The sequence below is a fragment of the Physella acuta genome, unplaced genomic scaffold (genome assembly GCF_028476545.2).
Source record: "Physella acuta isolate Inbredline_101_S28 unplaced genomic scaffold, ASM2847654v3 ptg000438l, whole genome shotgun sequence".
NCBI classification, from domain to species: Eukaryota; Metazoa; Mollusca; class Gastropoda; family Physidae; genus Physella; species Physella acuta.
Window position 1 is genome coordinate 402,806 of NW_026731957.1, and position 72,089 is coordinate 474,894.

Genomic DNA, 72,089 nt, shown 5'->3' on the forward strand with positions numbered 1-72,089 from the left:
AAAATCTATCAATTCTAAATTTTTTAAAATGTTCAATTTACAACAGTAAAGATTTGTTGCATAAAAGCGAGCACAGAAGTGAAAATGTGCGATATACATGATGTTTACAGGATAACGACATTTTGTTTTGATAACTTACAAGCATACTGGATGTAGGAATATACAGCGTGGACCCTTCTCCCCACACACTGAGTTGGAACAGCCTATAACCGACTCAAGTATAGAAGTTATAGATAGATGACCCTTAAATTAAAACATACTATCTTTTATAATAGATAAACTAATATAAAAATAAGGCCTGCCAAACAAGAGATGCATACGTTGTATTACTTAAGAGTGTTGTATAAGCTAACTCTAAAGACTATTGTTGAAGGGGTCCCACTGGCAGGTGTCATATTCAATGAGACCGCTTTATGTATAGACTTAGTCTCTACAGAAACTGTATTGTCAGTGGTCCTTTTGTTTGGAGCCAAATTGACAGGAGCTTTTTATCGTGAGCCAAAATGACGCTAGCCTATTTGTCGGGAGTCGTAATGACGGGGGCCGTTTTGCGGAGAAACTAAATGGTGGGAGCCTATTTGTCGGGAGTCGTAATGACGGGGGCCGTTTTGTGGAGAAAACTAAATGACGGAAGCCTATATGTGGGGAGCCAAAATGACGGGAGCCTATTTTTCAGGAGCCTTATTGACTGGAGCACTTTTGTCGGGAGCCTATATAACGGGAGCCTATTTGTCGGGGCCTAAATGACGGGAGCCTATTTATCGGGAGCCTTTATGACGGGGTCCATATGTCCATTTTAACGGGGTCAATTTGACGGGTCTCTTATGTCAGAGCCGATTTGTCGGGGTCGTTTTGACGGGGCCGTTTTGTCATTGGCCGTTTTGACGCCGCACGAATAATTGTTTATGGACGGACCTTGATAACAAACAAAATTATAAAAAAATAAAACTCTCCCAAGTCAACCTGTGAATGAACGATTTTCTTGTTGTAACGAGTTATAAAGTGTGAACTATGCACTAAGCTTCGGTACCCCTAAGCCAAATAGCGTGTAAAGGGTGTAAATATTTGCTCTGTCATGGCATAATTAGAGCAGAACCAGTGGGTGAAGTCAGGTGTGAATCTGCAAGTCATTACGGCGGTGCTTCGATCGCATTGGATACATGTTACGTTATAGGTGGAGACCGACGCTTCAATTCAACACTATCGTTAATAGAAATTTCCAATCAAACAGAAACAGTTATTTAAAAAAAAACACGTTCATCGGTGTTTTTAAATCTAAATTAAGCATGAGTGATCTCCCCTTAATTTTCTCGTATATAACATTTTTAAATAGAATAGAATCGTGTAGAAAAAAATAATTACGCATAAAATGAACATAAACTATGTGATTATAAATGACATGACAGATATTGCTTTTTAAAAAGTTACTTAAAATCTAATTCAGCAAAAGTGTATGTCATAATAAATTGTCTTCGTGTCTAGACCTACCTGAAAACTTTTAAAGAAATCGGCCCAGTTGAAGTGATATTTCTTTTTACAAGTTTTTATTTAGTTTGCAACGTTTGTTTGTGGGTATGTGGCAAATCTTGTAACTCAATTTTGATCCACTTCCAATGCAGCGATTTCGTTCAAACTTTCGAGATACATTCCACTTCGATGACCATACAGTCTATCTAATTTTTTTAAATTTAATTAGATGTATTTTAGTCATTAAAAATTAATTAAACGGTTTCGAAACTAAAGGGAGAACAAAATTAAATCAATGAATGATTACTATATTCAGTAACAGAAGGGGAAATAAAATAGCTCGACGAGACCAAACCCAGCAGTCTGGTGAGCTGTTGTTTACGAGAATGTTTACAATCGTAGACCCATAATTCATAATTTGTGAATTCGACACTAACTATGCTGCGACTGAAAATATTTGCTTTAAAACACTATCAGTAACTCATGAAGGACGATAACCCCCCCCCCCCCACACACGTGAAAGCAGCCTCCTCTTAGTTACCTCCCCTAAGTTTCAAATCGTTTAAAAATTATCTGCCACTGGTGGGGTGCGGGTGGTTACGATATGCCTAGAGAGCGGGGTAGGAACGGCTAAGCCCTTACGTGGTGGTGTCTCGCATGGTTTCCACGTAGAGAATTATATATATAGATATTGTTAGGTGCAGCATTGATAGATTGTGAATTACTAAAAGTACAAAATAAAACAAATATTTAAAAAAATCGAATAGCAAGCTTTTAAATGCACCGAAAGTAAGAAGATAAAACTGATTTGCTTTTATAAAAGCTTTGGTTACTCACGAGATATTTTACATATTTTAGCAACAAAAGGTTTGACAGAAAACAAATTAGTTCTATTTTCTTATTTTCAGTGCATTTAAAATCTTTCTATTAGTAAGTTCTTTAATATTTGTTTTATTAAAATTTAGAAATCAGAAATAGCGTAAAGTGATAATTAAAATGCATGAGAATCTAGAAAATACTATCTTATACTTATGTTTAAGACTTCGTCCATTTAACTACATTGATATATTTTAGTATACAGAAATCGAGTAAAGTACCACTTAGGTTATCAGAGATCACTCAAAAGTTGGAATAAGTTAAAGTATAAGATCCTTTATTTAAGTAATTTCATCTACCCACCGAAACAGTACTCAAGTTACATTGTTCACAATGGGATTAGAGTGAAGTACTACTAACGGTTTCCGAAAATAATTCAAAATTTGAAGAAAAAAAATACACACACAATTTCTTCTACCTAACTCAAACGCTACTTAGGTTATTGACTTTTGAGAGACCGGAATTAGAGTAATTAGAGTTGATACATAACTTCAAATTTGATATACTACTTATATATGAAACGTCGTCAATTTAACTGAAACGGTACTCAAGTTATCAAATTCACAACAGACACACAAGCATTCAAACAAAATTGCAAAACTAAGTTATTTTTCCGAATCAGTGAGGTGTAAATTGTCAAGGGTTGTCAAAATCTCGACTTCGATATTTTGAACGATTTACTTTCTCTATACTTCGTATATGAGAACATAAAAAATAAACATTTTAACTTGTAAAATTGTGGGCTAGTAAACAAGGACAAAGTTCGGTGTTTTGAAAAAAATCTCTCCATATGCTTTAAACCTTGAATTAATCGTCGTTGCAGGTAATGTTATAGAATGCACGATTTAAAAATCTACCTGTGTAACTGACAAGGTAGAATGTGCCACAGTCGTGAAATACCGGGGGGAAAAGGCCATCAAATCAGTCTACATGATGTTGATTTAATGTGTGTAATTGAGATGTCACTTTTAGTGAGGACATATGACGTAAACCTCGATGTATTTTATCTAGTGATATGACTCGATGCACTCTATTAATGGAATGCTCATATGACGCAGTGTACTATATTTAGGGATGTACTCGTGGCTTAATGTACTTTATTTAGAGACGTTCACAAGACGTGATGCAAAATATTCAGAGACGTTCACATGACTCGGTGTTCTAAATTTAGAAACGTTCAAATGACACAGTGTTCTGTATTAGGGACGTACACATGACTCAGTGTACTATATTAAGGGACATACACTTGACTCGTTGTACTGCATTTAGGGACGTACAAATGACTCAGTGTTCTGTTTTGGGAAGTAAACATGACCAGGTGTAATAGTTTTAAGAACGTACAGATGACTCAAGACTGAGTGCAATATAATTAATTTTATCAACGATTATTTATTATACTAAACACTACTGTTTACACGTTCAAGTAGATCAACATACATATACATTGACGATTAGAAGGCAAGTAACTGATATAATATTTAATAGAAATAAAGCGCGAGTGATCTCCCCTAAACATTCTCGAATATGCTTATATAACACTACAGGAACAGCAACTCGGAATATAGACACGATTTTTAATACATTTTTAAATACTCAAACGTTTAAAAATAGAATAAAATTTCGTAGAAAAAGAATTGCGCACCACGTGAACAGTAAACAATGTGTATATAATAGGGCGGAATATTAGTGCTTTATAAATTCATATGCGTTTTTGAGAAATAGGAAATAGCGTAAAGTACTACTTCCGGTCAACGGAAATCATTCAAAATTTGACAGAAGACAGAGAGTTAGATCTATTACTTATACTAACAGTAAATAAGTTTTAGGCTTGTCCAAAACAGAAAGATTAAATTCGCCTTCCGGTTACCGGAAATCGCTGAAAAGCTGATACAGAACTACAAATTTGATGTAAGACAATGGAAGTTCAATTATAGTTCTATTGTTTATGTGATTAGACACTGGAATGGAATCTGTATACCGATTCGATGTTAGTTTGTCGCGATTTAAGTGCTAAGATATTTATTGTGAATCTAGAAACTCTTTTATAAAACACATCATACTACAATTAGATGATTAGAAGCTTGCGATTCTTCAGTCATTTCTAAATCTGTAAATTGTTCTTCAATTATTTTTCATAAGCCGGCTGGCCACTTTATTCGACAATTTCAAATCAACCAAACGTAGATTATTCTAAACATTAAAACAAAGCACTAAGCCCACAGCCTGAGAGATTTATACCATGTATTATCTGTCTCTAGAAATAGATATTCAGCAGGAAGCCCAGAGACACAGAGATCCAAACGATGAAAAACACAACGAACGAGATGGTGTCTATGTGTTTGCCTATCGTCTTGTACTTGTTCCTGCGAGGTGTCTCCCATTCTTCGTCTTGATTCGCTGCTTTCTCTGTGGAACTATATTGCGGCGTGTCATCGTTAGCATGTGATTGATTCCCTTGCGGTACTACATGGATTTTGTTGCTTCTCGTTTTTCTTAATGAAATAATGGCCCTTCGAGTGTTTTTGTCCTTGCTGTTAGCAGATTTGAAATGTTGTTGAGCCTTGGGATGGGCGACCTCTCTCTAAAATTAAGATTAGGGTTTCAATGATGTAGATTGTAGATCAATATATTGTTTTAAAATAATATCTTTACAAAATATTTTCGTTTTTTACACCAAAATTCAGTTTTAATATAACTATAATGGTGTTTTTATGTTTTGTGCGGTTTTCTAATATATTTTCAATCTAAATTAAATAGTAAGACACACTTATTTAGAAAATAATAATAAATAGAAAGGTTGACTAATAAATTACAATCAGCATTGCAAAACAAAAAGAGACCACGGAAGAATTGGAAGAAGACAACAAAAAGATTATATACAACTGGGGACAGTTGGAGATACTAGCTCAGAACAGATATGCCTGACACCAAGAAGATTGGATACACCTGGGGACAGTTGGAGATACTAGCCCAGTACACCTGGGGACAGTTGGAGAGACTAGCCCAGGACACCCGGGGACAGTTGGAGAGACTAGCCCAGTACACCTGGGGACAGTTGGAGAGACTAGCCTAGTACACCTGGGGACAGTTGGAAAGACTAGCTCAGAACAGATATGCCTGACACCAAGAAGAGTGGATACACCTGGGGACAGTTGGAGAGACTAGCCCAGGACACCTGGGGACAGTTGGAGAGACTAGCCCAGGACAGAGATGCCTGACACCAAGAAGATTGGATACACTTGGGGACAGTTGGAGAGACTAGCCCAGGACAGGATACACCTGGGGACAGTTAGAGAGACTAGCCCAGGACAGAGATGCCTGACACCAAGAAGATTGGATACACCTGGGGACAGTTGGAGAGACTAGCCCAGGACACCTGGGGACAGTTGGAGAGACTAGCCCAGGACAGAGATGCCTGACACCAAGAAGATTGGATACACCTGGGGACAGTTGGAGAGACTAGCCCAGGACACCTGGGGACAGTTGGAGAGACTAGACCAGGACACCTGGGGACAGTTGGAGAGACTAGCCTAGGACACCTGGGGACAGTTGGAGAGACTAGCCCAGTACACCTGGGAACAGTTAAAGAGACTAGCCCAGGACAGGATACACCTGGGGACAGTTGGAGAGACTAGCCCAGTACACCTGGGGACAGTTGGAGAGATTAGCCCAGTACACCTGGGAACAGTTAAAGAGACTAGCCCAGGACATGATACACCTGGGGACAGTTGGAGAGACTAGCCCAGGACAGGATACACCTGGGGTCAGTTGGAGAGACTAGCCCAGGACAGGATACACCTGGGGACAGTTGGAGAGACTAGCCCAGGACAGAGATGCCTGGAAATCTTGTGGACGGCCTATGTCCCGGTGGGTCAACAGGTGTTGGTAATTGTTTATTTTTTTACTTTGCCTTTCGATCCTAATGATTATTTGTTACCTTACTAAATGTGTGTATTTATTATGATAAATAATCTATTTACCTCCTCCAAATTGTTTAGGAAGACGATGATGATGCTGTCGATAACAGTGAGCATCGAGATGATGAGGAGGATAAAGAGGTAGAGGGTCAGCTTTGGTGTGGTCAGTGAGGAGCTGGGCAACATAGAGCTGACCATGCTCATGTAGACAGACAGTGCCAGAAGTACTGTAATTCCTGCAGGTAAAATACAGAAAAAAATGAACTTGTGTTTACGTCGTGTTAAATGCCTTCGACAAATGAAGTGTGATTAAAATATTTTAAACACCAATAAAACATATTTTGTGTGTTTGAGACATGTTAAACACAGGTGACAAATAGATGGCGCTTATGCAATCCTTTGTCATGCTAAAATCACGTCAAAAGTGTGTTATACACCGCCGAAAATAAGTTGCGCTATCAAGTAATTAATTAATTATATGATGGTTTTATCTAGGTGCTTATTTCTAGTGATTTTTTGTCATTTTTTACGATTCTTATTAAATAATTACCGTACATACCATTTAATTTTTTTAACTTACGTAAAACGCCTATTTATAATGTCGAGAAAGGTTTGCCGATACATCTTAAAACAAGCTCACATTAATAAAAGCATTGACTGCAGTAATTAGAAAGACAAAACACAAATAAACAATACATCAATACATTTCGTTGAATTAAGAATGTGTGTTTACTTTTTTTTTTAAATTTCAAGTATATTTAAAAGCTTTTTATTATGAAGTTTTAAAATATGTTTTCTTATTTTCTACTTTTTAGTGTTGCGCTCTAAATGAAGTCGACACAGAATTCGACTAATTAATTTTCTTTACAATCCGATCAGAAGACAATTATCTTTCATTATTCTTAGACAAGAAAGCATCCATCTATTACCAACAGTTCATGTCTTCGGCTAGCTAATCGTTCCCTAGTATTTAATCTTGTTATCAAATTTATTTTGATTTTTTTTTTAAATCTTTAAATAAATAATAATGACCAAACTAACTTGTAATTTGATTAAAGATAAGATAGTATTGCATTGGCATCTGAGATGAATGTATTTGGAAAGTTAACACATTTAGAAGTGGTCTAGAACAGATTTACAAGATTTGACATACACTCACAAACAAGCAAACAAACAGAAAACGTGAAATATTTTTAAAAAGCGTATTAAAAACATATCCATGACATCCTCTTTGGAGAAACTCACCGTAGCTGATTTTCTCACCCGACTCCACTGGGATGAGGAAGACGAGCAGATTGAGGAAAGAGAGAAACACAACAGGGAGGATAATGTTGATGAGGAGAAAGGTGGGTCTCCTCTTCAAGAAAAAAGTTATCTGAAAAATTGTTTAAAAGACCGCTATAACATTAATAAAACGCGGTATAATTTTATCTCATAAAAACATCTAATCATTATTATAACACTAGCCGTCCCGGCCAGGCCCTGCTCTGGCTTCTGTGAAAAACCTTTCTGTTAAAGACCATTACCTGTGTGTTTAGTAATCATCATAAACCCGGCATTGCCCACCCAAACCACAACCAACCAAAACAACAAAACGCAAACATAACGCTAACACAATTACAAATACAAATGAAAACAAAAACCTAACAACAAACCCAACCACAACCACAAACACCAATACAAACACAAAGAAAAAACAAACAAAAAAGCAAACGAAAACAAAAACCTAACAACAAACCCAACCACAAACACCAATACCAACAAAAAAAAAAAAAAACGAAAAAGCAAACGAAAACAAACCAAATCCAAACGCAAAACCAACCAAAAACACAAATACAAACCCAAACAAAAAAACACAAACAAAAACGAAAAGAGAAAGAACAAAAACGAACCAAATCAAAACGCAACCACTAACGCAAACCCACCTAAACACAAAGAAAACACTAACGCGAACATAAACGCCCGGGGCGGAATCACCTGTTTAAGCTTAATGAACGACTATAGTACCCCAACTTATTCATAGTCTTTTGCACTCACTTAAACGAACGCGCCTGTTTCAATTTAATGAACAATTTTAATACTCCAAGCTTATCCGTAAAATACCTACAACATTTGCACTTGATCAATCCCCGCTAAGTATGTAATTATTTTTTTTTCCCAACACCAAAACAAAGTAATAAAAAGTAAATTATTTTCCACTAATGCAATGGTTTTATAAAGGGAAGTAATTGTGTTTTCCTAATTTATCAAAGGGAAGTAAGTGCTATAGGACTAATTAAAGACATAATTAGAATTTTTGTAAAAGATGATATTTTTTTAAAACTTGTGTTTAATGAACATGCCGACAATTATTACTATAATTTGAAAAATGAAAATTATTTCCCAACACTTTCAATAGTAATTTTTTAACTCATAAATTTAGACAAATGCGCACGATAATTGTCTAACACTTAAATCCATTCAAGACCAACGACAAACATATGCGTTACATACAGAACTGAGCTTTATATATTAGATAAACCAGGCATACTGCCTAGCTTTGCTTAGGTTTTCAAAAAACTTTTGAGATTTAATGATTTAATTGATTGGTGATTGTCTGTTATTGTAAGTTTAAACAATCTGAGTAATTTTATGTCTAAGAAACCTTGTTGCAAAGGGTTTCTTAAAAAGACAACTCAAATATTATATTAAAATTAAATTTCGCAATTAATTTTCACAATTTCATTGCGATATATAACTAAATTTATAACGAAATACATATGTAAACGAATGCTATACTTTGTAATTTTCTGTTTTTGTTGAAAAAAAGTATAAAAATAATTTTAAATTTATTAATTTAAAAGTTACCTCCTTGTACGTACACCGAATAACGTAATCTTTGTTTACTTTTCGACAAACAATTGCTATGCTTATAGAAGAAAATACGGCATTTGGACAAATGTAACGCTTTTGGTACCAACCGGCACCTGGCTCCCGTGTTCTATTGCCCCAACGCAGGAGCCTGCCAAATTTGAAGCGCCTGCGGCGCCGGGAAGTGCCCCCTCGGGCATCCAACCACTTTGCTTTATATATAAAAAGATACTACATTTTGAATCTTCCATCATTGTAGTCAGTGCCGGCGCCAGGTAATTTTGCGCTCTAGGCAAAACGTGTGCAAACTGTATTCCGGGCAAGTGTCTTTCTGGAAAACGTCCGGCTCGCCACCGAAATAGATCGCTACGCGAAGTTATTAATTTTTAGGTACTTTTTAATAATAGCGATTACTCATTTTTGCGCCCCCCTATTGATAGCACCCTAGGCGGCCGCCTAGTTCTCCGGCCCTGATTGCAGTATATGTGCGTAACTTTATATAAAACTTACATCAATGGAAGACATGATCCAAGTCCCTGCACCAATCGGTGATGTCGTCAAGCTTGAATCCAAGTACTCCCATTCACCATTTATCGTGAAAAAATGCAGGGCAACTTTATTTTGTGACGCCACGAACTTCATTTCTTCTATTGAGAGCGTCATAGCAAGAATCTGTACCACGATTTGAAAGAACTGTATAATCACTTCAGATATGGAAGGTCAACTTACATTTTCTATATAAAGATAACTCGGTTTTTTTTAATAAATCGCTTACCAACAATACACTTGGTTGAAATAGAATTATTACGAATTAAACCGCAGCTGTAAGGTGCTTTAAGGCAGTTGTATATGGTACAATATAATCACGTAGGCAGAGGCGTAGCGAGGGGGGGGGGGGGGGCTTGCGGACCGCACCGGGTGACACCATTTAGGGGGCACAAAATAGTAAAATATATAGAGAAAAATGATAATTCCACTTAATTAAGTGATTAATTCGACTGCTAAATAGTCTTTTAAGAGGTGCAAGAAGGGGGGGGGGGGGGGGTGGTGGTGGTGCAAATTGAATGTTTGAGGGGGGTGCAAATCGAAAATTGAAATTCTGTCCCCGGGACACGCCTCTGGGGGCTGACACCATTAATTGCCGCACCTTGTGACATCCGACCTCGCTACGCCACTGCACGTAGGTATTTGTCCGTTAGCAAGGGAGGATTAGAAATGTGTGTGTATGTATGTGAGGAAAAATTTTGAAATTCTCACATTATGTAACAAAATCCTATTTGCACCTTAGATACCGATAAAACAACACATTATGTTAATGTTTGGTTTAGGGTAAAATTGACAAAAGTATTTTGTGGGTCGGCATGGTCGGTTCTGTTAAACTCGCTGCTGTGAATCCGAACAGTCATGGGTTTGAATCTCCTGAACAGATGAGACTCTCTATAGCTCGTAACAGCAACTCATTTAGAAAACTCCGCAATCAAACAACTGCTGCCTTGCAGTTTGTTCTTGGCTCGACAAAAGTCAAAAGGAAAGTGGCAGTAAACTGACCATATGGAGCATGACATGTTGACAAGTAATATTTAGTTGTGTTAAAGAGATTCAAAATCCAACTTATTATTACAAAAAAAAGTTAAAAAAATGTGTAAATAAATACCTGAACAGTGCAGCTCTGATGGTCAAACGGGTAATACGTCATGTCCAGCTTACAGGATGTGGTCAACAGTGCTCCTGGTGTCCAGGCAGCTAACCCATGGCTGTAAACAAACACGGGGCTTGGGGGAAGGGTAATTAATTGAACACAGTAGTAGTGGTGAGGAAAGTATTTTCATATCGATGAAAATATTTATCGTAAATATTAAAAGTAATGAATACTGGATGAAAAGAAAGAATGCAATTACTTTCATTAACATACATAGCAACGAAGTTTTATTTTTTTTGTATTTTGTTATCATTCGGGAATTTTTAGATGATCAACTATTATTGATATTATACCAGCTCCATCTCGTCCCATCATTTTGCGAGTTGAACTTATGTACAAGTAGCTTAACAGGTACTCACGCAACGTCATCACCAAACGGGTCCCGGTCCCCTAACGTGTTCATGATGACCACACGTGGTCTCCAGATGTCCTCTGGGACCGGATGTATAAGGTCCTGTCCTCCATATTGGTCTTTGTCCCATTTTAGCATCTAAAAATATCATTATATCTAGCGTAATTATATGCTACTAGGCATGCTGCCAAGCTTCGCTTAGGCTTTCGAAAACATTGAGAATTTGAATGCTTAATTAATTCGCCCATATAAAGCGCCGGTCAGTCGAGGTCAGTTTTGATCCCCTCATCGTAGACTTTTCGGCCAACCGGCCCCCGTGTTCTGTCGCCCCAAGGCAAGATCCTGCCAAATTTGAAGCGCCTGCGACGCAAGGAAGTGCCCTGTCGGGCACCCGACAACTTAGCTTTATATTTTATAGAGATTAGCAAATTGCATAGATAAACAAAGATTTCAATAAAGTGATTAAGGCCTGAAATACTTTAATGTAGAAGTGTATTATTTGAATAGATTCTAGATCTAGGTATGGTCTACATCTGTGTAAGTCTAGTTTTTTCCGTAGATCTAGATCATCTAGATCTAGATATAGAATCTCTAGATCTAGATGATCTAGAATCTCTAGATCTAGATGATCTAGAATATCTAGATCTAGATGATCTAGAATCTCTAGATCTAGATGATCTGGAATCTCTAGATATCTAGATGATCTAGAATATCTAGATCTAGAATCTCTAGATCTAGAATCCAAATAAATAAAATATTTTTTTTAAGTTTAGGCCGAGAAAATCGTATTGTATACATTTCATAGCGTACATAGCTCTTAATCATATTTGAATGAAATAGTTCATTTCTTTTTATTCTAAACTCGGAAGATGACGTCATCAGTTTCGTGCTCTTTTTTAGTGTAGACAATAAGCGACGTCATTGTTAAATGCGTTCTTGTCCCAAGTTTAAACACTTTTTCGGTTGCATAATTAAAATTGTTTTTCTACATTCGAATACGCCTTTATTTTTTTTTTCTTCTTTAAATAAAATTGTGGTTATACATTTAAAACATCTAACATATTATTTTCAACAAAAGTCCGTATAAAGTTCTTCAAATATCGCTGCAGTTTCTGATGTTATGTCCGGCGAAAATATTTTGCGGACAGACAGAGAAAGAGAGAGAAGTGCGCACAGGGCCTTTTATATATTAGGATGTTAATTAAATAAAGCTTTTTGAAATAATTGTAGGCCTATTTATATTTTTGTAAAATGTTGAATAATCTAATTACAGTTTAGTTTAATACAATTTAGATTTTTTTAAATTTGATTAAAAAATACCCTGCTTATTATGGAAAACTTTTTTTTATTCAATTACTCAAAAAGCCAATAATCTAATTGCTGCTAAATATTTGAAAGGAATAATGCACGTTTGTCTACAATACTGTTTATGAAAACTTTGTGCTTTCAATAACAATTCTGTCTATATCCATCTATCTTTATATATATATAAATCTAAATCTAAATCTAAATATAAATATAAATATAAATCTAAATATATATATGTATATATATATATATATATATATATATATATATATATATATATATATATATGTATGTATGTATGTATATATATATATATATATATATATATATATATATATATATATATATATATATATATATATATATATATATAAATAAATAAATATATATATATATATATATATATATATATATATATATATATATATATATATATATATATATATATATATATATATATATATATATATATATATATATATATATATATATATATATATATATATATATATATATATATATATATAATTATTTACATAAATACACTGGTTATATTTTTAAAACGAATAGATACCTTAGAAAACATACCTCATCTACCCAGCCAAATCCCAGAAAACCGTTACAGGTAAAACTCTGCTTGACGTCATCCAGCTCGACCACCGACAGCAGTTCAAACATTACACTGACCTCAAGGGTCGCTGTTTGGTTCACCAGAGGCCTAATCTTTGGGTTGTATCTGGCACTGTTGAGCACGTCGTTAAAAAGAGCCATGGTGCTATTGTAACTCTTTCCATGAACGCATGAAGTGAAACCAATAATTATTAAACTTAAACCACATTTCAAAATATAACTGTACATATTCATGTTTTTTTCCCACAGTTAAGTAAGTAAATTATCCGCGTTCACAATTTCTAATTTACTGTGAGTGCAAACGAATGTTTTATCGAATGTTACCCAGCAATTCGTGTTGTGCAAACATTTATGCCTCTAATCTAAATTTAGAATCTTACTCAAAATTTCAATAGTCGAACTCTAGATTGCTCCGTATTAATTTGAATCAGTGGCGTCACCTTAGATGGTGACGATGTGGAGTGTACAGGGAAGCTAAAGAGGATGTTTTTTTACTTATTCAGAAGATTGCGATTATTTAAATTTTGTCTATAACGACGTTTATACCTATCATAGATATTAAAATGACACTAACAAAATCGTTCAGATTAACAGACTTTTATACATGCATTAAAAAAGAGAAGATGGAAAACGTTTATTACAATATAGCGAGCTATTTTTTTAGTTATATAAATCTTATAAATATACATTATATTTAAATAAATAATTTTTATTTTATTTTTTTTCAGTGCTTATCAAAACCACTGTAGATAGTTTTCTTTTTTACTTACATATTAGTTTTAAAAAATCCAATGCAATGGAATAAATAAAAAATAAACTGTAATTAAATATCTAAATAGCTCAACATTCAAGTTACATTGCATTGTCATCGGATTGTGACCTATGTGCCAAGTTTAAAATAAATAGGTTTTGAGGATTTGGGTTTTAGGCCTATACTAAAATAAAGCAATAAAAGCAAGAGGAATCAAGTAAGATAAAAGCGTGTTTAAAGAAACCCCATCGTTAAATATTACAAACTTATTACATGTAGTCTTAACGATTCGAAATTTGGGCTAGTTTTTTTTTTTTAAATTTCTACAAGACATTATTTATCTTTACCTTCACAGTTCTCTGAGTGTTTATTTTTTACACATACACTTCGTCTTCGATCTAAAATTCGATGTCAGCGCTGATTCTGCCTACTGCGTTATGATGTCGTTAGTGTGTTTAACAAACTGAAACTATGTAGCTAGTTTGGTCAATGAAAAGGAAATTACATAATTAAATTTTGGCTTTTATTTGATAATGTTTAATATATTTTGAAAAATGTATCTGTCTTTTGTAGCAATGATCTTCTTTGTCTACTTCTTCTTCTTCTTCGTTCTTAATTATTGGTGTTGAAGGGGATCGAGACTTTGTTAGAATTTATCAACCATGAGCTTTTTGCCGACTCGACCACGCCTTCAACACAATTAAGCGTTACGTGTCAACTGGTTATGCGCCATTGAGGCCATTGACTCCGATTTCAGCCTGCTTTTCTTTTTGGATTTGCTTCCATAGCCTTTGTCCAACCAAGAACAATACAAGGCAGCAGTTGTTTAATTTTGGAGTTGTCTCTCCTAGAAGAGTGGCTGTCCCCAGCTAACGAGCCTCATCTGCCCGAGGGTTCGAACTCGAGACTTTTCGGTTTAGCAACCATGAGCTTTACCGACTCGACCACGCCGAACCCTCTTTGTGTACTGTTTTTGTTGAAGTAGGCTATAGAGGCTAGTAAATATTGGCAACATTCGTCAAATATTTAACAGTTCTATGTCGTTATTGTCTTTGAGAGCAAACGTTCATACATTTATACAAATAAAATATCAAAATAATAATAATTGCTATTCTCATAATGAAATCTTACACTAAATTAAGCTAATAAATTAGCACTTTGAATGCACATAATACATTAATCTGATAATAGAACGCATATTCTCTTGATTTTAAAAGAAAAATATTAATGGCAGTGCTTCATTTAAAATAACTTGTGGTATCTTAACTTAAAATACTAAGTACATGTAAACAACTTTTCTCAAGTGCTCTTAATTTAAACAAATATTTTCTTTTATTTTAAACAAGGCTAACAGCATATTGAACAACGAAATCAACGTAATCAGCATAAGGTTGCATTGATAAAATAAGGGAAGCAACTGATATTTATATTTAAAAAATACCTGTAATTTAATAAACTAGAGTTCTGTCTGAAACACGATTGTTACCTTCACAGAATAGATTGACTGTATCAGCACTATAATGCAAGTGTTGTGTTGATTAGGCTTTTTTTTTTAAAAAAGAAGAAAACGTGTTGATGGAGCCGGGGGAGAAACAAACAAATCCAAAAATTGATTTTTCGACTATATCCAGCGAGGTCTAACAATAAGCCCAGAGTCATAGAGATCCAAGTGATTAAGAACAAAACTAAAGACATAGCGTCTATGTGTTTGCCTATCATCTTGTACTTGTTTCTGAGTGGTGTCGCATGATATTTTTCTTCATCAGCAGCTTTCTCCGTGGGGGAATGAGACGACGGTACATCATCATTGAATGACATCGCTTCATAGATGTTTGCCAGAGATTGCTTCCCTTGTGGTAGGACATGGATTTTATCCATTGTCATCTTTGAAACTGGAGTAACGGCCCTTTGTAAGATTTTGATTACTTACAGCTGACTGAAATTTTCTTTTCGGGCAAGTGTTCATTCGGCCATCAGCCGTATTTGGGAAAGTAAACGGCTTCTAGGAAGTGTCTTGTCGGGAATTCGTCGTAGACCCTATATTTGATGCATTTTTTTAAAAAATATTTTGTTAGCCAATCTTAATCAGCAAAATATAAACCGATTTATTAAAAGATATTAAAAAAGTAAAATATATATTTGTAAATGCGTTTTCGTGTCGATGAACTGATTCATTTTACTATATTCATTTCATTAAAAATATAAAGTTCTAAATGATATATAATACTACTACAATTTGTATCATCCTCTAAATTATCAAGAATGACAATGGCGATGCTGTCGATAACGGTGAGCATGGAGATGATAAGGTGGATGAAGAGTTAGAGAGTCGTTGCAATAATTATATCCTGCTGAACTTTTTGAAAAATCGAATGTTAAAAATGCTACCAATTCAACAGTTTGAATGAATTATTCTTTTTCTTCGTTCTTACTTCTAATGTTTGAAGTAATTCCCTCCAACACAATTAAGTATTACGAGTCAACTTGTTAAGCGCCATTGAGGTCAATTGACTCGGTTTCAGTCGACTTTTCCTTTTTAGATTTGCTTTCATAGCCTTTGTCCAACAAACTACAAGGCAGCAGTTATTTGATTTTGCACCTGTCTCTCCTTGATAAGTAGCTGTGCCCAGCTATCAAGCCTCAGCTGCCAGGTATTCGACCTCGGAACTACAGACTCAACAAAGCTCACCTCTTTGAATGAACGATCTCTTTTTTACCACACGAGGGTTGTATCGAGTTATAAAGTGTGTACTATGCACTAAGCTTCAGTACAGCTAAGCCAAATAACACGTTACAGTTGTAAATATTTGCAATGTCATGGCATAATTAGAGCAGAACCAGTGGGTGAAGTCAGGTGTGAATCTGCAAGTCATTACGGTGGTGATTTGATCGCATTGGATGCATGTTCTGTTATAGGGGTGGAACCACGCTTCCATTCAACACGATGGTTAATAGAAATTTCCAAATCAAACAGAACCAATCAGACAAAACTTACATCAATGCTTCATATACAAAAAAATGCATTTTAACTTGCAAAATTGTGAGCTAGTAAACAAGGGCACAGTTCGGTGTTTTGACGAAAATCTGTCCATATGTATTAAACCTTGAATTGATCGTCGTTGCAGGTAATGTTATAGAATGCACGATTTAAAAATCTACCTGGGCACCTGACAAGGTTTTAACCCACTTCAGGTGTGAAGTACCGGATCGAGAACCTGCGAATAAATAAATGTACAAGGTGTTGGTGTAAAAGTGTGTACATGAAATCCCACCTTTAGGGACGTACACACGACGCAAGACTCGATGTACTATATTTAGGGACGATCACATGAGTGTAATGTATTTACAGAGGTTCACATGACTCAGTATTCTATATTTAGGGACGTTCACATGAATCAGTGTTCTATATTTAGGGACGTTCATATGACTCAGTGTTCTATATTTAGGGACGTTCACATGACCCAGTGTTATATATTTAGGGACGTTCACATGACTCAATGTTCTATATTTTGGTAAGTTCACATGACCCAGTGGTCTAGATTTTGGGACATTTACATAACGTAAAGCTCGTGTAGTATACTCAATTTCAGCGACAATTATCTCTTATTTTAAACAAGACTATCAACAAGTTTAACAACTCGATCAACATACATGAGATTTGATGCAAATAAGGGAAGCAACTGGTATGTTTTAAAAAATGTGCTAAAATATTCTGATAGACTAGTTTTATGTTTCAAGCACAATTGTTCAGCTAAGGGGATTGTTTGATTCGACACTAGAATGGAAGTTGTTTACCGATCAGATACTAGTTATAAAAGTGTAGGGATATTTGTTGAGATTTTAAGTGCTACGGTATTTTTGTGAATTTAGGGATCTTTTTGTTTAAAAAAAATATTACAAATGGAAACGTGAGGATACATCTCAAAACTCAGAATGGCTTTATTTGTTCATGTAATTAAATAAAATATTATTCTGTCATTCGAAAATCTGTAAATCTTTCTTAATTATTTTTTTTAACTAGCCAGCCTATCACTTTATTCGACAAGTTCAAAGCAATAAAACGTAGATTATTCTAAAAATTGAAATAAAACACACAAAAAAAGCTTACAACCAAAGAGATCTACACTGTTTTTTTTGTAAATTTACAACACAATGTCAGACAAAGGCATGAGTCACAGAGATCAGAGAGTTTATTTTTGTGACTCTAGAAAGCAAGTTCGAGCAAGAATCCCAGAGTCACAGAGATCCAAACGATGAAAAATACAACGAACGAGATGGGGTCTATGTGTTTGCCTATCGTCTTGCACTTATTTCTCTGCGGTGTCTCCCAATCTTCGTCTTGATTGGCTGATTTAACCGAGGAATTATATGCCGATGCGTCATCGATGAATGAAGTCACTCCGGAGACGTTAGCCAGTGATTGCTTCCCTTGTGGTATGACATGGATTATGTTTCTTGTCATCTTTGTTAATGGAGTTAGCGCCCTTTTGACCTTGCTGAAAGCTGATCTAAAATGTTGAAGAGCATTGAGTCGAGCGGCCTCTCTCTGAAATAAAGATCAAAGTTTCAGTGATGTATATATTTTACAAAAACGTTTTTTTTTAATTTTCTCAATTTATCTTGTTAATATTTTATTTTTAATTTAGGTAGAGTGGGGTGTTTTTTTTAAATACGTTTTCTAATGAATTTAAAATCTAAATTAAAACGTAAGACTATATGATTAATCAATATTAATAGTAACACCTTTTGCACTTAAACGCATTTGGAGTCTGTAAAATATTATTTTATATTACATCGATTCAGTGGCGTAGCTAGGATTTTTGGGCCCCTATGTAAAAAGTGTTAGTGGGCCCCTCAGAGGAGTAGCGACACTTCCCGGCGACCGGGAACAAACTTTCGATATGTACCCCCCCCCCCCTTCCTCAGACTTCCGATTTGCACCCCCCCCCACTCAAACTTTCGATTTGCACCCCCCCCCCGTCTCACTTTCGTAAAAGAGCCCCTATTTGCCTTGGGCCCTATGCCTTGTTTACGCTAGCTTCACGGTAGCTACGCTACTGCATCGATTGCATGTAGGCTCTATCGATAACAATGATGGCTTGGTATCTTACTAAAGTTTTTAAAATATTATGATAAATAATCTATTTACCTCCTCAAAATTGTTGAGAAAGACAATAATGATGCTGTCGATAACGGTAAGCATGGAGATGATGAGGAGGATGAAGAGGTAGAGGGTCAGCTTTGGTGTAGTCAGTGAGGAGCTGGGCAGTAGAGAGCTGACGATGCTCATGTAGACAGAAAGAGACAACAACACTGTGATACCTGTAGTTTAGGATGAAATCGAGGATGTTTTCAAAGTTCATTTTAAAAGACACTTGTTATCTTAAATAAATAGAAGCCTTTACTGCAATAATGCTTTAGACATAGCAATTTTGAGCATTACTTTTCTTAAAAAAAGAATTTATCTTAATACAAAGTGCATTTAAAAGCTAATTATGCAAAGTTTCAAAAATTATTTTATTAATTTTAGTAATGCGCTGTTAACGAAGCCCACATCACATAAGACTAAAATAATTTACTAATAATAAACAGAATATAGATATCTTTGAAAGGCAAGCACCTGCGCTTCTTAGACTGTAGTCGACTATCAGACAGAAGACAAAAATCCGTAACCAACAATTCACCGTCTTCGGATACATAATTGAGTGGTCGCTAATATTTAATCTAGTGATCTCTTTCCATTATATAATTGTGAAATATTCAAATGAAATTATAATAAGCAATCTAATGTGTATTTAGATTGGAAACTAGATATTCTTGAACTGACATCAGAGATGAATGTATATGGAAATTTAGAATAAATTTCCAGAATCAAGAGTAATATAAAATGGATTCACAATATTTGCCACGAAGATATATACAGACAAGTAAACAAACATATGATGTGAACTAAAGAAAAGCGCATATAAACTAATGTTTTATAAACAGTTCCTAGAACCGTTACTACCATTACTGGAGACTCACCATAACCAATTTTCTCACCAGACTCCACGGGAATGACGAAGACGAGCAGATTGAGGAATGAGAGAAACACGACAGGGAGGATAATATTGATGAGGAGAAAGGTGGGTCTCCTCTTCATGAAAAATGTTATCTGAAACGGTGATTAATAGACCTCCATAATGTTAAATAAAATGTGTGTATGATTTTGACAGAAAAACAACTGATGATTATTTTATTATAATTCACTCTTCATCCAAAGAAAACTCCTTTGTAATGATACAACTTTAAATGAGTTGAACATGAAGAAATTAATGTTCTTTCTTAAATTAAAAAAGAAAATTAGTCGCTTATGAAATCTCTTTCACATTGTAAAACGTATTAAAGCTTAATACTTTACTTTTAAATGTTTCTTTTATTTTATGCTTTTTAAAAAGTAATTATGAATATTTTAGAAATTAAAGCGGTAACTTCACGGACGATATCTTTTTATCAACAATGCAATCGATTTAGTACAGAATCCTACTCTCATCAATAAAATACTGGTAAAAGACATTTGATAAAACTTCCATCAAACAAGTAAAGATATGAAAACCGTCCTAATCTTCCATCACTTAACAAAAGGTACATAACATTAACTAAAACTTCTTTTAATAAAGCAAAGGCAATTAATTAAAGCTTCAATCAATAAAAAAAATGTAAGTAACACTTTCTAAAACTGCCATTAGTCGATAGCACGTTCGAAACTTGAAATAAATCTTACATATATGGAGGACATATTCCAAGGCCCGGAGCCTATCTGCGATATAGTCACACTTGAATCCATGTACTCCCATTCTCCATTTATCGTGAAAAAATTCAGAGAAACTTTGTTTGTCGAGGCTACGAACTTCATTTCTTTTAGTAAGAACGTCATAGCTGCAATCTGTAAAAACATTCGAATGCATTTTTAATCACTTCATACATGGCAGGACAGCTCATTTATTGTCCATATAAAACATAACTTGCTTGTTAAATAAAAAGTTTCACTTTATGCTTGGCTTGAACTAAACACCAACTTTACATGTGCAATTTTACGGTAAAGCTCTTGGTTCCTAAACCGAGAAGTTTAACCCCCCCCCCCCCGACAGATGAGGCTTGATATCTCATTTGAGGCTAGATATTTGGAAACAGCAGCCCATCTAAAAAAATACACTCCAAAATCAAACAACTGCTGCCGTGTTTTTTCCTTGGACAAACGTTATGGAAATAATTCCAGAAAGTACAACAGACTGAATCGCAGTCTACAGGCCACATGGGCCATAATATGTTGACACGTAATTTTAATTCAATAGCTAAAAAAAAGAGAAAAGCATTTCAATTCTCTCAAAATAACAGATACCTTTACTGTACAGCTCTGGCTGTCGAAAGGGTAGTCCGTTAGGTCAAGCTGACAGGAAGTTGTCAACAGTGTCCCTGGTGCCCAGGATGCTGACCCATCGCTGTAGACGAACATGGGGCTTGGGGAAGAAGATAGTTTTATCATGAACACAGTTTTAATGAGGAGAAAAGTATTATGCGAAAATATAAAACTTAAATTTTAAAAATAATGAATACTGTATTAAAGGAAACACACACACACACACACACACACATATATATATATATATATATATATATATATATATATATATATATATATAGTAGGAATTGTTAGATAGTTAACTACTTAGCTCATATTAAACCTGTCCCATCTCGTCCCTTTGTTTTGCAAATGGAACTTACGGTACAAGTTGCTTCACAGGTACTTACGCAACGTCATCACCAAAAGGGTCCCGGTCCCCTAAGGTGTTCATGATGACCACACGTGGTCTCCAGATGTCCTGTGGGACCGGATGTATCACGTCCTGTCCTCCATATTGGTCCTTGTCCCATTTTAGCTTCTAAAATTAATTTTTAATAGTGTAATTTTTAACCACGTTAAATAAAGCTTTTCTTTATCATTGTAGGCCTATTTCTCTTTAAATAAAATGTTAATTAGACTTATTAATGTATATATTACAAAAATTTGGCAATTAAAAATGATTTTCTATTACATTAAAAAGTACTCTGCTGATTATTGAAAAAAGAAATTAATCAATAAATCATTAGGCCAATAATCGAATTTGCTGCTAATATTTGAGAGCGATAAAAACTTTTGTGTACAATATGGCTTGAAAAGAGTATGCTTTCAATCACAAGTCTTCTACCTCTCTCATTCTCTTTATCTTCTTTTACACACACACATATACATAATATATATATATATATATATATATATATATATATATATATATATATATATATATATATATTTATATATATACATATATATATATATATATATATATATATATATATACATATATATAAATATGTACATAGACAAAAAAATCAAATTATGTAATATCTATAATCTCTCTCGCTCTCTTTATCTCTCTCTCACTCTCTCTTTATATATATATATATATATATATATATATATATATATATATATATATATATATATATATATATATATATACATATATATACTGATATTATATATATATATCCTAATAATGGGTTATAGTTTTAAAACGAATAGATGCCTGAGAAAACATACCTCATCTACCCAGCCAAATCCCAGAAAACCGTTACAGGTAAAACTCTGCTTGACGTCATCAAGCTCGACCACCGACAGCAGTTCAAACATTACACTGACCTCAAGGGTCGCTGTTTGGTTGACAAGAGGCCTAATCTTTGGGTTGTATCTGGCACTGTTGAGCACGTCGTTAAAAAGAGCCATGTTATCATTGTAACTCTGGCCTTGAACGCACGCAAGTAAACCAACAACCATTAAACTCAAACCGCAATTGAAAATGTGAATGTGCATTATCATGCTGTCACCAGAGTTGAGTAATTCAATAATCCGACTTCACAATACGTTCCAGTTTAATGTGAGCGCAAGCCAAACTCTTATCGAATGTTACCCAGCAATTATTGTTGTGCTATCGTTTATACCATAATCTAAATTTAGAAACTAACTCAGAATTTCAATAGTCGAACTCTAGATTGCTCTGCACACATAATTGTTGTGGTTGAAATCAATGGCGTCAACCTGGGAGGTTCGTATTGCAGGGGTGTACTTTGAAATTTCTGAGTAGGGGATTGTAAAATTAATCAGAAAATTGCGCTGTTTTGCTGTTGTTTTGTTTTTAATTTTGTAAATATAGATTTAAACATATACCTAAGATAATAAAATTATACGAAAAAAAAACCGCTAGAAAAGCAGGTTTCTAGAAAGACACTAAAAACGAAAAATAAAGCTGAAAAAAAGTTATTTAAATATATAGCAATCTACTTTTCAATTATGTAACTAGGAAAGCAAGACGTCATATTCATTCAAAGAAAAACGATGCATTTTCTTCTTTTCAGTGCATATTAAAACCATTGATGTTGACGTACATTTTAGTTTTAATAAAAATCTAATCGAACGCTTTAAATAACGATTTAAATATCTTAAAAATCCAAGTTACTTTGTAATGTCATCGAATATGTGTCAATGTAAAAAGAAATCGGTTAAGCATGACTTGGGTTGAATTTGATTCTCGAGTTTGACGCATGTCGAACGTACAACAAAAACAAAGAATAACAGAATGAAGTAAAATAAAAATTTGTAAAAAGAAACCCAATCATTGAATATAACAAACATATTGCAGGTAGTCTTAACGATTCGGAATTTGGGCTAGTTTTTTATTTTATTTCTCTTTGGCATTGTGTATCTTTATTTTTACTGCGCTCTGAATATTTTTTCTTACACATACGCTTGTGTATTCGATCTTAAATTCGATTGTGTATTCGATCTTAAATTCGATGACAGCGCCACTTCAGTCTTTCTGCTTTTATGATGTAGTCAATGTATTTCACAGTTTAAAATTATGTTGCTAGTTGGGTCCATGAAGGTTTAGTTCTCATAAACTTAATAAGGGGATCGAGATTTATCTGCCAGTGGGTTTGAACTCGAGACTTTGTTCGAATTTATCAACCATGAGCTTTTTTGCCGACTCGACCACGCCTCCAACACAATTAAGCGTTACGTGTCAACTGGTTATGCGCCATTGAGGCCATTGACTCCGATTTCAGCCTGCTTTTCTTTTTGGATTTGCTTCCATAGCCTTTGTCCGACCAAGAACAAACTACAAGGCAGCAGTTGTTTTAATTTTGGAGTTGTCTCTCCTAGAAGAGTGGCTATCCCCAGCTAACGAGCCTCATCTGCCCGAGGGTTCGAACTTGAGACTTTTCGGTTTAGCAACCATGAGCTTTACCGACTCGACCACGCCGACCCCTTATTTAAGTTGATTACACCGACGATAAACTTCGCGAACCTCTAAGAAAACCCAAAGTTTGAGAACCCATGCGCCAGACTATGTTTCGGTGAAAGAAACATTTCAATCCTGGGCTAAGGAAAAAGACCGCAGGTGCCCAAATATTGTCGGGGTAGCGACCCCTTTTTATAAAAACCAAGATATGTTCGACACCGACTTAGTTGAAAAATACTTATTTAACTTCGAAAAAATGAAACTGTCCTATCCTATAGCGAATACTGTTTTAGTTTACTGTATAAATTGGCGACCCATTTTTAACGCGTGGTGGTCGACCTTAGAAACTTATGGAATATACTCTCTCTCTCTCACCATATATATATATATATATATATATATATATATATATATATATATATATATATACATATATATATATATATATATCTCAAAGAAATGTGTAGCCGTGTCTTGGCCCAAGAAACTGTGCGTCTACTTTCTAACATATGAAATTGACAGTCCCCAGCTAACGAGCCTCACCTGCCCGAGGGTTCGAACTCGAGACTTTTCGGTTTAGCAACCATGAGCTTTACCGACTCGACCACGCCGACCCTAGAATGAAATGCCATTTTCCAGATCCATTAGTTAAAGTTAAATAGTCTTCTAAGTACAAATCGAAAATTATATCAAGACCACGACGTAAACGTAAACTATAAAGAAAACAATGCTACATCCAACTGTATTATAAACAGACTGTAGATAAACATCGTTACTATTAAGTCAGCAGTGATTAAAGCTTAAACACGTACGTGTACCAGTATGTGGCATATATATATAAATTTTAGGCCTATGTAGGCCGACACACACACACACACACACACACACACACATATATATATATATATATATATATATATATATATATATATATATATATATATATATATATATATATATATATATATATATGCTTTGTTTCCTGGGAGGGGGTGACAATACGAAGTGCCGCACCGGGTGAGACCCGACCTAGCGACGCCACTGGCCTAACGGCTGACGAAGGGGCCCACTGATAATTTTTGCATAGGGGCCCAAAAATCCTTGCTACGCCACTGCACTGACAATACCGTGTCTGTATAGACTAAGTCTCCCGGCAAAGCGGTCTCATTGAATATGACATCTGCCAGTGGGACCCCTTCATCAATATTCTTTAGAGTTAGCTTATCCAACACTCTTATGTAATACAACGTATGCATCTCTTGTTCGGCAGGCCTTATTTTTATATTAGTTTATCTATTATAAAATATAGTATGTTTTAATTTAAGGGTCATCTATCTATGACATCCATAATTGAGTCGGTTATAGGCTGTTCCAACTCATTGTGTGGGGAGAAGGGTCCACGCTGTACCTTCCTAACTGCAATATGCTTGTACAGGGGCGTAGCGAGGGGGGGGGGGGGGCGGGGTGCGGACCGCACCGGGTGACACCATTTAGGGGGGTGACACAAAGGCAAAAAATAGCAAAATATATAGAGAAAAAGTTGAGGGGGTGGGGGTGCAAATCGAAAGTTTGGGGGGGGGGGTGCAAATCGAAAACTTGAAAGTTTGTCCCCGGGAAGGGTCGCAACGCCTCTCGGGGGGGGGGGGGGGGGGGTGTGATACCATTAAGTGCCGCACCGGGTGACACCTGACCTCGCTACGCCACTGTGCTTGTAGGTTATCAAAACAAAATGCTTTTATCATGTTAACATCATGTACATCATACATTTACACTTCTGTGCTCGCTTTTAAGCAACAGATCTTTTCTGTTGTAAATTAAACATTATCAAAACTTTAGAATTGGTGGAATTTAGCTGTTAAGGGCTCGATTTGTTTGTGAATTAATGTTGGTTCATGAAAAAATAATTTCATTCGGGCATTAAAAAGAGGTTATGGTGGTATTGGAGGTAGGACACAATGGTTATATCATTCATTTTTCTGGAGCCAACATGTCGGGAGTCATTTTGTCAAAAGCTAATATGTCGGGAGCCCAATTGCCTGGAGCCAAAATGTCGTGAGCCCATTTGCCGGGAGCCCATTTGTCTAGAGCCCTTATGTCGGGAGCCAATATGTCGGGAGCCGCTTTGTCGGGAGCCAATATGTCCTGAGCCTATTTGTCAGGGGTTAATATGTCGGGAGTCCATTTGTCGGGAGCCTAAATATCGGGAGCCCATTTGTCGGGAGCCTATATGTCGCAAGTCAATATGACGGGAGCCCATTTGTCGGGAGCCAATAAGTCGGGGCCCTTTTGACGGGGCTATTTTGACGGGGTCGGTTTGTCGGGAGTCGATTTGACGGGGTCGTATTTACGGGGCCGTTTTGACGGGGCCTATTTGTCCCGGGCCGTTTTGACAGGGCACCGGATAGAACAATTAATCGACCTGCTTGTCCGCTCAATTTTAGCCATAAGTTTAAGCAACTGCATCAATAAATTTAATTTTTTCCTCCTTTATTTGACTACACACAAAAATAAGAGATGAAAATATTTGGATTTTAAGAAATGTCCGTAAAAATCGATTCTAAATAGTTTTAAAATAATAATAAAGACGTCTAATTAATATTTGCTATATGGCTGATGTACACAGAGCAAACCCGACAATTACGAACAATGCGTTCAGTTGTGTGCTTGGTTTGTATTTACTGAGTGACACGAGATATTTACTTTTAAATAGGGTTTTGCAAATTTATATTGTATAATGCTGTTGTATATTCAAGAGGTTATTTAGTAAAACAAAATAACGAGAAAACTCAAAGAAAGAGAAAATCGAACCGTTTTGACAAAAAATCTTCGTCGGTTAAATAACCTTTGTTCGTAGAATTGACTAGTGGCGGTTTAACAGTCGCGAACTGCCATGCCTTAAAGTTAAGGTTAAGGTTAAGGTTAAGGTTAAGGTTAAGGTTAAGGTTAAGGTTAAGGTTAAGGTTAAGGTTAAGGTTAAGGTTAAGGTTAAGGTTAAGGTTAAGGTTAAGGTTAAGGTTAAGGTTAAGGTTAAGGTTAAGGTTAAGGTTAAGGTTAAGGTTAAGGTTAAGGTTAAGGTTAAGGTTAAGGTTAAGGTTAAGGTTAAGGTTAAGGTTAAGGTTAAGGTTAAGGTTAAGGTTAAGGTTAAGGTTAAGGTTAAGGTTAAGGTTAAGGTTAAGGTTAAGGTTAAGGTTAAGGTTAAGGTTAAGGTTAAGGTTAAGGTTAAGGTTAAGGTTAAGGTTAAGGTTAAGGTTAAGGTTAAGGTTAAGGTTAAGGTTAAGGTTAAGGTTAAGGTTAAGGTTAAGGTTAAGGTTAAGGTTAAGGTTAAGGTTAAGGTTAAGGTTAAGGTTAAGGTTAAGGTTAAGGTTAAGGTTAAGGTTAAGGTTAAGGTTAAGGTTAAGGTTAAGGTTAAGGTTAAGGTTAAGGTTAAGGTTAAGGTTAAGGTTAAGGTTAAGGTTAAGGTTAAGGTTAAGGTTAAGGTTAAGGTTAAGGTTAAGGTTAAGGTTAAGGTTAAGGTTAAGGTTAAGGTTAAGGTTAAGGTTAAGGTTAAGGTTAAGGTTAAGGTTAAGGTTAAGGTTAAGGTTAAGGTTAAGGTTAAGGTTAAGGTTAAGGTTAAGGTTAAGGTTAAGGTTAAGGTTAAGGTTAAGGTTAAGGTTAAGGTTAAGGTTAAGGTTAAGGTTAAGGTTAAGGTTAAGGTTAAGGTTAAGGTTAAGGTTAAGGTTAAGGTTAAGGTTAAGGTTAAGGTTAAGGTTAAGGTTAAGGTTAAGGTTAAGGTTAAGGTTAAGGTTAAGGTTAAGGTTAAGGTTAAGGTTAAGGTTAAGGTTAAGGTTAAGGTTAAGGTTAAGGTTAAGGTTAAGGTTAAGGTTAAGGTTAAGGTTAAGGTTAAGGTTAAGGTTAAGGTTAAGGTTAAGGTTACGGTTAAATGATTAAGGTAAAAAAGTTAAAGTTAAGGTTAGTAGAAAAGTAACTCGCCTCATCTACCCAATCAAATCCCACAAAGCAGTTACAGGTAAAACTCTGCTGGACATCATCCAACTCAACGATAGACACCAGCTCAAACGTCACATTCACGTACAGCGTGGCTGTTTGGTTCCACAGTGGCCTCACCTTTGTGTTATACCTGGCACTGTTCAGTACGTCGTTAAAAATATCCATGGTCTCATTGTAAGTCTGGCACTCAACGTGTGAAAAGAAACCAATCACCAACAAATTTAAACCACACTTCAAAATGTGACTGTACATATTTATGCTATGACCACGATTGGGTAATTCTGTACACCAATCCGCGTTCACATCACCATCTATCTTTCGGGCGAGCGAAAGCGAAACTGACATGGAGTTTTATTTAACTCCCTTGCTTTTCAGTTGCTTGAATTCCTAATCTAAATTTAGAAGCTTATTCAAAATTCTGATAGTCGAGCGCTAGGATAGGTCTGTAAATAGCAATAGGTTTGTTTTCAATCAATGAAGTCTAAATGGGAGCTGTGGATGCAGATATATTGCAGGTGAGAATCTAGGGGGTTGAGCTCCATTAGTAGACCAACACTATTTCAGAGTGTTGCGCTTTTTAGCCATTTGTTTGAATAATAATCAAAACACTTACCTTTGGTGAAGAACATTTTACAAACAATAATCAAAACATCTTCTGTATTGAAAAATATAACCCATTTAAAAAAAAAAAACTTATACAGTATTTGGTGGAGGTCTACTATTCTGGGTAATTTTTTAAATTCTTAAATGCACCAGAAAATAGACACATCTACTATAGTGTTTGCTGTTTGTGTTACATTAGAGCGCTAGAATTTTGCATCACGAACTCTTGGGTTGTAGATCTCGGATTTGACGCTGTCGTTACTTTAAGCATAAAAATTAATAATACCACCCACAATTGTGAAGTACTCGAACTTCAGTGTGCCCCCGCCACGCCTGGGTTAATTTTTTTCAATTTGTAAAATGCAAATCATTTGTAAGTTTTAATATTAGATACTTTTTACTACATGCACAATGCAGAAAACAAAACATTTTAAAATTTCTAGCCGAGTTTTATTACAAAACGTGCCAGATAATATTTAGTACGTGGGTTATTGCCCTTGAAGTTTTAATGTTTAAATAATCGGACGTGTCATCTTTGGTATTGTTGATCTTCGTGACACACTGGAATTATGTGTCACGTCTGTAGATCTTCTTTAAAATCTTCTCTACATGGACATTGATCCAGACACGTAACGAAGCAGTCAGTATCATATTTTATTCAACACAGATACTAAAAGGTAAAAATAAATCCCATGCTACATTTTATTTGTGGGCATCTTTTGTTGGCTGTGTAAATAATTATTTTTCCCACTCCAAAGTTGTGATTAGCAAGACTAAAACCCATTTAAAAATCCGTCATCTTTATTAAATATCCAAGCCCATTGGGCATCAACAAGTGAGAGGTATAACCTCTGCCAGTTGGAATGTGAGACCTTTTTCCTACACCTTTTCTCAATTGATCTTTGTATTCTTTGTCCGCCCTCGTTTCTCTTGCCCACAGGAGTCCATTTGAGAGCAATCCTAGCCGATGTTTCTGCTCTCATTTTTAGCATATGGTCCCACCATCTCCATATTCTATGTCTAATAAATACTACTGTATATGTTTAAAATAGTGTTTCTGTTTTAATTCCTCATTTGAGAAATTTGGCATGAAAATCCTCAATATTTGTGTTAAGCACTTGTTGAGAATAGCTATTAATTTCTTATCAATCTCATTCATGGTTTTCTTAATACAACTGAACTATAGAAAACGCATTTAAATTGATCCATTTTTCTTAAATCCATTTTAATCAATTTTAATTCTTCGTTTTGCTCAATTTCAATCCTTTAGAACACAAGTAAGAGACACCTTGAGACTGTTTACAAAGCACTAAGCTTTGATACCCTAGTTCCCAAATCCAACTAGCATGTTGCAGTAACAAACATATTTTATGTCATGGCATAACTCGAGCAGAAAGAGGCCAAACGAGTGTAGCCATATATAATTATGCTTGGTTTTTTTTACTTTCTCGTATATATAAAGTATTGTAATCGTGCACAAAAATCACTTGAAATTTTAACAATTTTCACGGTATTACACCTCAGTCCTTCATCACATCCGAAGTATAGAGGACTTATTTTAATCGGGCAAAAATTATCAATCCAGATTTATCAAAATTAGGAGGTTTTATGCGTAATCCAGTCTGAAAAACTGGGTTATGCAATTCTGTCCGAATGTCTGTGTGTCCGTCTGTCTGTCTGTCCGTGTGTAAACACGATAACGTGAGTACCGTTACAGCTAGGTTGATGAAATTTCATAAATAAGTATTTTATCAAAATCGTAGATCCGTATCAACTTTTTAGCGATTTCCGATAACCGGAAGTGGTACTTTTTCTACTTTGAATTTTTCAAAAACCTATAACTTGAGTACTATTTCAGATCTAATTCACTACCGTCTGTTAAATTTTGAGTAATTTTCATTGACCGGAAGTATTAATTTACGCGCGCAATGGTTTTTAGTCATGTAACTCTAGTGTAAATAAAAACATGTAAAGTACTAAAAAACTTTCATAAAAAACGTTTTAATAACAAGTTTTTATGTACTAATGCACTAAAAAGTAGAAAATAAATTATAGACTACTATTTAAATAACTAGAAAAAAAAAGCGTGGGTCTCTTCCTAAACATTAGTGAAGGTATCCAATAGATACTAAAGTGACCCACGCTTTTCTTTCTAGTTATTTAAATAGTAGTCTATAATTTATTTTCTACTTTTTAGTGCATTATGACATAAAAGCTTGTTATTGAAAGGTTGCAACCATGTAAAATGCATTAATTCGTTCCAGCTCCCTAATGCTACTCCAGTTATTTGTGTTACGTGTTTTTAATAGGAGTTTAACTTACGGAAGATGCTGGCGGAGGTATAGAGTTGAAGAGAAGTATTTGTTTGAACACTTGCTCACTACACTATTTAAAAGCTCAATCTTTCTGTCACTCGAATTCACTTACTCGTTACACTCTTAATATTACACTTTATCCCTAAAATTTTCCCTTTCAGAATGTTTTGTAAATGTGTTAGACAAATGCATTTATATAGCTGCGACGCACAACCATATGCAAATGAGCATGGTGTTTCTTTTTAATAAACTATGTAACCCACGGAACCGATTACTTGTATCACAAATTTTGCTCGTAACTCATAGCAAAAAAAGCATTCTCGACTACTCGTTTCTCGAAAATCTCGTATATCGGGGCACTCGTATGTCGAGGTAACACTATACATTTTTTGGAAAGCAGTGGCGTAGCGAGGTCAGGTGTCAACCGGTGCGGCACTTATTGGTGTCACCCCCCCCCCCCACCAGAGGCGTAGCGACCCTTCCCGGCAACCGGGGAAAAACTTTCCATTTTCGATTCGAACCCCCATCAAACTTTCGTTTTACACCCCCCTTCCCCCTCCACCCTTGTCAGGATTTGTCAAATTTCCTCTTAAAAGACTTTTTAACACTCGAATTAATCACTTCATTAAGTGGAATTATCATTTTTCTCTATATATTTTGCTATTTTCGCCTTGGTGTCACCCCCCCCCCCCCCTAAATTGTGTCACCCCTCCCCCTCGCTACGCCACTGTTTTAAAGTGATATGTAACGTACCTGGACCACGCTGCTCTGACGGTCAAGTAGGTAATTAGATTTGTCCAGCTGACAGGACGTTGTCCACAGTGTCCCAGGAATCCAGGAGGCTTCTCCAGTGTTGTAGAGAAACACGGGTCTGGGGATACGTTATGTTGTTTATTTAATTTACATGCATAGCTGCGCTACATAGCATATGAAGAGGAAACGAAAAAACGCATCATATAAATACTGGGGAAAAATCGCATATACATACCGAAATTATCATAGATACCTGATTCAGCATATGAATATAGAAAAACAGCACAGGCACAGCAATATAGGAAACAGTTCAAGTATACAGCTCATTAATAGAGAAAACATCAAAGGAAACTGGAAAAAATACATGAATACAGGAAACAGCAAAGGAATTTAGAAAACAACACATGAATACAAGAAACAGCAAAGGAATTTAGAAAACAACACAGGAATACAAGAAACAGCAAAGGAATTTAGAAAACAACAAAGGAATACAAGGAACATCACACGAAGTGCTAGAGAAAAACATGTTTCCATGTCCTTACGCTACGTCGTCACCAAATGGGTCCCGTTCCCCTAACGTGTTCATGATGACAACACGTAGTCTCTAGATGTCCTGTGGGACCGGATGTATCACTTCCTGTTCGCCATATTTGTCTTTGTCCCATTTTAGTATCTGGAAAGTAAAATCAATATTTCTTTTTAATACATAAACGTTACAATCTCGTCTATAATAATAGTTTCGCTGTCTGTGTATCTATCTGTGTATCTATCTATCTATGTATCTGACAAGAACGCTCTAGAGAAAACACAAGCAAATTAAAACCATGCATAGTGAAACGAAAACGAAACATGACGTCACATTGGAGCATATAGTAGAAAATAGTATCAAGCCGGAGAGTGCACACAGTAATATGACGTCATTGATTCTCGAGTAAACATTGAATATAAAAGCAATTTTGTCTAATCTAAGTGGTTTGCGTGAAGAGTTTCATTCATACGATTCTTCGGGTAGGGGCGAAGCCCATCCCCCGCGTAAAACGTCTAAGCCGACCTCCCCCCCCCAACTCAAAAGAAATATCGTCATCAATGCTCTATAATAAAATTCAAGCCTAATTCATGTGTCTAATCTAAAAAGTGGTTTGCGTGCAGGAGTTTCTTTCATGCAGTTCTTCGGGTGTTTCTTTCAGACTTTTTCCTCCCCGGAGGGAGGACCTTTTTCTAATCTAAAAAGTGTTTAGCATGCATTTTTTTTCATGCATCTCTTCCGGCAAAGCCCCGCCCAGGTTCTTCCTTTAGTCTGTATGATCTACAAATGCGACCAGTGTTTCTTTCAGACGTTTTCTTCACCGGAGAGGGGTGGGGGTACTTGAAATTTTCAGGGGGCGGGGGTAGAACTTTTTGGGAGGGGGCGGACACTGGAAAAAGTATATAATTATATTTCGTTGAATGGGACGGTAGACATGTTGGGGGGGGGGGGGGTTGGTTTTAGTTTAGAGAAAATAGACAGCACTATCAACCTAGCGCCTGTTGTATCATTCCTCAACGGGCCATTTTTCTCGTCTATACTAATAGTTTCGCTGTCTGTGTATGTATCTGTCTGTGTATCTAACTGACAAGAACGCTATAGAGAAAACACAAGAAAGCAATTTTGTCTAATCTAAGTGGTTTGCGTGAAGAGTTTCATTCATACAATTCTTCGGGTAGGGGCGAAGCCCCACCCTCAAGAAAGAACGTCTAAGCCGCCCCCTTCTCCCAACTCAAAAGAAATGTCATCGATACTCTATAATAAAATTACCGCCTAATTAATGTGTCTATGCTAAAAAGTGGTTTGCGTGCATTTTCTTTCATGCAATTTTTCGAGTAGTGGCTAAGCGCAACACCAGTGTTTCTTTCAGACTTTTTCCTCTCCTGAGCGGGGAACTTGAAATTTTCTAATCTAAAAAGTGTTTAGCGCGCAGTTCTTTCATGCAGCTCTTCCAGGCTCTACCTTTAGTTTGTATGATCAACAAATGCGACCAGTGTTTTTTTCAGACATTTTCCTTCCCCGAGAGGGGTGGGGTACTTGAAATTTTCGGGGGCGGGGGTGGAATTTTCTGGGAGGGGAAAAAAGTATATAATTATAGTTCGTTGAATGGGACGGTAGACATGTTTTGTGGTGTGTGTGTGTGGGAGGGGGGGGGGGCGGAGCCCCCATAGTCCCAAATAGAGTTGCCTGAAAAAAACTCTAAATGCGGCTTTTGTTATGATTGAGATAAGGTGCATGGTTTAGAGATATGGCTACGACTATATTTAGTATAAATGCGAGATAACTACGCGTAGATCATGCTTAAATCTGATTAAAATGCTGATTCTGGATAGAAAAATCCGTTTTCAATGTCATTTTTCGTTTCTGTTTAAATTTGAAGTATAGGTGGTGATTTTGGTTTTGGTTTTTGTTTAGAAAAAATAGACATCACTATCAACCTAGCGCCAGTTGTATCCTTCCTCAACGGGCCATTTTTCTCGTCTATAATAATAGTTTCGCTGTCTGTCTGTGTATGTATCTATCTGACAAGAACGCTATGAAGAAAACACAAGCAAAATAAAAAGTGTCATAGTAAAACGAAAACGAAATATGACGTCACATTTAGCATATAGTAGAAAATAGTATCAAGCCGGAGAGTGCACACAGTAATATGACGTCATTGATTCTCGAGTAAACATTGAATATAAAAGCAATTTTGTCTAATCTAAGTGGTTTGCGTGAAGAGTTTCATTCATACAATTCTTCGGGTAGGGGCGAAGCCCCACCCTCGCGAAAGAACGTCTAAGCCCCCCCCCCCCCCCAACTCAAAAGAAATGTCGTCATCGATACTCTATAATAGAAACACTGACATGACCGCCTAATTTATGTGTAAAATCTTCAAAGTGGTTTGCGTGCAGATTTTCTTTCATGCTATTCTTCAGGTAAGGCGAGAAGTAATGTAATATTAACATTACATATTTGACAATCCATTGAGTAGTGTTCACCTTCTTTTGCGTCCTCTGATTGTGATCAGCACTATGCCAAGCCATCTGTGCCTTCCCTAACGTGATATCTAGGCCTACATTAGAGCGGCTACAGGACATTACCCCCCCCCCCGGAAATTACCCTCCCGGACATTTCCCCCCATATTTACCCCCCGGAGCAATTACCCCCCTGTGAATTACCCCCCTGTGAATTACCTTCCCTAGGGGAATTACCCCCCCCCCCCCCTTTCAAGTTAGAATCCTAACTCTAACTAGAATTCTATACCTATATACTTCTTTAATCCAAACCTTAATAAAAAAGACCAAAACCTAAGCATTCACCTTACCCTAAAACTTCACACAAAACCAACGATAGACACAACCCTAACCCTAACACTAGTTCTAATCCTAACCCTAGCCCTAACCCTAATATTAACCCCAACACTAACCCTAACCCTAATCCTAACCCTAACCCTAACCTCAGCCCTAACCCTAACCCTAACCCTAGCCCTAGCCCTAGCCCTAGCCCTAGCCCTAGCCCTAGCCCTAGCCCTAGCCCTAGCCCTAGCCCTAGCCCTAGCCCTAGCCCTAGCCCTAGCCCTAGCCCTAGCCCTAGCCCTAGCCCTAGCCCTAGCCCTAGCCCCAGCCCTAGCCCTAGCCCCAGCCCTAGCCCCAGCCCCAGCCCCAGCCCTAGCCCTAGCCCTAGCCCTAGCCCTAGCCCTAGCCCTAGCCCTAGCCCTAGCCCTAGCCCTAGCCCTAGCCCTAGCCCTAGCCCTAGCCCTAGCCCTAGCCCTAGCCCTAGCCCTAGCCCTAGCCCTAGCCCTAGCCCTAGCCCTAGCCCTAGCCCTAGCCCTAGCCCTAGCCCTAGCCCTAGCCCTAGCCCTAGCCCTAGCCCTAGCCCTAGCCCTAGCCCTAGCCCTAGCCCTAGCCCTAGCCCTAGCCCTAGCCCTAGCCCTAATCCTAACCCTAACCCTAACCCTAACCCTAACCCTAACCCTAACCCTAACCCTAGCCCTAGCCATAAACCTAGCCCTAACCCTAATCCTAACCCTAACCCTAACCCTAACCCTAGCCCTAACCCTAACCCTAACCCTAACCCTAACCCTAACCCTAGCCCTAAACCTAGCTCTAACCCTAACCCAAACCCAAACCCTAACCCTAGCCCTAAACCTAGCTCTAACCCTAACTCTAACCCTGTCCGGGGGTAATGTCCTACCCGGCGGGGGGTAATTGACAGGGGATAATTGACACGGGGGGGGGGGGGGGGGTAATTACTCCGGGGGGTAACGTCGGGGGGGGGGGGGGGGATTGTCCGGGGGATATTGACAGGGGGGAAATGCCCTGTTCCGCATTAGAGCATGGTGGTTTTTGTTTAGCAGTCTTGCACAGTTGGGTCGACCACATAGTGCTTGGCGCTAGATACACTGTTAATTTAGTAGTACGGCACTGGTGTATTAAGGGCGTGTGTGGCGCCGAGTGCGGTAGCTCAGCTCAAGATGTTCCCATCCCTTTTAACGAGTAGTATTCATACATCAGAGACATTGTGTCTGAGATATTTTGTCTGAGATATTTTGTCTGAGATATTTTGTCTGAGATATTTTGTCTGAGATATTTTGTCTGAGATATTTTGTCTGAGATATTTTGTCTGAGATATTTTGTCTGAGATATTTTGTCTGAGATATTTTGTCTGAGATATTTGTCTGATATATTAGGTCTGACATATTTGGTCTGATATATTTGGTCTAATGTATTTAGTCTGAAAACTTTTGTCCTTATCTTTTGTCTTGATATATTTTGCCTGAGATAATTAGTCAAAGGGGAACTTTAAAAAAAATCCGATAATAAAAGCTCTTCCAAGTCAACATTAAATTAGGACTCAACAATTATCATGATACCACGTGACGGCTGTACCGAGTTAGAGCCCTTGTACAGTGCACTAAGCGATGATATCCCTAAGCAAACATGCACCTAGCTGTTGTAAATATTTGCAATGGCCAGTATGAGTGAAGTCAGTCGTATAATTCATTACCACGCCATTTTACTCCCATTATATACATTATGTACTATTATAGTTGCAGAGTGCGCTTCTATTGGTCACTCATATAATTACAATTACCTAAATCAGAATGGGACGGCGTGGCCTAGTGGTAGGGCACTAGACTCGATTTTGAATCCGGGTTCAACTCAGTATAGGTCCTTGAGTCCACCCAGCTGTAATGGGTACCTAACTTACGTTAGGGAAAACTAAGCATAGTGCTGACCACACTATTCCTTCATACGCCGAAGTCACTGAAACAGATGAACGCTACTACATCCGCCCTATGTGTCCAAGGCACGTATGGGAAAGATGATGATGTTGTAACAATAATTACTAACACAAACATAGTCATCAAAGCTAATTAACTATAAAATATTTAAGTTTCAACTCATGTTGACCTGGGTTATTAAATACACATTTTTAAGCCAACCAATGATTGTATCAAGAAAAAAATCAATGTGCATTTTAAAATGCCGTAATGAAAACTACACAAAGAAAATCATATACACATCCGAAACGGTGTACATGTAATCGCCCCTTTAGGGGCGTGACTATGACACATTATACTACCAGTAATAAACGTGGCTGCCAACAAGAGTTGTATAAAGGGAAATCACTCTTAAATAAATTGCATTGTTTGTGTTTTCTTTAAACCTGAAATCTTCTTAAATACATCGATTTAAAAAATTGCAAGAGTTTACAAATTGCAACATTTAATTGATTTTCCATAGCATACACTGGTAAAACTATCGAGAAACGATTTAATTATGATAAAAACCGAGTGTTGTGTTATTTAAATGGTTGTTTGTGTATGACTTGAAAATATTTGGTGTATCGAACGTATTAGTATTTTCGATAGCTAAATAAAATTCTGAAAAAAATTAAATCTAAAACAATTTATAATTATAATCTTGTAAAATACATCGAAAGTAAGTAAAATCTCACTTTAACAAAAGTAAACGTCTATAAAAAATGTCAGAGATTGTATATGAGAAAAAAATTGTAATACATGATTAAAAATAGCTTTTCTTCTGGACAAAAAATTACAAATAAAACAATCAAAATAAAAATTAAGTAAAAGATGGATGAAAAAAAGCATACTGATAACAGCACTGCTGCCATTGTAAAATTAACATCCTTAAATTATAATATTTAAAACATCCAAATAATTCGTGCTTTTAATGCTTTTAATTAATTGAAATGATCCACCATAATTTGAACAAAGATGGTTAGCATGTTGAAGTAATAAAACATTTATCATTCGTATAATTTGATTTAAAAAAGGGAAGCTACTGACGTATCATTTTAGAGACAGTTGCTGTATTCATCAGTTAGATTTGGGTCTCAAATCATACTCAGATAATTGTTTAGCTTATGGGTACTGTGTTTACTGATCAGGTTCTAAAACTGTAGGCCTAATACTTATTTTAGGCCCGAAACATTTTTTTTAAATTTTAATATCAATGACCTGTAGTATCGTATGTATCCAATTTATGATCTTGTTTTTGATCTTCCTTTGTTCTTAAAAGCAATGTTGAGCGGGGTCATCGTGAATCTTTAAAATCTAGACGATGCTATTTTTTTTTTGGCGCTTTAAAGCGATACTGTAAATCAAGTCATAAGCTACAGATGTCTAGATAAAGATTTTTTGGAATTCTACAAGACAATGTTTAGCAGAACGCCAAGAGTCACAGAGATCTAGACTTCGATGTTGTTGTGACTCTAGAAAGATATGTTGAACAAGAAGCCAAGAGTTACAGAGATCCAAATGAAAAAGAAAACAACGAACGAGATGGCGTCTATGTGTTTGCCTATCATCTTGTACTTGTTCCGGCGAGGGGTTTCTCTATTATCATCCTGATTGCTTGACATATCCGTAGAAGAATATGGCGGTGCCTCTTCGCTGCATGACGTTGCTTCCTTGAAGTTTGCCAATGATTGTTTCCCATTGACTGTATTCCGTGTCATCTTTGTTGCTGGAGTAACTGCCCTTTGAAGGTTTTTGACTTTGCTGAAAGCTGATTTAAAATTTTCTTGAGCCTTGAAATGAACAACCGCTTTCTGAAATGTCCATTGTGCAATAATGTTTTTAAAAGTGTTTTATGCAATTTAATAAGTTATTACAGATAATCTAAAATATTAATGAAAAAAAATGAATTCATTATTTTAAAAAGAAACAAAAAACAGAGATAAATGAATAAAAGGAAAAATGTGCTATTTTTTTTTTAAATTACATCGTAAATTTAATGAGTTTTGATAAAATAATTCGTATTATACTATACTTTTGTCATAAAAACATTATTGATCGGCATTATGACCTAACTTCTTACTCTAACTAAAATCTTAGGTAACGTAATTTATTTACCTCCTCCAAATTGTGAAGAAAGACAATGATGATGCTGTCGATAACGGTGAGCATGGAGATGATGAGGAGGATGAAGAGGTAGAGGGTCAGCTTTGGTGTGGTCAGTGAGGAGCTGGGCAGTAGAGAGCTGACGATGCTCATGTAGACAGAAAGTGCCAGAAGTACTGTGATACCTGCATGACAAAACAGACAACAAACAACGCATAAAGTGCTTATGGCATTTGTCTTGTGTGTTGTGTTTTTTTTGTTCATGTCTGCTACATTCAGTTATTGTTTGTTTTATTTTTTCAGTTGTCACAAAGCCTTATTAGTTATAAATAAATGCTGAAATCGTTTTCTCATATCATCTTCTTTAGTTCGAGCCCAGGAAAAATTAACAGAGGAAGTAGAGTTCGTATGTTTCAATACCCACGATATACAGAAGGATAGTAAGTTCAACTATGCCCAGCCGGATTGGTTACGTTGATTATGATGCTAGTAACCTGTCAAGTTAGACAACTCACCGTAGCCAATTTTCTCACCCGACTCCACTGGGATGACGAAGACGAGCAGATTGAGGAAAGAGAGAAACACGACAGGGAGGATGATGTTGATGAGGAGAAACATGGGTCTCCTCTTCATGAAAAACGTTATCTGAAAATGTTTTGTAAAGGCAAGTGTAACGTTAAAGAGAAATGTCTAATGGTGTTTATTGCTTCAAAACTTGTAAATACTTGTTTATAAACAATTCCACACGTCATCCGTAACCAACAACTAAACAAAGTCACTCTTATTATTTACTATTGCACCAACGTCTATTTAATATTAATAGTATTGCCATTAATTTCATTACTATCTTGTATTTTATTTCTCCTGAAATTTAACCAAAGTTTGTGAACATACCATGTGTTTAACTCATTCCAATCCCAATTGATAAATGAACAACAAACCTTTACAATATTAAAAACACTTGCATTTTATTGCACAACAGAAACTATACAACCCTGAGTGCATGTTGTCTTTATTATAATCATCGAAAATACTTAATAATGTATGTGCACTTCAACATTTTCTTAAACCTACTTCAAATGGGAACAGATAGTTAACATTATCTACAGCATTTAACAGTTATGCACAGATACCTAACATTATATAAAGCCCTCGTTCTTTCAGCAAGTACAAATATCTATACCTTTCATCAATAAAGCACATATGCATACAAATCTATAAAACCTACATTAACTAAGCACATATACGAATACATATCTAATACCTACATCAATTGAGCACAGAAGCGTTTCAATATCTAAAAACTACATTAACTAAGCACAGATACGTACATATATCTAATACCTACATAAACTGAGCACAGATACCTACAAATATCTAAAACCTACATCAACTGAGCACAGATACCTACAAATATCTAAAACCTACTTCAACTGAGCACAGATACCTACAAATATCTAAAACCTACATCAACTGAGCACAGATACCTACAAATATCTAAAACCTACTTCAACTGAGCAGAGATACCTAAACGTATCTAAAACCTAAATCAACTGAGCACAGAAAAGGTTAACTCAAACTTACATCAATCGAGGATAAGTTCCTAGTCCCTGTGCTAATATACGACGTTGTAAGGCTAGAGTCCAAGTAGTTCCACTCGCTGTTTGAAGTAAAGAAGTTCAGAGAAGATTTGTTTGTCGAGGCCACAAATGTCAATTCTTTTGTCGTGAGTGTCATGGCTACAATCTGCAGGAAGAGATACACCCAATTTTAAAAACACTGCAGGTACGTAGATTAGTTCTCTTTACTTCATAAGAGAAGCTCTGTGACTTAAACAAATAAATTAGGAGGTCGCGCGGTCGACTGAGTAAAGCTCATGGTTGTTAAACGAAAAGTCCCGAGTTTGAAGCTTCGGGTAAATAAGGCTCGATAGCAGCTGGAAACAGCAACTCTTCTAGGAGAGACAATTCCAAACTTAAACAACTGCTGCCTTGTAGTTTGTTCTAGTTTGGACAAAGTCTAGGGAAGCAAATCCAAAAAGAAAAGCAGGCTGAAAACGGAATCAACTGCCTATATGGCGCATACGAAGTTTTTACGAAATAGTCAATTGTATTGGAGGAAATCTCTTCTAACACTAGAATTAAGAAAGAAGAGGAAGAAGAAAATAAAAATAAATGCATTGTAGATATATATGTGATAATTATTTTACTAAATATTGAGTTTTTTAATAAAACGGCATCACATGTAAGGTAATATTTCTTCTGTAAGCAGACGCTACTCCACAAAACAAATGGCCACTTAGATCTCTATTCTAAACATCCAAAATTATAGTTGCAAAATGCCATGAGAGATAAATGTTGAGAAAAAGATACGATTGCTGGAAGAGATTTCCTTCTGTTGTTTTTTAGAAAACAAATACCTGGACTGTACAGTTCTGCTGGTCAAACGGGTAGTCCGTCAGGTCCAGTTTACAGGAAGTTGTCAACAGTGTCCCTGGTACCCAGGATACTGAACCATTGCTGTAGACGAACACGGGTCTGGGGGGGGGGGGGGCGTTTAAACACCAACTCACAGTTGATGGATAGGAAAGTGTTTCGACTTTTATAAATAGTTTTAATAAATAGTTTTAACAAAACTACTGGTGGAAAATATAGATAGATGAATGCATATTTATTGATGAAGACATTTTTTGTAAGCTGGTTACCGTAAAGTAAATTTAAGTTTACCTTTTTCAATTTAGCGATTCGTAGAGGAGGTTTTTCTAGCCTCGGCATATAAGGTATAGTGCGGTCAGTACTACACTCAGACGCTTTTACTTTACCTAATGTTAATCAGTGTTGAGTGGAATCAGGCTAGAAGTCGAACTCTCTAACATTTGCCTACACCATAAAAAGATTAACTGCTTTGCTGGTATTATACTCGCCCTATCTTATTCTTGACTTTTCGAATAAAACTTATTAGGAGAATTACTCACGCTATGACGTCACCAAACGGGTCCCGGTCCCCTAACGTGTTCATGATGACCACACGTGGTCTCCAGATGTCCTCTGGGACCGGGTGCAACTCGTCCTGTCCTCCATATTTGTCCTTGTCCCATTTGAGCATCTGAAAGTTATAGTTCTCACTCGTATAACTTCTTATTACTTTAACGTACTCTTTTCTTTACATGTATACACGTTTAACGTTTGTATACGCTAAAATAAATGTTTTCAATCATATTATTTTTTTTCTTTGCTATAATGACAATAGTTTTGTTTTAAATTAACAAACATAATGCTGATATTTTTGTTTTATATTAATCAATAAATCATTAGTCCACCCGGACGTCCATTAATTAAATTTTTCACAAACATTTGCTCAAGGTTGGACTTGATCAATGTTTTTTTTTAAAACAGGGGCCTGTGACTCACATACAAAATATAGAATCATTTATGTCCACTATATCGCCCAATAATTTGTGTTTACGTTTCCTTTTTTAATTTGACTATCGGTTTCTAGTTGATCTTTTTGTTTTTATACCAAGAGACAAAATGTTTTTGTGTTACACGATTTAATGTTCTCGTTTAAAAATGTAAAAAGAATTAATGTATCTCATATTTTGTTGCGACCAAAATATTATTTTTTCATTAACGAATTTTATGAGAAGCGTTTTTGCGTCACATGTATTTCATGTTAAATAGTATATTTTTCGTAGGATTATGCATTTTGATATAACTATTAGTAAAAGAACAACATAATTATGTAGATGACTCACCTCATCTTCCCAGACCAATCCCAGAAAGCCGTTACAGGCAAAACTCTGCTGCACATCATCCAGCTCAACAATAGACAACAACTGAAACCGCACCACAACGTACATCGTTTTAGTCTGGTTCCAGAGCGGCCTGACCTTTGGGTTATACCTGGCACTGTTCAGCACGTCGTTAAAAATATCCATGGTCTCATTGTAAGTCTGGCACTCAACGTGCGAACATAAACCAAAAACTAACAAACTTAAACCACACTTAAAAATGCGAATGTTTATATCCATGTTACGAATGCAACTGATTAATATTCTAATCCGCGTCCACAACACGATTTAATTCAATGAGCGCAAGCGAAACTATTATTGAGTGTCGATTAACTCTCTAGGCTGATCTAAATTTAGAACCTTATTAAATTTTCTGACAGTCGCTCGCCAGGATTGGTCTGTACACATCACTTTGTTTACTTTCTGCCAGTGGCTTTGCGTTGGAGCAAACACAAAAGTGGAGCTTAATCTTTATCTTAATACCCTATCACACTTGTCGGTTTAGTTATGAATTATGAAGCTCATTATTCAACAATACTTATTTTGTCTCCTATTTGGCGAAAGAATAGGAATTCGGCAAGTCTTGTTATGTCTTCAAAGCTCAACAAAAAATGAACATGTTTATTTTCGTTTTTACAATCTTTTATTTAACTTGCTTTCTCTGTCTGTCTGTTGACAGTCTGTCTGCCGTCAATCTGTCTGTCTAGATTGAAACGCCCAAGCCAAATTACGGGCACTTCTAACAGATAGATTCAGTTCAAAGTTGGCACGTGGGTCAAGACATGAAGACAATACAATCTGACATTAAATTTTACGAAAAAAAGCCTCGAGTTCAAACCCTTTGGCAGATAAGGCTCGATCCTTTCCAACACTAAAAATTAAGAATGAAGAAGAAGAAGCCTGGTTAATTTTTTATGAATTAATTAAAATGTTGTCGAAATTAGTAGGCTGTCTCATCCAACAATTCCGCACACTTACGCACGCGTCATCACGTTTTTTAGTCATGCAACTGTATTGTTATTTAAAAAAATTAAAGTTCTGAATTTTTTTTTCATAAAAAAACGTTTTAATAACAAGTTTTTATGTAATAATTCACTAAAAAGTAGAAAATAAATTATACACTACTATTTCAATAACTATAAAGAAAAGCGAGGGTCGCTTCCTAAATATTAGTAAAGGTATCCAATAGATACTAAAGTAACCCACGCCGTTCTTTAAAGTTATTTTTATAGTATTGAAAAATTTTATTACTACTTTCTAGTGCATTATTACATAAAAACGTGTTATTAAAACGTTTTTTAAATGAATTTTCTTTGTATGCGTTTTTTTAATTACAAGCTTTTATTTAAATTACTGTCTCTGTCTGTCGGCAGTCTGTCCGTCTAGATCGGAACAGGCGAGCAAAATTTCGGGCACTTCCAACTGACAGATACGGTTAACGTTGGCACGTGGGTCAAGACATAAAGACAATGCAATTTGATATTAAATTTGAGTTGATTGGATGCCTAATTAATTTTTTTATGAACTAATTAAAATTGTGTCCAAATAACTATGCTTTCTCATCAAACTATTCCGACTACTATACACGCGTTATCACGTTCATTAGGTGTGAAATAGTTTTTAGTCAAGCAAGTCTACTGTAAATTTTTAAATATTAAAGTGAAAAAATCATAAAAACAATTATTTTAAGAACAAGCTTTTGTGTAATAATGCACTAAAAAGTAGAAAATTAATTATACAATAATATTTAAATAACTATAAGCTAGGATCTCTTCCTAAATAGTAGTAAAGTTATCCAAAAGATACTAAAGTGAACCACGGTTTTCTTTATAGCTTTTTAAATAGCAGTGTATCATTTATTTCCTACTCTCTAGTGCATTATTACACAACAGCTTGTTATGATTGCGGTTTTATTTGAGAAATCGGAAAATATCGTAAATTACTACTTCTGATCAACGGAAATTACTAAAAAAAACGCATGTGAATTTATAAAGTACTAATAATATCCCACACTAAGTGGTCGGCGTGGTTGAGTTGGTAAAGCTCATGGTTGCTACACCGTAAAGTCTCGAGTTCAAACCCTCGGGTAAATGAGGTTCGTTAGCTGGGGACAGCCATTCTTCTAGGAAAGACAACTCCAAAATCGAACAACTGCTGCCTTGTAGCTTATTCTTGGTTGGACAAAGGCTATGGACGCAAATCCAAAAAGAAAGGCAGGCTGAAATCGGAGTAAATGGCCTCAATGGCGCATAACCAGTTGACACGTATCCTTAATTGTGATGGAGGCGTGGTCGAGTCAGCAAAAGTTCATGGTTGATAAATTCGAAAAAGTCTCAAGTTCAAAGACTTGAGAGAAAAAGACTCAAAGAGAAAAGACTCGATCCCTTCCACCACTAAAAATTAAGAACGGAGAAGAAGAAGATACATATTTATTTTTCGTTCGCTTGGTGTGCAATTCTTTTTTACGAGATTTTATTTTATTTTAAAAGTTAAAGTAATTGAACTGGATTGAAAATCATGTTTATATCGTGATGTGCCATCTCCCGTAGTTTTATATAAGAATATTCGAGAAAGTTTAGGGGAGATCACTCCCGTTTTTTTTACACCGACTTTGATGTTTTGATCACATCCTTTGATTCGCTGTCTGCTTTAATTTCACCATGTCGCTTTGTGACCGCGATCTGACATTGTAACTGAAAAAAAATCCTAAAGATTCTTGTTAAGATATAGCGATCCATTAGGCAGATGAAATAGCGTTCATAGTTTCAGCACTATGCTCAGTCAGCTTTACGTGAGTTAGGTACAAATCGGAAATTATAGGGGGACTCAGGGATGTTCTACCGACTTGAGTTCGATTCGAACTAGACACTTTTGAGTTAGCAGTTCTGAAACTATGCTGCTAGTTTATGTCAGACTGAGATCTCACTCTCCTTAATTTTATCTGCATGGACATCGACCAATTGCAGGGACTGCCTTTTTCTTTTACTTTTTGTGTTGACTGCGGGGTAAACCATCATCCCCCATTTCGGTATTTTCAGCATTTTTACTTTCTCGTATATACGAATTATAGAGAAAGTATTGTAATCGTGCAAAAAAAATCGAGATTTTTGCAAATCTCGACGTATTACACCTCCCTGAGTAAAAAAAAACAGTTTTGCAACCTTGTCCGTATGTCTGTGTGTGTATGTGTGTGTGTAAACACGATAACTTGAGTACCGGTACAGCTAGGTTGATGAAATTTCATATATAAGTATAATATCAAAATCGTAGATCCGTATCAATTATTGAGCGATTTCCGATAACCGGAAGTGGAACTTTTTCTACTTTGAATTTTTCAAAAGCCTATAACTTGAATACTATTTCAGATGGATAAATGAAATGTAAGTAAAAGATCTAATTTTCTGCCTTCTTCTGTTAAATTTTGAGTAATTTCCGTTGACCGGAAGAAGTAATTTTTACTCTTTCCGATTTCTCAAAAAAGGGCATGTGAATTTATAAAGTACTAATAATATTCCGCACTATTATACACATCTTTATTTGGCGTTCGCTTTGTGCGCAATTCTTTTTTCTATGAGATTCTATTCTATTTTAAAAAGTTTAAGTATTTAAAATGGATTAAAAATCATAACTATATCCCGAGTTCCCATCCCCTGTTGTTTTATATAAGAATATTCGAGAAAGTTTAGGGGAGATCACTCCCGGTTTATTTGATAAAGTTGGCCTTAAAACATTCAACAATTACTGCGAAATTATTTAAAATACTCAATGTACAAGGGGTCAAATATTAATCTTACAATATATAAATTAATTTTAAAATAACATTGCGGACATGGCGATGAATTAGACATCACTTGCGCGGTGACCTCGACATATGAAGAGACAGTGTTGTCATCACTATATGTAATCTCGACATATAAAGAGACATTGTTGTCATCACTATATGTGACCTCGTTATAAAAGAGTGTTGTCATCACTAGATGTGACCTCGTTATATGAGGAGACAGTGTGGTTATCACTATATATGACCTCGACATATGAAGAGATAGTGTGGTCATCACTATGCTCAGAGCTAGGTGAATCAGGAACGTTCTTTTGACTGTAGCACGGTATCTAAACACTGGATTTTTCCTGTTTGCAGTTTTGAAATCTAGGATCGAACCAAGCCACCACATACTGTCTGCTAAATTGACTAGTTCGGTCCCTGTAATTATTGTATAATGCTAGACCACTAAAATTAAATCCGATGATTAAAAAAACAACTCTTCAAGGCAACGTTTTGAGTGAACCATTTTTAGGTTGTATCGACTTCTAAGCCGTGAAATATACTAAGCTTTGCCAAACAACACGTAATAGTTGTAAATATTTGCAATGTCATGGCATTATTAGAGCAGAACTAGTGGGTGAAGTCAGGTGTGAATCTGCAAGTCATTACGGCAGTGCTTCGATCGCATTGGATAAGTGTTCTGTTATAGGTGCGGACCCACGCTTCAATTCAACCCTGTGGTTAATAGAAATTCCCAATCAAACAGACACGATTATTTTTTTTTAAATCGTGCAAAAAAATTCTTAAGAATTTGTAAAGCGTGATTGAACTCCCCTTACCTTTCTCTTATATAACATTTCTTTAAATAGAATAGAATCGTGAAGAAAAAAAAATGCGCACCAAATGAACATAAACATTCCTAATATTATTATATAAAAGCCCATGTGCACACTTTTTGAGGCTGTTTGATGAGTATGTTCAGCGATATAAGGAGAAATTAAAGATTAGGACTTTTGTTAAAAATAAAATGTTGGATGTTTTAAATGTAAAAACTAAGTTTTATTTAAAGAAGGAAAATAAAAAATAAAGGCTTATTCGAATGTAGAAACACAGTTTTCACTATGCATGAATGTTTTTTTTTTGTTGTGACAAGAACGCAAAAACTTTAAACTACGGAGAGTACACACTCCTAACTGCGATATCGTCCAATTTTAGAATCTGAAGAAATTGACTATTTCATTCAAATTTGATTTAGATCTCTATATCTATTTATCAAGAAAATATATACAATTTTCTCGGCCAAAAGTAATACAAATTACTTTTAAAAAATAACAGAAATACCAAAGAAATCATTTTAGTAACTTAATCAGTGTGTGTATTTGAGATTGTGTTGCGTTGGCAAATAATGTAGGTGATATAATTTGGTTTATCTAAAAGGTATTGTTAGCCTATGTTATTTTATATTTGTCGGATTTTTAGCTACTTAATTATTTATATGCTTTGTCACTAATACCGTAAAGCACATTGCGTTTTGACCAATAACTATTTCATAAAATATTTTTCTCAAAAAAAAATTCTAACATTAAAATAATAATAATAAATATAATTCGCGTGTAATGTGTACCGACGGCTAGTGTGTATATAAAAGAAATGACACTTATTGCTTTATAAAGAAAACTAATTAATTTTTTAAGAAGTGAATTAAACATCTAATTTAGCCAAATTTTGTGTCGCAATAAATTGTCATCAAGTCTAGACCTACTTGAACAGTTTTGAAGAAATCGGTCCAGTAGAAGTAATGATCAAACTGCACGAGAATCTAGGAAATAGTATCTTGTACCAACGTTTAAGTCTTCGGTCACCTAACTACGATGGTGCTCAAGATTTCAGTATTTTAGTATATAGAAAAAAACCACTTCAGGTTATCAGAGGTCACTCTTAATTTGAAAGTAATCAAAGTATAAGATACTTAAATAATTTCATCTACCTACCTGAAACAGTACTCAAGGTACAGTGTTCACAATGGCATTAGAGTAAAATACTACTTAATTTAGGTTCCGAAAATCGTTCAAAGTTTGAAAAAAAAACTACACATAGAATATATTACTTATAAGTTAAATTTATTCCACCTAACTTAAACGCTACTCAAATTCACTTTTGAGAAACCGGAATTAGAGTGAATATAATTTCCGTTTACCGGAAATCGTTCAAAATTGATACAGAACTTTAAATTTGATAGAATACATATATATGATATGGCGTCGATTTAACTGAAACGGTACTCAAGTTGTCATATTCATATTCACAGACAGACACATACACAGACAAACCTTCAAACAAAATTGCAAAATAAAAAGTTTTTCCGACACAGGGAGATGTAAAACATCAAGGTTTGTCAAAATCTCAATTCGATTTTGTGCACGATTACAATAATTCTCTTTATACTTTATATACGAGAAAATAAAAAAAGAAACATTTAACTAGTCGAATGGTAGACTAGTAAACAAGGGCATAGTTCGGTGTTTTGAATAAAGTATGTCCACATATTTTAAACCTTGGATCAAATGGTTACTGCAGGTAAACTTATTGAATGTATGATTTAAAAATCTACCCAGGTACGTGACGGGGTAGAGAGTGCTACAGGTGTGAAATACCGGATCAAAAATAAAGGCCAATAAATCAGTGTACAAGGCGTTGATCTAAAAGTGTGTACGTGAGATCTCACGTTTAATGGCGTACACATGATGAAAGACTCGATGTATTTTATTTAGTGACTCAGTATTCTATATTTAGGGACGTTCAAATGACTCGGTGCCTCTCTATCTACTGATGTACACATGATTCACTATACACTATTTAGGGATGTACACATGATTCAGTGTACTTTATGTAGGGACGTTCACAAGACTCGATGCAACATTTTTAGGGACGTTCACGTGAATAGGTGTTATAAATTTAGGGACGTTTACATGATTCAGTGTACTCTATTTAGGGATGTACACATGATTCAGTGTACTTTATTTAAGGATGTACACATAACTCAAGACTGAGTATAGTGTAATTAATTTAAACAAAGATGACCTATTATATTAAAAAGACTATCTACTAGTACAACACGAGCATCAAACATTGATGCACATAAGGCAAACAACTGACATACTATTTAAAAAAAAATGTTTACTCTGACTAGTTTTGCGTCTAAAACATATCTGTTGGGAAGTGTTGAACTGATTGGACACTGGCATGAAATGTGTATACCAATTTGATGTCAGTTAAAAAAAACGAATGCGTTAAGTTGGTCGAGATTTGAATTCAACGAACTGTGTGGTGCATCTAGAACCTCTTTCACAAAACACGAAATGCTACAATTGGTAACATGAGGATGAATCTCAAATAAAACTCAGAATTACTTTTATTTTTTAACTGATTAAAAAATTGCAATTCTTCAGTTATTTGTAATTCTGTAAATGGATCCTCAAGTTATTGTCACAAGCCGACAATTTCAGATCAATAAAACGTAGATGATTCTAAAAATGTAATCACAAAGCCCACAACCAGGTAGATTTTGCCTTGTATTTTGTTTCTCTAGAAAAAGATATCGAGCAGAAAGCCCAGAGACACAGAGATCCAAAGTATAAAAAACACAACGAACGAGATGGCGTCTATGTGTTTGCCTATCGTCTTGTACTTGTTTCTGCGTGGTGTCTCCCATTGTTCGCTTTGATTGGCTGGGGGCAGCGCGTCATCGCTGAATGACGTCATTTCGGAGACCTTAGCAAGTGATTGCTTCCCTTGCGGTATTACGTGGATTATGTTCCTTTTCGTTTTTGGTACTGGAGTAACGGCCCTTCGACTGCTTTTGTCCTTGCTGTTAGCTGATCTAAAATTTTTAGCATTGAGATTAGTGACTTCTCTCTGAAATGAAGATAAGTGTTTTAGTGATGTAGGTCAATATATTTTCCGAAAATACTTTCACTTATTTTTCGGTTTCTTTTCCCGAAATTCAGTTTTAATAAAATTATACTAGTGTTTTTATATTTTATGTGGTTTTCTAATGTTTTCAGTTCGAAGTAAATAGTAAGATACACACATTAAGAAAAAAATTAAAATTAAAAAGATTTACTTATAGAATGCAATATTCAATGCAAAACAAAAAGAGACCAAGGAAGAACTGGAAGAAGACACTAAGAAAATAGATACACCTGGGGACAGTTGGAGAGGCTAGCCCAGGACAGAGAGGCCTGACACCAAGAAGAATTGATACACCTGGGGACAGATGGAGAGACTAGCCCAGGACAGAGATGCCTGGAAATATTGTGGACGGCCTATGTCCCAATGAGGGGTGACAGGCTAACATAACTCTTAAACGCAGTTCGGTGTTGGTGTATTTACTTTGCCTTATCACACAGCTCTTACGATCTGCGTGATGACTTCTTATTTTGCTACTTTTATGTATTTAAAATATGATGATAAAGAATCTATTTACCTCCTCCAAATTGTGGAGAAAGACGATGATGATGCTGTCGATAACGGTGAGCATAGAGATGATGAGGAGGATGAAGAGGTAGAGGGTCAGCTTTGGTGTGGTCAGTGAGGAGCTGGGCAGCATAGAGCTGACCATGCTCATGTAGACAGACAGTGCCAGAAGTACTGTGATTCCTGCATGGCAAATACGGAAGAAAACTAGCTTATGTTTAAGTCGTTAAACGCCGACGAGAATAAGATTGCGTTTATGTCATACTTTGTCATGCTAAAATAACTTAAAATGTATGTTATACAAAGCCAAAAATTAACTAGCGTACTCAAGTAATTATGTGAAGATTTTATCTAAGTACTTATTGCAAATGATTTTTGGTCAATGTTCACGCTTCTTATTTAATAATTACCTTACAGACCAATTAGTTTTTAACTTACTGACGTAAAAAGCCAATTTATAAAATTGCAAATGGTTTGCCGATACATCTTTAAACAAGCGTACTTTAATTTATAATAACATTGAAAAATCCCAAATCATCAATCACAAATAAAAAATACTTTTTGTAAAAGAAAGAATGTTTGTTAAAATATTTATTTTTTTTAAATTTAATGTACATTTAAAAGTTTTTTATTATATTGGTTTTAAACAATTTTATTTTCGACGTGTCATTAAAGTCGACACAACAATAATTTGCTTTACAATCCGATCAAAAGATTTCGATCTTTGAAAGACAATTATCTTCCATTCTTAGTCCGTAGCCGATTCTTAGACTAGAAAGCAACCATCTATGACCAACTGTCTTTGGTAAGCTGATCAAACGATCCCTAGTATTTAATCGTGTTATCACATTTTATTTTTTAAAATTTGGTAATGAAATAAATAATAATGACCAAACTAACGTGTAATTCTATTAAAGATAAGATATTATTGCATTTACGTCGTAAATTAATGCATTTGCGAAGCAAACGAAATCAGTAGTGGTTTAAAATAGATTTAAAAGATTTGCAAAAAGGCCACCAAACAAACCTAACAAACTGATAAGGTGAAGTTAAAGAAGTTGTATACAAATATAAAAACCAATGCGTCCTTAACAGCTCTCTAGATACGTCATGCCCTATATGGAGAAACTTACCGTAGCCAATTTTCTCACCCGACTCCACTGGGATGAAAAAGACGAGCAGATTGAGGAAAGAGAGAAACACAACAGGGAGGATAATGTTGATGAGGAGAAACGTGGGTCTCCTCTTAATAACAATCGTAATCTGAAATATTTTTTTTAAAAGACCACTATAATATAAATAAAACAAGTGGTGTGATTTTATGTCATAATAAACCTGGAGTGATCTCCCCTAAACTTTCTCGAATATTCTTATATAACTTGGAATATAGACATGATTTTTAATTACTTAAACTTTTAAAAATAGAATAGAATCTCATAGAAAAAAGAATTGCGCACCAAGTGAACACAAAAAAAATGTGCATAAAACGCCGAGATTTGCAAAAATCTCGATTTTTTTTTTTTTTGCACGATTACAAGACTTTCTCTATAATCGAGAAAGTAAAAATAACATCATTTTTTACTTTCTCGTATATACGAAGTATAGAGAAAGTATTGTAATCGTGAAAAAAAATGAGATTTTTACAAATCTCGACGTTTTACACCTCCCTTATACGGAAAAACATAATTTTGCATTCTTGTCCGTATGTCTGTGTGTCTGTCTGTGTGTGTCTGTGTGTAAACACGATAGCGTGAGTACCGTTACAGCTAGGTTGATGAAATTTCATATATAAGTATTTTATCAAAATCGTAGATCCGTATTAACTTTTTAGCGATTTCCGATAAACGGTAGTGGTACTTTTTCTACTTTGAATTTTTCAAAAGCCTAAAACTTAAGTACTATTTTAGATAGATAAATGAAATTTAACATGTAAGTAAATGTTCTAATTCTCTACCTTCTGTCGAATTTTGAGTAATTTCCGATGACCGGAAGTACTAGTTTACGCTATTTCCGATTTCTCAAAAAACGAATGTAAATTTATAGTGCTAATAATATTGCGCACTATTATGCACATCTTTATTTTGGCGTTCACTTGGCGTGCAATTCTTTTTCCACGAGATTTTATTCTATTTTAAAAAGTTTAAGTATTTAAAATGGATTACAAATCATGTCTATATCCCGAGTTCCCACCCACTGTTGTTTTATTTACGAATATTCGAGAAAGTTTAGGGGAGATCACTCCCGGTTTATTTTGTTATAAAAAAATTAACTCGTCACCCAAAGAAATCTAATATCAAATCATGTATAATGTAAATGTCTTAAATGCTTTGAAACTTAGAAAAGAAACTTTCTTTCTGACTATGAACACAATAACAGCGAAGGTGACGAAATTTTATATACAATTATTATTTTAAATTTGAGGTTCTGCAGCAACTTTTCAGCAAATTCCGTTAACTGGAAGTGGAACATATTCCACTTTCACCTTTTCAAAATAATATAGTTTGATTGCTGATTCAGTTTAATAGATGAAATGTCACATATAGGTATAATATCTAATTCTCTCTTTTTTGTCAAATTTTGAGTACTTTCTGGTGAACGCATTTAGTACTTTACGCTATTTTCGTTTTCTCAGAAAAAAAATGCATTTGAATTTGCCATGTAGTAATGTTCCGCACTATTCTACACGTATTGTTTACTGTTTGACATAATACTTATACATGAATTGTTATTAAGCAACTGTAACAGTACTCAAGTAATCGTGTTCACAAACAAACATCAGCACACACATAGACAAACAGACAAGTTTGCAAAACTAAGTTTTCCCGACTCGATGACCAGTGAAACGCAGATGTTTTGATAAATTTGGATTTAGAATTTTCGCCGTATTAAAATAAGCCCCTATACTCCGTATATGATAAAGTACTGAGAAGTAAAACGGTGATAACTATCACAGCATCATGTGATTTTTGTGCACGATTACAATCCTTCCTCTATACTCCGTAAACAAGAAAGTAAAAAGGTAATACATTTTTAATCTTCTATCATTCTAGTGCATGAATGTAATTTTAGATAAAACTTACATCAATGGAAGACATGGTCCAAGTCCCTGTGCCAATCGGTGATGTCGTCACGTTTGAATCCACGTACTCCCATTCACCATTGATCGTGAAAAAGTTCAGGGCAACTTTGTTTTGCGAGGCCACGAACTTCATTTCTTCTATCGAGAGCGTCATAGCAAGAATCTATAACACGAATCGAAAGCACAGTTTAATCACTTCACATATGGCAGGTTAACTTACATTTTTATATAAAAGTTACATTTTTTTTTAATAAACAGTTTTACTTACTCTTCGACCCTTTAAAAAAACAACAACATTACATTTGGTTGATATAGAACACTTACGAGTTAAACCCCAACTGCAATATACTTGGAGGCAGTTGTGTATGGTGCAATACAGTCACGTAGGGATGGCCGTCCGTAGGGTTGTCCGTCGGGTTGTTCGTAGTGTTGTCCGTTTGCAAGGGAAAGTTAGGAATATGTGTGTATGTATGTGAGGAAACATTTTGAAACTCTCACATCCTATAACCAAGCCCTATTTGTACTACACATTATGTTAATGTATGGTTATCAGTAAAATCGACAAAACTATTCTTAAAGGCGTTTCGTGGGTCGGCATGGTCGGGTAGGTTAAGCTCATAGCTGCGAATCCGAATAGTCATTTGTTCGACTCTCCTGAACAGATGAGACTCTCTATAGCTGGTAACAGCAACTCATTTAGAAAACTCGACAATAAAAAAACTGCTGCCTTGTAATTTTTCTTGGTTGTACAAAAGACATAAAGAAAGTCGCAATAAACTGACCATATGAAACATAACAAGTAAACAATTAATAATGTATGTTAGTCGGGATTCCCATCGAACTTATCATTGCAAAACAAAAAGGAAAATAAAAATTGTTCTCTCGAGTATACAAGTACCTGGACAGTGCAGCTCTGCTGGTCAAACGGGTAGTCCGTCAGGTCCAGTTTACAGGAAGTGGTCAACAGTGTCCCTGGTGCCCAGGCTGCTGATCCATCGTTGTATATAAACACGGGGCTTTGGTGGAGGGGTATTGTTTTAACATGAACACAGTGTAAATGGTGAAGAAAATATTTATATATCGATGAAAATATTTAATGTATTTTTTAAAGTTATGAATATTAGATAAAAGAAAAGAATCAAATTTATTTCATTAACATACATAGTAGCATAGTTGTTTTTTTGTATATTGTTATTATTTGAGAATTTTGAGATGGTTAACTGTTAATAATATTAGACCCACACCACTTCGTCCCTTTGTTTTACTAGTTGAACCTACTGTACAATTTACTCAACAGGTACTCACGCAACGTCGTCACCAAACGGGTCCCGGTCGCCTAACGTGTTCATGATGACCACACGTGGTCTCCAGATGTCCTCTGGGACCGGATGTATCACGCCCTGTCCTCCGTATTGGTCCTTGTCCCATTTAAGCATCTACAATTATCATTATATCTAGCAAAATCAGAGGCGTTGCAAGGCGCGGGCAAGGTGTTAATACCACTAAGGGCGATGACACCAAAACGAAAAATTGCAAAATAAATAGAAGAAAAATGCTTTTTGACTATTCAGTTTATGAATAATTGAAGTTTGAAACCAAAAGTCTTACAAATACACATTGACCATCTCGACAATACATACACACACATATACCTACTATATATATATATATATATATATATATATATATATATATATATATATATATATATATATATATATATATATATATATATATATATATATATATGTTACGGTCAAAGCCCGAAATGCGGCCAAAGCGCGGATTGGCCGGCCAATGCGCGCACTCGCCGGGATGTCCTGGCCAATGTTCTATCTAGACTAAGTTGTGATCGCGTTTTCATTATTCTGGGTGCGGTTTCATTGTGAGTAACGTATTGTTTAGCTCTTGTTTGTATAGCATTCTATATGCAAGGCGACATGGATCTAAAGGACTTTGCCGCGTTCTTTGTAAGTTGAACAATAATGTCCAAGCGACTTGAGATGGCGCGGGCGTCAGAAACCATATTTCCCCAACAAAAAGGGAATACCAAATAAAGCAGACCCAGATTTCTTTGCACTGCGGATTACTTGAGAACATTGAACAAGAAAAGGATGTTGCCACAAATGCAACGACATCCTCAGCTAACACATCTGCTGCCGTGGCGGAACGTCCAGACCAGTTGCGTGACAATATTGTGGCCATCAGATTCTATATAGTTTGTGAAAAACATTGTAGTGCAGCTCATTCTTGTGGACCCTGTGGCAACGATGTCCATGCTATTTGTGGAATACCCAATGAAGCAGACGAAGGGTACGGAGGAAATATTACCTGCAGATTGTGACACAACAATCAAGACATCATGGAACACAGGTCAGCAGCTCATACTTGCTTGAAAACTCAAGGTGCTAAGATGCTTAAAACATCAAATACAAAATTTAAAGATTGTGAAGTGGGTGACAATGGACGCATCCGTGTTCCTGATGTTGACAGAGGTCACGGTGATCCCCGAAGCGTGATTGTAGTTGTCATGAGCGTCAAGGGCGGTTTCTACAAATTAGGAACGGAACATGGTGTTCTAAAACAACTGTATGCTAGAAGTGAGTTTTCAATTCTTCACAAAAAAACTGCTCTTATTGTCGTCAGTTGGCACTGAGGAAAAATCACTACGAACCATCGCATCTTCACAATCATTGACTGGGGGCCAAGGCTACACTCGCTGCAATTGCACAACCAAGTGCACAACAAATCGCTGCAAGTGTAAAAATAACACGCTGCTATCTATATACTACTAAAAGTCAAGTTTGTTTACATGTTTGAATATTTATTTTTTTGTTTGTTTGCCTGATTGACTATTGCTCATGGTTGCACTCATCGTGGAAAGCTGTAAAATAGTATGTAGGTAGAGAAAATTTTTTGTTTTAAGACAGACTGTTAATCACACATTTATTTAAAGACGTTAATTAATTTATTGATTTATTCATACGCAGAGTAACCCATTTTTTTTTAAAGTTTAGAACGACGACTACACCCGGCTGGACCGTGACGTCACAGTTTTTTGTTTACTCTTTAGTACAATAAAATGGCGGCGTCTATCGAAGAAAATTGTGTTCCCATTCAAAAGTTTAACGCGTTCTAAATCTAATTTTCTGTCGGTCATAACTTTAACAATACGTCCGTTTGCTGTATTTATTACGTTCCAACACTTATATCAATTTTAAACTGTCTTTTTTCATTTAGTTTTACAATAAATTTCTCTAGATCTAAAGATCAGCTGTCGAAGGAAAGTTATGAATCTAGCCTAGATTTAGATCTAGATCTAGCCTAGATCTACGTCACTAGACTCAATGTAAATTCTACATCTAGAATCTATTTCAGGCCTTAATACATCTAGAATCTATTTCAGGCCTTAATTATTTTATATAAATCTTTGTTTGGCTAATTTAAGATAAAATTTAATTTGAAAGTTACTAGATTCCACTACTAGACTTAGATCTAGATCTATGCGCGGAGACTCAAAAGTATAGTATAAAAATTCATTTGTGACGTCACGAGTAAATAGCTAAGTTTGCAGCGTAGTCCGCTCTCATGCGGGTGGTACAGGTTCTAGACCAATATGTCAATGATATTTTTTTTCAATTTTTTTTTTTTTTTATATGTGAATGATAAAGTTGCCTATCTGAACTTGGCAGGATACAGGGCAGGTGAAGTAGAGTTCATCTGTTTCTTTGTCCTAAGCATATGAAAGGATAGTGTTGTCAGAGACATGCTCGGCTGGAATCGTTTTTTAAACGATAAAAACATGTTGTCTGAGACTTGGCGGGACACTGGGCAGGTGAAGTAGAGTTGAGTAGGTCACATGTGACGTCAGTATATGAAGGGATAGTCCGAAATCGGTGTTTTCGGTGTTTTTAAAAGATAAGAAACATATTTTTGAATGTGGGGTCTGTTTTTGTGACGATAAGTGACACTGCAGTAGCGTAGCGAGGAGGGGGGGGGGGAGGGGCGGGAGGGGAGGGGAGGCGGGGGGGGGGGTGGAGGGGGGGCGGGGGACATATGTTGGGGCGCCAAAATGGTTTGGAAAAATAAATTGAAAGGTTGAGGGGGGTTCAAATCGAAAGTTTGAGTGGGGGGGGGTGCACATCAAAAGTTTGAGGGGGGGGGGGGGGGGGGGGGGCTGAAAATCGAAATCTTGGAGGGGGGGGGGTTAAAATCGAAAAGTTTGTCCCCGGGCGCCGGGAAGGCTCGCTATGCCTCTGAGTGACAGACGTGATGTTTTTTGATGGATTACCCCCGAAACCCACAGTTATCCAACGGATGACGGGTATTCTAGTGTAATTCTAAATGCCATAAAAGTTAAACTTGTTGTAACAAGTGATAATATTGATTGATTGAGACTATAGTACAATAAAAAAATTGAATGTTTCTGTCATTTACTTTAATTAATAATCAATAAAGACTTAATTTCATGATCCTAACGGCATAAAAAAAAACAAAATCTGTTCATGATCTTCTAATTCGGACTTTGGCCTGTCGTCCCTAGCCAGATGATCTTCTAATTAAGACTTTGGCCAGTCCGCGGACTGGCCGGCCAAAGGCCGAAATCAAGAGCTATTTAAGACAAAGGCCGAAATCAAGCAAAGTTTCGGACTTTGACCGACCTATTGGAGGCGATATTGGACAATGCGCGCATTGGCCGGCCAATCCGCGCATTGGCCAACTTCAGGCTTTGACCGTAACATATATATATATATATATATATATATATATATATATATATATATATATATATATATATATATATATATATATATATATATAAATATATAAATATATATATATATATATATATATGTATATATATATATATATATATATATATATATATATATATATATATATATATAAATATATATATATATATATACTTTTTTCACTTGTGTTTAGGGTGTGGAAAGTTACACCATGAAGTGCAACACCGGATAACACCCGGTCTAGCGACGCCGCTGAGCGTAATTTGTGAACTATGTTAATTAACTAAAGCTTTTCTAAATCATTGTAAGTCTACTAAGATTTTTTATAAAATTTTAAATAATTTTAATTAAAGTTTACGTTAAAGAAATTTAGATTTTTTATTGTTTGATTAAAAAGTACGCTGCTAATTATTTAACAAAATAAAATGTTTAGTTTAATCAAAAAACCAATAATCGAATTGTAGATAATATTTGAATGGTATTGAACACGTTTGTTTACAAATATGTTAAGGAAAAACTTGGGCTTTCAGTAACAAGTTTGTCTCTTTCCGTCTCTCTCTCTCTCTCTCTCTCTTTCTTCTTATATATATATATATATATATATATATATATATATATATATATATATATATATATATATATATATATATATATATATATATATATATATATATATATATATATATAAATATATATATATAAATATATATATATAAATATATTTATATATATATATATATATATATATATATATATATATATATATATATATATATATATATATATAGATATATATATATATATATATATATATACATATATATATATTAATATATATATATATATATATATATATATATATATATATATATATATATATATATATATATATATATATATATATATATATATATATATATATATATATATATACATATATATATATATACATATATATATATAAATATAAATATATACATATATATATAAATATATATATATATATATAATATATGTATATATATATATATATATATATATATATATATATATATATATATATATATATATATAAGATATTGGTTATATTTTTATAAAATAAATAGTTACCAGAGAAAACTTACCTCATCTACCCAGCCAAATCCCAGAAAACCGTTACATGTAAAGCTCTGCTTGACGTCATCCAGCTCAACCACCGACATCAGCTCAAACATTACACTAACATCAAGGGTCGCTGTTTGGTTCACCAGTGGCCTAATCTTTGGGTTGTATTTGGCACTGTTTAGGACGTCGTTAAAAAGAACCATTGTGTCGTTGTAACTCTTTCCATGAACGCATGAAAAGAAACCAAAAACCATTACACTTAAACCACTTATCAAAATATAACTATATATATTCATGTTTTTCCACAGTTAAGTCATTAAATTACCCGCGTTCACAACAAGTTCAAATTTATTGTGAGCGCAAACGAAACTCTTATCGTGTGTTACCCAGCAGTTCTTATTTCGCTAACATTTATACGCTTAACCTAAATTTAGAATCTTACTCAAAATTTCAATAGTCGAACTCAAGATTGCTCCGTATATTTTGTTTAGTTTAAATCAGCGGCGTCACCGTAAGTGGAAACGATGCAGTGGAGTGTACAGGGAAACTAAGGAGAATGTTTTTTTTAATTATTTTAATTTTTTTTTGTCTTTAACAATTTATATACCAATCATATAAAATAAAATAATACTAACAAAAACGTTTAGTATAACAGACTTTTATACATGCATTAGAAAATAGAAGATGGAAAATATTTCTTAAAGTATAGCGAGCTAATATATAGTTATATAAGCCTTATAAAAATACAGTAAATTTAAAGAAATCCGTTATGTTTTCCCTCCAACACAATTAAATATTACGTGTTAACTTTCAGTGCATATCAAAAGCATTGTTAATATTTTTCTTTTTTTATATATATTATTGTTTTAAAAATCATATCGAATTCATAAAAAATAAACTCTAACTATAGATTCCAATAGCTCAAAATTCAAGTTAAATTGATTAACTTCTAATCGCGACCTATGTGTCAAGTTTAAAACAAATGAGTTCGTCGGAATTGGGATAAATTTCGTTCTCAAGTTCCGACGCGTTATGAATAAAGACCAAAAAGAAGTTAAAAGCATTCGTTAAAGAAACCCCATCACTAAATATCACAAACTTATGACAGGTAGTCTTAATGATTTGAAATTTGGGCTAGTTTTTTTTTAAATTTCTCCAAGACATTATTTATCTTTACCTTCACAGTTCTCTGAGTTTTTTTACAGATACACTTCGTCTTCGATCTTAAATTCGATATGAGCGTCGATTCCACCTTCTGCGTTATGATGTCATTAGTGTATTTAACAAACTGAAACTATGTTGCTAGTTCGGTCCATGAAAAAGGAATTAAATAATACAATTTTGGCTTTTATTTGATCACGTTAAAAATCATTTTGAAAGCAAGTATCTGTCTTTTGTAGCATTGATCTTGTTTTTATACTGTTTTTGTTCCCTGCAAATGTTGATATAGGCTATAGAGGTGAAGTCTATTTGGCTAGTAAAAACATTGACAAAATTCGTCAATTATTTATTAGTTCTATGTGTTATTGACGTTGGAAGCAAACTTTCATACATTTATACAAATATTGTATAAAAATAATAATTATTATTATTCTCATTATGAAATCTTACACTAAAGTTAGTTAATAAATTAGCACTTTGTATTCACATAACATATATATATATATATATATATATATATATATATATATATAATTTTTTCCCTTGTTTGTAGGGTGTGGAAGGTTACACCATGAAGTGTTACACCGGATAACACCCGGTCTAGCGACACCGCTGAGCGTAATTTGTGAACTATGTTAAATTAACTAAAGCTTTTCTAAATTATTGTAAGTCTACTAAGATTTTTATAAAATTTTAAATAATCTAATTAAAGTTTACGTTAAAGAAATTTAGATTTTTTTTTTTTGGTTTGATTAAAAAGTACGCTACTAATTATTTAACAAAATAAAATGTTTAGTTTAATCAATACACCAATAATCGAATTGGGCTAGTTTTTTTATTTTATTTCTCTTTGACATTGTTTATTTTTATTTTTACTGCGCTGTGAATATTTATTCTAACACATACACTTATGTATTGGATCATAAATTCGATTGCAGCGTCAGTTCAGTCTTTTTGCTTTATGATGTCGTCAATGCAGGCCTATTTCACAATTTGAATCTATGTTGCTAGCTGGGTCCATGAATGTTAAGTTCTCATAACCTTGGTGCTTTCTGCATGAATGTTGAACAGAAGTAACTTTGTAGCTGTAATTGCGTAGATTAATGTGAACGGGCTAACAATGGAGAAAAATGGACAATAGACCCAACGGAAATAGTCTCAAAATTTTTCGAAAGACCCACTAAAAAGATCATGTAATTAAATAAAGTATGGTTATAAAATCTTACTATTCGGTTTTTGTTGGCCCTTTCTAAGATTGGTGTTAAAAGAAGTTTTTAGTATTTTTCACTAAAAAAACTGCTTTTTTTCAAAAACCAAAAACAAGTTGACTGTTTACATTTATCACATTATTGAAATTTAAAAATGGCTAAACTAAGTAATGGGGTTTAAAATATTTTTTTTTAAAAAATCGTTAAAATTTTGAATAAAAAAAGAGCTTTTAAAAAAGTTGGATTTTCAGAATACCGATTACGGAGTTCCTACACAGCAAATCAATGTTTGGTATCCGAAATTAAAAGTGGAAGCTATAGCATAGGTCTGATAATAAATAGAAATGTAGTCTTACAACTGTTAAAAGTTATTTTTAACTTCTATGGATTTGCAACTTTTATAGAATTGATTCTAAAAAAATTAAATTTCGTACATTTTTAAGGGTCACTTTGATTGCAAAAAATATAAAAATTAAAACATGAATTTTCATCCATTTTAACAACAATGATGGAAGATTCTAGTCAACTTGATAAGGAAGTTAAAGGATTAGTTCGTATTCAAAGTTAACCTGCTTTTCTTTTGTTTGTTTAATATATGTCTTGTGTGAGCATAAAGCGACAAATACAGATCGACGTAGTAGACTAGACATAAGGAACAATTAGTTAATTGGCAGTGGGACAGGAGGAAGCATTGGGTTTCATGTTATGCCAGCAACAAGAAACCTTGATGAGTTCGTTATTTGTATGTGAATTAAAAGTGTTGGTTTTTTATATATACCTCGAAAACGGGATGGATGGCGGAAGCATTAGTGAAATTACAATATAGAAAAGACGTGATCTGAACACCCCACCACACAAAGCACCAAATTGCCTCGCATACCAACCATCTGGTCAGAGCATGTGCTCAAGTAGCTGCTGTAAACCTCTACTACTGGGACGTCGGCCGATGTGACTGGTTCGATTTCGTCAACGATTATAGTAGCATAACGATTTTATAGTGTATGGCTCTCTTTAAAATGACCATATTTGCTACAGTGCTTACAATAGAGCCCGCGATGCTCTGCAGAATCCTTATAAAGGCGTGTGAAGAAGGAAATAAATAATAAATAGTTGGCTGTTATTTAATAATGTTTAATACAAATTGAAAAACGTATGGCTTTTATTGTCGTTGAAAGCAAACTTTCATAAATCAAATAAAATATAGCAAGAATATTAATAAAAAAAGTAGAAAAAAACGCATAATCTGTTGATACTAAAAGCGCGCTAAAAGCAAAATTAATTTTATGGCAGTGTTGCATTTGAAACTGTGGTACTTAAAACACAAACGATGAAAGCCAAGAGTCACAAAGATCCGAAATATTGATGATTGTGTGACTCTAGAAAGCGATGTCAAACAAGAAGCCCAGAGTCACAGAGATCCAGATGAAAAAGAACACAACGAACGAGATGGCGTCTATGTGTTTGCCTATTACCTTGTACTTGTTTCTGCGTGGTGTCGCATGATATTTTTCTTCATCAGCTGATTTCTTCGTGGGGGAATGAGACGACGTTACATCATCATTGAATGACGTCACTTCCGAGACGTTCACAAGAGATTGCTTTCCTTGTGGTAGGACATGGATTTTATCCATTGTCATATTTGAAACTGGAGTAACAGCCCTGTGTAAGATTTTGACTTTGCTGACAGCTGATTGAAAATTTTCTTGAGCCTTGAGATGAACGCCCTCTTTCTGCAATAATGGTTTGATATTCATTCTAAAAATAGATTGAATACATTGTTTTTGATTCATCATTTCAAAATTTTAAAACCATACATATACAGTATTTTATTTAATATTTTAATGAATTTTTATATTTTGTTAGCCAATCTTAATTAACAAAATTTAACCGGATTTATTGAAAAATATTTCAAATCCAATTAAGAATTCGTAAATGCATTTTGCATTCGATGAACTAATTATTGTTTTACTATGTTCATATCATGATGGCCTATTACTGCACCTTGTTTCAATAAAACAATTTGATAAATAATTTTTTACCTCCTCTAAATTGTCTAGTACGACAATGACGATGCTGTCGATAACGGTGAGCATGGAGATGATGAGGAGGATGAAGAGGTAGAGGGTCAGCTTTGGTGTGGTCAGTGAGGAGCTGGTCAGTAGAGAGCTGACCATGCTCATGTAGACAGACAGTGCCAGAAGTACTGTGATACCTGCAGGTCATACAGAGGCCTCAAATCACCCGTTTTCATATACATTTATATTAAACATAAACCACACATACACTAGTTTTTTATCTTGATATTTATTAGATAAATGTTTTAATTCAGCTATTATTTCTTATGTTTACTCACATAATTATGATTTTGATTTTTTAAATATCATAAACTACTCGCTTTTCAAATCAAGATATAACATAAAGAAAGCAAAATTAGCTGGTGTAGTTTTGACATACTTGCAGTGCAGGTTTTGCTTTTAATCACGAAACTGTGTTCAAGAACAATCCATTTTTACCAAGCAAGCTCAGTCAAACTTGACGCGCTTAGTTTTAGAGCTATCTGGTCTTAGATTTTATACTTCTGACCTCATACACAGTAGCCGAGACAATTCAGTGTCATGTGTAGTTGTGGGTTCGGATCCCATCTCGAAAAAATGCTCATTTTGATAAATATAAAATGAGCCTGTGACTACATTTGGTATTGAAATGATATTGCTGTTTATAAAATAGTTGACGGGTCGCAGAAAATTTTAAAGAAATATAGAGTACTATATTGCCGTTATGAAATGTAGCGTACATCGTGCTTATTCCGTTAAGTATATTTTAAAATAAATTGTATAAAACATCAGGAAATATTAAATTATCTTTAAACACTGCGATTTTACCATTACCAAGTTAGCATTAAAATAATGTATCTGGTTCAGATGTTCTTAATATTTTTAATAGGTACCGAACCCAACCAGTTTAAAATGCGCAATCACCGAAACCTACTTAATAGTTCTATCTGACAAAATCCTATCGCGAATATTATGAGTCTTGTGTGCGTTTTAATTTCCGCCAAACCCTTGAGACTGACTCACCTAACCCCTGTGTTTCAATCGGACCCAGGTTTAGAACCACTGGCAAAATGAAGACAACTCACCATAGTTGACTTTGTCCCCAGACTCCACTGGAATGACGAAGACGAGCAGATTGAGGAAAGAGAGAAACACGACAGGGAGGATAATGTTGATGAGGAGAAAGGTGGGTCTCCTCTTCACGAAAAACGTTATCTGAAAACAATGTTGTAAAAGCTATCACCACGGTACTGTATAATAATATGGCTCCATTTACTAATAGACCACTGGATGATAAGAAAGATGCTGATCAGGTTTTAGAACCTCTCTCCACACAGCTGATGGACTCAAGAGACATGACATTACATGTTCTACTAGGGATCAGCACATTATACTTATTATAATGAGATCAAAACTTTACACTAAGCTAAAACAAAAACGTTAAACAAAATATCAATGTGATATATTTTTCAATCTGAAAGGGTCAAGTTGAGCTCTTGCACAGGTACTGTAACACAATTTAATTGCTGGTCTAACGTTAAAAGTCAATATTTAATATCAAATTAAAAGCCATACCTGTGATTCATCAATGTAGGTTGGACGGCGTGCCTAATGGTAGAGCTCTAGACTGTTTACCAGAAAGTCTCGAGTTCGAATCCGGAATGTATTCATTGGAACGTCCATGAGTCCACCCAGCTCTGATAGGTATCTAAATAACTATACTGAAAGTAAAGGCGGCTAGGCATAGTGCTTGCCAAGGTCAAGAAACATAGGAGCTCTAATTCATTTGCTCTATTCAGTGGCGTCTCTAAGGGGGCGGCAAAAGGTGTAAAAAAATTAAAACTAAATTTGAGCTTTAAGTACTGAATCAGTCAATGTGTGGCACCAAAGTAAAAACTATTGACTGGCAAAAAGCGCCAAAAACTTTTCAATGAGGGGGGCGTGGGGGGCGTTTATTCACTAACATGAATAAATATAATTTAAATGGGAGGCAGGGACAAAATTGATAGTTCTACCCCGGCGTCCGATTGGGTCGCTACACCTCTGGCCAAATGGATAGCTAGGTCTAAAGAGGATTATGTACACCGATGTAAACATTTGTTTTTATATTATAAAAATATTAATATTAATAGTAATATTATATCTAAAACCTACATCAACAGAGGACAAGTTCCAAAACACCGTGTCTATATAGGAAGCTGTAACGTTTGAGCCCAGGTAATCCCACTCGCCGTTGGTCGTAAAAAATAAGACGCCAGCCTTGTCAATAGAGGCCGTAAACGACATTTCTTTTGTCGTGAGTGTCATAGCTACAATCTGTAAGAATAATTTGACGTACACTTTAAAACAATTACAGGTATAGCATTTTAATTAAATTCCCTGGATCAGAAAAGACAGATGTTGCTTCAATAAATCTATGTACAAACTAGGCTTACTGCCTAGCTTCGATTAAGTTTTCAAAGCATTTGAGAATTTTAATGCTTAATTAACAAGTGATTGGTTCCTATGTGGGATTTTTTTTTTCGATATATTTCACTCGTGGTCACTTTTTAGCCCACGCCGCGCGAGCAGAGGCTGTCATATACTATATCCATAAAACCGATTCATTTACCCAGGTTTATGGAAAAAATGAGCCAGATTTACAGAGCCAAAGTTCCGAAACATTGCTTTGAAAATAGTCATCGTTTTTCACCAAAATAACAATGTTTATATAGAGAATTTGGACCCAGTTCTAAAGCGATTCTGAAGTTTTCCCGAAGATAACGCCTCTTTTATAGTGACCATCGCGGGTTTTCCTACGCCTTCAGGAGTTGTGAATGGTTTTGTACGTCCAGATATATGAATTTTTTTTTTACAAAAATTGTACTATCCTTATATTGGGAAATATGGCCTCTGGTCTGTTAAAACATTGTTACGGGGTTTTCCGGAGGGTAGCACTATTTTTTTTCCTGACCCACAGGGGCTGATGTACAACTCATTTAAGAAGAATTTCAGCCATGGTCACTTTTAGCCCTCGCCTTGCAAGCAGAGGCTGACCGATAGTTTATCCAAAAAGCCGATTCTTTTACCAAGGTTTATGGAAAAAAAAATTAGCCAGATGTAAAGAGCCATAGTTCCAAAACATTGTTTTGAAAATAGTCATCGTTTTTTACCAAACTAACAATGTTTTATAGTGAAAACAATTTTTTGCCACCCCGGGGGTCGGTCTACGACCTCAGGAGTTGTGAAGAAGTTCCTTTTATGAGAAATTATTTTTCGATATATAGCTCATAAAGCGCCGGTTAGTCGAGGTCAATTTCGACCCCTCATCGTTAACTTTGCGGCCAACCGTCACCGGCCCCGTGTTCTATTTCCCCAAGGCAGGAGCCGGGTAGTGCCCGATCGAGCACCCGACCACTTTTCTTTATATGTATATATATATATATATATATATATATATATATATATATATATATATATATATATATATATATATATATATATATATATATAGTCTAATAGGCTTAAAAAGCCAGTTCCAAATGGTTTCAACCAAAACTGAATATTTTATAATATTTGAGAAATAAGTACAGAATGACTTCCGGTTTTATTAAGGCTAGAATTATTCAACAAATAACTACTAGTAATATAATAATAACTTAGATAATGGTTTTATTTAGTAGTCAGTGTGTTGTGGGATGTTATATTATGTCAGGGGTTCCCAACCTTTTTTTACTCTAGAGCACATTCTAAAATATCGGTTTGGTGGCGGGCACCACCTATTTTAAATCGACAAACTCCTTCTAGAGGCGTAGCGACCCGTCACGACACCCGGGGACAAAACTTTCGATTTGCACCCCCCCACCCCCCCCCCCCCGTCAAACTTTCAATTTGCACCCCCCCCCCTCAAACTTTCGATTTGCACCCCCTCCCCCACAAACCATCCCCTTCAACCTTTCAATAATGTTTATGAAAAAAAAAAATTCTGTCTCTGTCGAATAGTGAGAGGCGGGCACACACGAATCGTTCGGCGGGCGCCATGGCGCCCGCGGGCACGGGGTTGGGAACCCCTGTATTATGTAATTTAAATAAACTACTTGGCTATACACCATTGACCGCTATTGTGTATTTTATCATGAAAAACACTAGTAATTTTCTTCGTTTGACTTTCACTGTCTATTCAGGTTGACTTCAAGGAAGAGAGTAGGTGGTTTTTAAGAGTAGGTGGTTTTTAAAAATATTTGGATTGATATAATAATTCTAAATGACTTATCAACGGTTTGAATTCAATACAAAATTATGAAAATGTGTGTAATCGCAGGTTTCCAAAACGGCTTTAATTTTTTTTAAATGTAACCATAATTTGACCTCTTGCTATACTTTTTATAAGATTTAACAAAAAAAAAACAACTTGGTATGAATACATACACTTTTCTCGCCTATTGTATTATTATCCAATATTTTAATTAAGCTGCATTTTTTTTTTACTTTGTTCTCTTTGCTCAATGAAACGATAGCTCGTTCTTAATATCAAACACCGTCTTCCTAAAGTTAAGATATCGACCTAGAAACAAACTTCACTAGATGCCTGAATGTATTAGTGTTTAGTTTACGAAATATCAATATAAACAGTGTAACATTTTAAGTTTAAAAAAATGATGTTGGGAAAAAAAAAAGATTGCATTAAGGTGCTGTCTTGTTCATTAAACAATTACCTGGATTGTGCAGCTCTGATGGTCAAACGGGTAGTCCGTCAGGTCCAGTTTACAGGAAGTTGTCAACAGTGTCCCAGGTACCCAGGATACTGAACCATCGCTGTAGACATACACGGGTCTGGGGGGGGGGAGGGGTTTATTATTTTAACACAAGCACAAAATGGGGGGGGGGGTGATTTAATTTAAAATAACTTATTTTAACACACAGTATTTCTGACAGCATCTGTTTATGAATTTGTATTTATTGATATGAAATGATTTAAAGATACTAAACTATTCCGCCTTATTCTACCAGCCCCGTTCCTTTCTACAGTTTCTCAGAAAAAGGAGAAAACTACTCACGCGACGTCGTCAGCAAACGGGTCCCGGTCCCCTAACGTGTTCATGATGACCACACGTGGTCTCCAGATGTCCTCTGGGACCGGATGTATCACGTTCTGACCTCCGTAATCGTCCTTCTCCCATTCTATCATCTACATATTTAAATAGAATCGTTATTTTGAGTTTTTATTTAGTTCACAATATCTTTCAATTTTGGTTGGTTCGTGGGTTTGTTGCAAATTTTGTAACTCGATTTGAACCTAGTTTTAATGACATTTCCAGACACATTAGTCCTCGACGAATATGTACGAACCTCTCAATAGATACTAAATTAGTTATTTCAAAAGGTGTAAATATTAATATATATTAAAAGTGAAGATATTAACCGATTTAATCTTAAGCAATTACCCAAACAGCGTGTTAACAACGGTGAACTGCTAATCACTGTAGTTGGTTTCAACAGGCGTATAGAATGGGCGGATGTCTTTTAGAGATTGCAATCTTTTGATCGGGTCTTAAAGCAAATATATATTTTTTGTGTGTGGAATTTTTTTTTATTAAAAAAAAATAATTAAATTTGTTTTTTTTAATATAAGCATTGGCCGCTCTTAAGATCTTATAGTTATTTTTTAACAATGTTTTTTTGTTATAGGAAACAAGTTTTCCTAATTTAATTAATAATTTTCCGTTCATTAAAATACTTATTATTATATTTTATTTAATACTTAATTTATTAAACCTTTTTTAAATATATACTTAATAGTAAATAAATATAAGTAGTTCAGAAAGACATTTATTTTAATTATTATATTTTAGATTTTAATATTGAAACAGCTATACATAATATTCTATTTGATTAAAAAATGAACCTTGCCAGTTAAAAAAAATCAATTAATCAATAAATCATTTGTCGTTCAGTGTGCTAATATATCGATATTTTTGCAAATGTTTGATCTTTGAGTACACATCGAAAAAAAATTCTTACAAACGTTAAATAACAAGCTGTTATGGAATAATGCACTAAAACTAAAAAAATAAGGCTACTTAGTATAAACATTTTTTTAACATTCCACGGTGATTGGAAAGGGGATTTTGATGTCTATGAGTGAATTTTAAAATAACATAATTTCCTCATTCTGATGATTTAAATTTGTTATGAAACAAATTGAAAATATGTCAATTGTGCCAGTATCTTGGCCATCCTAAGTATCGAACATACAGAAGCTGCTTTAATAAATCTAAATGAACTTAATAATTATTTTTCAAGTTCAAAAGCATGAGAAAAAAAATGTAAATAAAACATGGGCATTTAAAAAAAAATGTGTTTGGTTAGTGGCGTCATAAGGTCGAGTGTTACCCTACGCGTTTACAAAAAGTGTTACCCCCATCGTCCACCAACTATTTTGCATTTTGTGTGGGATGTTAGCCTTCTCTCACTAAACTTTGATTATTTTAGCTGGATACAAACGAGTTTTGTCACGCCTAAATGTTGTCATCAGGAGTGGATCTTTGCACCCACCTTGTGATGCCACTGTGATTGGTTACTTAAAAATAACTGAAAGCCTGTAACATTTTTACAAAACTACGGGGTAGTAGGCCTACATAATAATATAGTATATATACACAATCAAGATGTATAAAATACAAAATATACAGAATATTTATATTTTAAATCCTACTTTGTAAGTAGCAGTTGATTTTTTCGTTTAACTTCATTGTAGCCTAACGGCTGTAGAAGGGAACCACTGATAATTTTTGCATAGCGGGCCAAAAATACTAGCTACGCTACTGCTGGAAAATACAAGATTCTGAGAAATATAATATAAACGAGATTAATCAATTAATTGACTTGCATGATTCCTTCATTTTAGCCATAAAAGAAAAGTAACTCAATCGATAAATTTATTTTTTTAATTTCTTCCGTTTTAGACGACACACACAAATAAAAAAAAAACAAATATTTAAAAATTCCTTTAAAATCAATACTAAACTGTTTTAAAATAGATGAGTCTTTTATTAATTAGGACTTCGGATTAAAATGTGTCACATTGCTGATGTGCACAAAGCAAATACGTCAATGAGGAACAATGCATTCACTTTTGTTCTTGGTTTGTATTTACTGAGTGACACGGGGTATTTACTTTGTAATTGGGCTTTGCAAATTTATTTTGCAAAATTCCATTGAATATTAAGTGCATGAGTAAAACAAAAAAAAAAAAAAACTCAAAGAAAGAGAAATTCGAATCGTAATGACAAAAGGTCTTCGACGGTTAAAAATCAATGTTCTTAAAATTTAACAGGTAGCCTTTTAACAGGTGCGAAGTGCCATGCCATTTTCAGCAAAAAGTTCAGATTCAGGTTCAGGTTAAGATTAAGTTTAAGCTTAAATTTAAGGTTAAAGATAAGAAAAAAAGAAAAGGATAAGGTTAAGGTTAAGGTTAAGGTTAAGGTTAAGGTTAAGGTTAAGGTTAAGGTTAAG

General features: G+C 35.1%; 5 protein-coding genes across 5 annotated transcripts in view; all 5 read right to left on the reverse strand.

The window, feature by feature from the left end:
* Nucleotides 1-4,597: 4,597 nt before the first annotated feature.
* LOC131943005 (neuronal acetylcholine receptor subunit alpha-6-like) lies at nucleotides 4,598-13,240 on the reverse strand. Its single transcript, XM_059303011.1, has 7 exons — nucleotides 13,058-13,240; nucleotides 11,169-11,299; nucleotides 10,765-10,864; nucleotides 9,621-9,782; nucleotides 7,506-7,635; nucleotides 6,324-6,496; nucleotides 4,598-4,924 (listed from the first exon to the last, which is right to left on the reverse strand). The coding sequence occupies exons 1-7, from the start codon at nucleotides 13,238-13,240 to the stop codon at nucleotides 4,598-4,600; spliced, it is 1,206 nt and encodes a 401-aa protein (XP_059158994.1).
* Nucleotides 13,241-19,086: 5,846 nt separating this feature from the next.
* On the reverse strand, nucleotides 19,087-22,656 carry LOC131943006 (acetylcholine receptor subunit delta-like; the record flags this gene model as incomplete). The annotated part of the gene is made up of 5 exons (XM_059303012.1): nucleotides 22,474-22,656; nucleotides 21,642-21,772; nucleotides 21,232-21,349; nucleotides 19,875-20,004; nucleotides 19,087-19,172 (listed from the first exon to the last, which is right to left on the reverse strand). Coding segments are annotated over exons 1-5 (648 nt in total), but the record flags the coding sequence as incomplete, so codon positions are not given.
* A 15,163-nt stretch (nucleotides 22,657-37,819) lies between these two features.
* LOC131943007 (neuronal acetylcholine receptor subunit alpha-6) lies at nucleotides 37,820-43,143 on the reverse strand. Its single transcript, XM_059303013.1, has 7 exons — nucleotides 42,961-43,143; nucleotides 42,181-42,311; nucleotides 41,626-41,743; nucleotides 40,791-40,952; nucleotides 39,722-39,851; nucleotides 39,219-39,391; nucleotides 37,820-38,914 (listed from the first exon to the last, which is right to left on the reverse strand). The coding sequence occupies exons 1-7, from the start codon at nucleotides 43,141-43,143 to the stop codon at nucleotides 38,576-38,578; spliced, it is 1,236 nt and encodes a 411-aa protein (XP_059158996.1). The 3' UTR covers nucleotides 37,820-38,575.
* A 7,201-nt stretch (nucleotides 43,144-50,344) lies between these two features.
* LOC131943008 (acetylcholine receptor subunit beta-like 1) lies at nucleotides 50,345-60,375 on the reverse strand. Its single transcript, XM_059303014.1, has 8 exons — nucleotides 60,193-60,375; nucleotides 55,620-55,750; nucleotides 55,213-55,330; nucleotides 54,583-54,591; nucleotides 54,316-54,477; nucleotides 52,369-52,498; nucleotides 51,246-51,418; nucleotides 50,345-50,674 (listed from the first exon to the last, which is right to left on the reverse strand). The coding sequence occupies exons 1-8, from the start codon at nucleotides 60,373-60,375 to the stop codon at nucleotides 50,345-50,347; spliced, it is 1,236 nt and encodes a 411-aa protein (XP_059158997.1).
* Nucleotides 60,376-63,917: 3,542 nt separating this feature from the next.
* LOC131943009 (acetylcholine receptor subunit alpha-like) overlaps nucleotides 63,918-72,089 on the reverse strand; it is an 11,088-nt gene continuing 2,916 nt past the window's right edge. The window contains exons 2-5 of the mRNA XM_059303015.1: nucleotides 66,750-66,911; nucleotides 65,681-65,810; nucleotides 64,581-64,753; nucleotides 63,918-64,271 (exon numbers count right to left, since the gene is read on the reverse strand). Of these exons, the coding sequence (XP_059158998.1) occupies nucleotides 63,918-64,271; nucleotides 64,581-64,753; nucleotides 65,681-65,810; nucleotides 66,750-66,911 (819 nt within the window). The remainder of the gene's footprint in view (nucleotides 64,272-64,580; nucleotides 64,754-65,680; nucleotides 65,811-66,749; nucleotides 66,912-72,089) is intronic.

Coding starts and splice junctions, on each gene's coding strand:
- LOC131943005 (XM_059303011.1), bottom strand. CDS start 13,240: ATGGCTCTTTTTAACGACGTGCTCAACAGTGCCAGATACAACCCAAAG. Junction 10,865..11,168: donor CCGTTTGGTGATGACGTTGC/GTGAGTACCTGT, acceptor GTTTGTTTACAG/CCATGGGTTAGCTGCCTGGA. Junction 7,636..9,620: donor GGATCATGTCTTCCATTGAT/GTAAGTTTTATA, acceptor ACAATTTTTCAG/ATAACTTTTTTCTTGAAGAG.
- LOC131943007 (XM_059303013.1), bottom strand. CDS start 43,143: ATGGATATTTTTAACGACGTGCTGAACAGTGCCAGGTATAACCCAAAG. Junction 42,312..42,960: donor GATTGGTCTGGGAAGATGAG/GTGAGTCATCTA, acceptor TATAACTTTCAG/ATGCTCAAATGGGACAAGGA. Junction 39,852..40,790: donor GGAACTTATCCTCGATTGAT/GTAAGTTTGAGT, acceptor AAACATTTTCAG/ATAACGTTTTTCATGAAGAG.
- LOC131943008 (XM_059303014.1), bottom strand. CDS start 60,375: ATGGTTCTTTTTAACGACGTCCTAAACAGTGCCAAATACAACCCAAAG. Junction 55,751..60,192: donor GATTTGGCTGGGTAGATGAG/GTAAGTTTTCTC, acceptor TGATAATTGTAG/ATGCTTAAATGGGACAAGGA. Junction 51,419..52,368: donor GGGTGAGAAAATTGGCTACG/GTAAGTTTCTCC, acceptor TTTGCCATGCAG/GAATCACAGTACTTCTGGCA.